The 72,089-nt window shown below is 40.9% G+C and overlaps 1 protein-coding gene across 2 annotated transcripts; it reads left to right on the top strand.

Annotated features, from left to right (window-relative positions):
• The first annotated feature begins 8,835 nt into the window (after positions 1-8,835).
• On the top strand, positions 8,836-59,157 carry ACP3 (acid phosphatase 3). 2 transcript variants are annotated; one of them, XM_017505693.2, is made up of 11 exons: positions 8,836-9,045; positions 20,821-20,916; positions 23,871-23,957; positions 24,407-24,559; positions 29,319-29,417; positions 34,027-34,119; positions 37,463-37,595; positions 42,024-42,106; positions 44,755-44,858; positions 48,314-48,483; positions 58,549-59,153. In XM_017505693.2, exons 1-11 carry the CDS (start codon positions 8,926-8,928, stop codon positions 58,665-58,667), a joined length of 1,257 nt encoding a protein of 418 aa, XP_017361182.1. In that variant the 5' UTR covers positions 8,836-8,925; the 3' UTR covers positions 58,668-59,153. The 2 variants fall into 2 exon arrangements, with proteins under 2 accessions (XP_017361182.1, XP_017361183.1); XM_017505694.2 differs by lacking the exon at positions 20,821-20,916 and having other exon boundaries at positions 8,864-9,045; positions 58,549-59,157.
• Positions 59,158-72,089: the final 12,932 nt, after the last annotated feature.

Consider the following 72,089-nt stretch of genomic DNA (forward strand, 5'->3'; position numbering starts at 1 on the left):
ACATTTGAATCATTAGCTTATCTATAGTAATAGTTCTCAAACACTTAGTCTCCAGACCCCCCTTATACTTTTTAAAATTATTGAGGATCCTTAAGAGCTTTAGTTAATATGGGTTGTGTCTATTGATATTTACAATATTCAAAATTAAAACTGAGGAAATTTTCAAACACAAGAATACATAAGCACACATTCAGCCCGTCGTGAGAGTAATGATGTCATCACATCACATAACTTCTGGGAAACTCCAATGAATCTTCATGAGAGAATGAGAATAAAAATGAAAATAATATTTTAGTGTTGGTGTGAAAATATTTTGACCCCTCAGGACCTCTGACTAGATCTCAGGAATTCCCTGAAAGAGTCTCAGGGGCCCTCTGAAGGCTCTCAGGACCCCCAAACCACACTTTGAAAATCACTGTCTTACAGTAATTCTTCAACTAAATAGGCTAACTCAGAAAAAAATATTCCACAGAATTAAGTACAGTAAATTTGATGATTTAGGATTGAACACAGTAACTCTATTCTACAGGGAACCTGGAGAAAGATGGACTGGTAGTCATTTGATGTGAATCATTGTTTTGTGGATTAAATAATTTTGTAAAGTGAAAACGTGGTACTAAGCATGTTCATCAATTACATATTTTTGATAAACCTTCTACAGGCTGAGGTATTTTTTAAATCAAGTAATTAGCATATTTTAGCGACTGATACTTCAGGGTGTATTTTATGATGCTTGACCTTAATTTTTCATAATGCTAGAAGCAGCACTAACTTTAAAATTCTCCAGCTACAGAACCCTAGTCTTCCATCAGGCTTGCTGAGACTGAGAAGAAGTGGTCAATAGCGATTTCTGTGGTTTCCCTTTGAATGAGACTTTTCTGACTGAAACAACTATGTAGCTTTATAATCTGATGTGATTAGTCCATTCTCACACTGCTGTAAAGAAATACCTGAAACTGGGTAACTTATAAAGAGCTTTAATTGACTTACAGTTCCACAGGCTGTACAGGAAGCATAACTGAGGATGTCTCAGGAAATTTATAATCATGGCAGAAGGCAAAGAAGTAGCAGGCACGTCTTACATGGCGGGAGCAGAAGAAAGAGAGTGAGGGGGAAGGTGCTATACACTTTTAAAACACTAGATCTTGTGAGAACTCTCTCACTATCATGAGAGCAGCAATAGGGAAGTTGCATTTCCAGGATCCAATCAACTCCCACCAGGCCCCTTTTTCAGCATTGAGGATTACAATTCAGATGTGAGATTTGGGTGGGGAAAAAAGTGGAAACCATATCACTAATCAAATCACTAATATCAAATCCATTAATGTCTGTACATTATCACAATAATTATTATTTTATTTAATACAGATAAGAAAGCCACTACTTCATTTTCAAAAATTGAGACTACAAAAATCTTTTTCTTTCCTCTATCTATATAATAATCCAAAATTATGTTAGGGAAGTATTTTTGTCTTTCTCATGCTAAGAATAATGGTTCTGTCTTCCACATTATTTCTAATAAGCAGTTTTAGATAAAGAGTATGAATGTCAAGTTACTCAGTTTCCACTCGTGTCAGACTCTATTAAGTTTATTATGTAAAAAATACATAAAATGAGATAAAATGGATATATTTAGGATGTTTTGAGTGCCAAAACATTACTAATTTTACTATGACGTAACAAGGATGCCCTAATGCCTTATCACAAAGCTTTGAGTCACAAAGGGTCCCATTTTTTTCTTACAGTAATTTGAATTCCCCTTTGAGGATAATATATTGCCATACTTCCAAAAGGAGGGCATATTTATCTTAGATGACACATTCAGTAGTGTGTGTGTGTGTGTGTGTGTGTGTGTGTGTGTGTGTGTGGTAGAGAGGTGGGAGTAACATCATCATAGAGTATGTACTCCATGATAAGTAATTTAAAATTTTATTTATATTAAAATAAACAGCTATATCAAATGAAGACATGTTAATTTTTCTGATGAAATATGGAATTCAAAAATGTCTCTCCTTCAGCAGATTAATTCTCCCAGAACACATACCAACTGACAGAAAAGAGCAGGGAGTCTAGGCTCAGCAGTCAAATTACTGAAGAAGACTTAGAAAATCACAAAGCTTTGAAAGTCACAGAACCAGAAGACAAAGATTGGCATGACTAGTTATCCAAAGCAAGTCATCCAAGCAGATAAAGTGCCCATCCTTCTGGTAACGGGATAAATAGATAAATACCATAGAGATATTACAAGGAAATCTCAAAACACATTGGGATATATGTGTGTGTGTGTGTGTGTATATATATATATCACAAAATATATATGATTTTTATGTATACAATATGTGTATACATATGTGTATATGTACATATATGCATATTTTGTTTGATTTGATGTGTTGTAGATAAAGGGTTGATACGTAAGGATGCTTATACTAAAAATTTATTCATTCATTCAACAAATACCTATTGAGCCCTGACTATGTGTCAGGTATTGTTCTATGAAATGAGGACAAAGTAGTAAACAAAACAAGTTCCTGCTTTCATGGAGTTGCATTCTTATGGGGGAGGCAAACAATAAACAAGCAAAAAATAAATATATAACATAATATCTGATATTTAAAGCATTATAACAAAAATAAAACAGGATGGTATGATAGAGATTGCTGGGGAAGCTGCTCATTTAACTGGAGTGCTCCAGGAAAGCCATCTAAAGAGGTGAAGTGAGAGAATCAGCCCAACTGAGGGAATAGTGTTCCAGACAGATGGAACACTCAATGCAACGTGCATCAAGTGGAAGCACATGTAGCTCATTTGAGATCTAAGGGATCAGTGTGGCTAGAATGGAGTGAGCAAAAGAAGCCTGATGAGAGGTTAGTTGAAGAGATCACAGGATCCAGATTAAGCAGAGCTTATATACCATGGAGGGCTTTGGATTTTATCCTAGGTGTGGTGAAATATGTTTAATAGGCCGTTGACCTGGTTTGATTTAGGAAATTCTTCAGGACAAACAGGACTTTCTGAATAGTTACTGTGTTTTCTTGTGCTTTCATTCTACTACAAGAAGTTATCTGTTTAAAATAAGATATATCAAACAAAAGAGGAGGGGGCAGGGTCAGCAACTGGAACAGAAGAAAGAAAAAGTTGTCTCTTCAATGGCTTAGGTGTTGGCCCATGTGAAGACAGGTGAACAGCGCTATGAAGTGAATTTCTTTCTAGGCCTACCTTCTATAACTCTGATACCCACTCAAATGAGAATTATCATGAAGTTAATGCTAGATATTTTACAATTTGTTTTCTGATTTTAATCAAAATATCTATTCATTATAAGAAAAGCAGAAGGAAGAAAATTAAAACACCTATAATCCCATCAACCCCCCCCCCAAAAAAAATCACCATTAAAAATATTGGCACATCTCTATTCAGTCTTTGCTTCAATATACCTTTATACAAAATGAGATTACATCATATTTTTGTAAGTTCATTCTGTAAGCCTGTATTAAAGGTGAAATAGCAATAGGCCAACATTTGCCTCCTGACTGTGAGAAAAGCAGCTTTATTACACACAGGAAGCGTGAGTGGGGCTGGCTCTATGCAAGTCATGACAGCCTAAGGAGTAGCTGGAGATCAACTCTGTTCAGTCTAACAGATAAAAAGTCCTGACCCCCATTCAGTCCTGAGTGTCTTAGTACAGTCAGCCAAAGCTGGATTCATCTCATCCAAGCCTGCATTTGCTTGTAGAGAGAATCAGAGAAAGTTAGATCATTTTATCGCAAAAGGAAAAAGTATGTTATCTCCAGCCTTCCCATTCTTAGAGTCATGGCTGGGAATTAGAGTGAGGTGAGAGAGGCACTCATCTGGGCACAACACTTAAGGTGTACCAAAAACCCTGTAAGCAAAAGAAGGAATATTTTAAGGCAAAATTTTAAAAAATAAAAATTAATGTTAAACAATTCTTGATAAACAACATATCAGAACTTCTTGTAAGGAGGGGATTGGTATTAATGATTTCTGCCTTTTGCCTTAGGCACCATTAAGTCTTAGCAGGACACTGTTCCTCATCTTACCTGAACCCACTGAATCAGAATTTCTGGGAGTGAGGCCAGGAGTCTATTTTATGAAGCTTTCCGGGAAATTCTTACAGATGATAAATTTTATGAAGCCCTGGAAAGATGATCTCTGAAGTTTCTCGGTTGCCTTAGCTTGCATGCTCTGATGACTCAAATAGGCCTCTTGGAGGGGCCCAGGTAGCAAGGAACTGAAGGCAGCCTCCATGCTGCAGCCAGCAATTTAGGAACTGCCTCAAGCAAGCTTGCAAGGAACTGATTCCTGCCAACAATTACAGGAGCTAGCAGAGGATCCCAGGCCTGGCTAACACCTTGATCTGAGCCTTATGAAAAACCCTAAACAGAAAGGCCTTTTACGTTATACACAGACTCCTGATTCAGGAAAAAGAAATGTGTGTTTTAAACCATTAAGTTTGTGTTAATTTGTTTCACAGGAATAGATAACTTTGATACTCTAAGTTTATATATATATATATAATATTTTATAATTAATATTAATTTAGCAATGTTCAAACTGGTTCAATCATGGACTCCATCAGTGTTACATGTAATAGATACATGTTTATTTATTAAGGATATACTTCTATTGCCATTTTCATGTTAAATATTAGAATATTAATTTTGTGGTAAATTAGATAACAGTTTTATTGAGATATAATTCAGATGTCATAAAATTCATTCCTTTAAAGTATACAACTCAATCATTTTTAGCATATTCAGAGTTGTACAAGTATTACTACAATCAATTTTAGAGTATTTTTAGCAGCCCGAAAAGAGACCCATACCCCTTAGCCATCACCCTCCGCCTCCTTTTACCCCTGTCCTAGGCAATCTTAAAAAAGGCTTAGGCTGTTTCCTAAGATTTTTCTTTTCTGAACATTTAATATAAGTGGCATCATACAAATATGTAGTCTATTTAGAAGCAATATTAGACTAATATTTTAAAGGTTCATCCATGTAGTAGCAGGTATCAGTTCTTGGATCCCTTTTTAATGGCCAAATAATAGTCCATTTTAAAGCAGTCCATTGTGAATAAATTTCCATTGTAAATCTTTTTTTCTTTCTTAAGTTAAAAAAACAAACAGAAATAAAAGTTTTAATTAACACTTTTTTTACTTTTTAAAGTGTTAGACCATTTCATGAATCCCCTAGGTACATATGCCTTACTTTGATGACATTCTTATGATACAGTCTTTGTTTTTATGGGGGGATGTATGTCTAAATATCAACCAATAAAATAGTTATTGTATGTTGAAGTCAACAAAAAATCCCACAAAATGATGGTTTGAGAGGAGGAGAATGTTTATTCTAAAGCCATCTTAATAAATGTTGCCTCAAAGCAATTCGCATTGTAACAGGCTCTGATGCAATCATTTGCCTTTATGTTGACAGTTGTTCAATCAATATGAGAGTGCCCGTAGTTCATAAGGCCCCAAGAATCAAATAATACAATTATGAAGGCCATAAGAAGCCAGGTTAAACATAGTCTTCCCTGTGGATGGTGGTGAACAGCCGTATACTTACTGATGGATCTCACCTCCAGCTCAGACTCTTACTGTCAGAGGCATATTTAGTGCTTTCATAGGCTGTGATCTATTAAGGGTCACAAATTTTTTTCCTATAAGTGTTCATCATCATAGCATCTATGGTACACTGCCCAAGTTCTTCCTCATGAACTGAAGGATTCACTGCTCCCAGCTCTTGGAAATTTGTTTGCACATCACTCAGCTAGCAACCACTTTAGGAATTATTTTGTCAGAGAGAGTCTACTTTTGCCTTATCCATGGTCATACTCCCTATCGGGGTAGACTGCATCCAATGACTGACTAATAAAAAAGGTCTGGCACCCTCACTTTAGTTCAGGACAACCCTGAAAGGCCTCTGATCTTCAGAACTTGTAACAGGGTCAGCTAAGGTCTTCAATAATATTGCATTACAAATCAACTTCTCCCTCTGCCCAACCTTGCTTATTTCTCTTCCCCGCAATGGTGTTAATCCTGAGTGCACTCCCTGATAAACTTCCCCCATGCAAATCTCCATGCAAATCTCTATCTGGGGGGTCTGCTTTTCAAAAATCCTAACCTGCTCCATTTATGGAACTTTATAACACTGTTCATTAGAACAGCTCATTAGAGGTTGAACACTTGACATATAAAGAAGTACAATAAGAGTACACAAGTGATTCAGTCAGTAAGTCCTACTAATCATGGAAAATTGATACCCTTCACTCTTACATAAAGACTTCCCAGTGTTTTTCCAAATCTCACTTTTGATGTTACTATTATATGGTTTTGCTGTGTCCCCACCCAAATCTCATCTTGAATTATAGCTCCTATAATCCCCCTGTATCATGAAACATACCTGGTGGGAGGTAATTGAATCATGGGGGAGGGCTTTTCCCATGCTATTCTTGTGATAGTGAATAAGTCTTGTGAAATCTGACGGTTTTATAAAGGGCACCTGCCCTCCACTACTCAGATGTGCCTTTGCTTCTCCTTCACCTTCCACCATGATTGTGAGGCCTCCCCAGCCATGTGGAACTTTGAGTCCATTAAAGTTCTTTATAAATTACCCAGTCTTAAGTATTTCTTCATAGCAGTATGAAAGTGGACTAATACATACTATATTTATCCCAGATGACCATTATGTCTTTGCAAAGACTTTGTTGAGTTCAAAGTTCAAAGGGCCACAGAACATTCTAAAACAGGTTCCATCTGAGTTGAAGATCTTTTAGACTCAATTTCATGGTGTTCAGGTTTTTCAAGACTCTACATTTATGGTTTTGAATACTTCTCCTCCCCTTATAACCTGATAATCAAGTGGAAGTGAGGGTGATGACTGAGATAGAAGTATAAACTTGGATTAAGTTTGAGTTGAGATGTATTCGATTCAAGCAGCCTTTTTCTGGTTTTCTCTCAAAGAAAACTTTATTGCTGTTGCCATTCTCACTTGGAGAGCTAAAAGGAGCCCAGAGGAGGTACCACAGAAAAATTAGGATTTGGGTCAGGAAGAGGGTTTACCCAACCAGTGCAACATGGCATAGGTAGATTAAAGAATCGGTCATCATCAGGAAGGTCTAAGGCTATTGCTAAAATAGTTCCAGGCACCAATCTAAGAGTGAGACAAGGAAGGAGACAGAACAAGGACCCAGGCAGACAGCTGAAAAAATAAGACATTCCACAGAATCAAGCATCTGGGACAATTTAAGGAATGTGGTTTAGAACTTCACCTGTGAATGGTACGTAGTGCTAGAGCTTCCTTTCTTAGATTGCCTGGTGCACACAGCAGGGATTAATGTATCAACTTCATGTGTGCCCTGGACTGGAAAACCTCCCAATTTTTATTTCCTTTTCCTGGCACTCATTTCCTCAAAATCTTACCCATTAAAATTGACAGTGTGGACTGGCAGATGGAGAATGTAATGGCAAAGAGAAGGCTGTAAGTTCCCTTGAATGTCTAATCCTAATCACACATGCATTTATTATTTGCACTTTTTTATTTTTTGAGACAGAGTGTCACTCTGTCATCCAGGCTGGAGTACAGTGATGTGATCTTGGCTCACTGCCACCTAGCCTCCCGGGTTCAAGCGATTCTCCTGCCTCAGCCTCCCAGGTAGCTGGCATTACAGGTGCCCACCACCATGCCTGGCTAATTTTTGTATTTTTAGTAGAGACAGGATATCACCATGTTGGCCAGGTTGGTCTCGAACTCTTGACCTCAAGTGATCTGCCCGCCTCAGCCTCCCAAAGTGCTGGGATTACAGGTGTGAGGCACCACGTCTAGCCTATTTGCACATATTTCCTTGTATCAAAAGAAGCAACACCTCTTCCATATACCACATTCCAGGACATCCTATGATCACATAAGAACACAATCCTCCTGTCACAGGTAAGCACAGTGTACCAGGAAACAACTTGTGGGTAAACCATTGTACTCCCTCTGCCATTAGGGTAAAATTATCATGACAGGCAGCTCTGACCCCAAATCTTGCAAAATCTCAATGTGCACCTCAAGGTTGTATTGTTTTAGCCTATGATGGAACTGACAGTTGGGAAAATGGAAAGCAAAGTTCCATCAGCCTAGATAGTCTTTTGTGGCATCCCCAAAGAGATCATAGCTGGAGAGGTAAGGATGTAATTCACTCAGAATGTAAGGCTTATGGCCAAAGTTGATGACTAATTACATAGAGTTGTAGGTTTGGGCTTTTTGCTTTCTTAAAAAACTCTGTCAGTTTGGAAAGGGACCTCCACTCCTAATTTTTAGATGCCACAGGTAATCTCCAATTGTCTTAAGGTGTGACTAAAATTTTTCAAAATAAACTTGCTCTTACTTTTTTCTTTAATTTAAAATACCTCTATAGGTTACATGAGAGTTTTTGAAAAAGTAGTCATGGAAATATGCCCAAAATATGTCAATATCTCTATTTCCTTCCAGATTTCACTTCCTACAACTTTGACTCCCAAAAGATTAAGAATTTAAGGTTTCCACTTGGCGAAGATCCCTTCCCCAAGTGACAGGCACAAAGTCAATGCTGTATCATACCCCATCTAAAGAAAAAAGTAAACTGAAAACAAGACTAGAAATGTCTACTATCATGCTCTGTGACCTTGAGCAACAGCTTTCTCCGCTCCTGGCCTTGGTGTCCTAACTTAAATGAAGGAAACTGTGATCTCCCTCAGCTCAAAAATTACATGGCGTTATTTACATACCAAACCTGCCCTACCTACGCTTCCTGGAAACTTTACTGCTTATGAGTGTGGCTCCTCCTTCCCTTTCAATCCCTTAATTAAACAGCTTACCCCCTACAGGCTTTTGAAGTGGTAGCAGTTCCTCCTACCTCCTGCCAGAAACAGCGCTCCTCAGCATGAGAGCTGTGCCCCTCCTCGTGGCCAGGGCAGCAAGCCTTAGCCCTAGCTTCTTGCTTCTGCTTTTTCTCTGGCTAGACCGAGGTGTACTAGCCAAAGAGTTGAAGTTTGTGACTTTGGTAAGTAAACTTTTCTCATTGCTTCTTCCTTAAAAGTGTGTTCCCAGCAGAGACTGATAAGGCAAGTGTCAGGTTTCATTTTATCCTTGGATTGTTCCCCCGGAGACCAGGCTCTGTTCAGACTCAGAAAGTGAATAATCAAGTTTTGCAAGTTCCTCTTAATGAAGACCTAACGTGTCCTAACAAAAAGGTCTATTTTTTAGGTCGCTGTTTTTTTAGGGGTTGCTTTTTATTTGCTTTTGCTAATGTTATTTATTTACTTACTTTACAATCGCCTTGAATTCAGATTCCTTTTGACAGTCATACCAGTCACGAAGAAGCCAGAGCTGGTGCTGTTTATGTACTAAGAGCTAAGCTGGCTTCATTCAATTTAATGATTATTTGTTTGCAAGCCAAAAAACAGTTATTTTCCGAATTAAGTAGTCCCTTCACCTTTGTTTATCAGGAAATTAGAACAAATATTTGTAAACAGCCTTGAAGCATAAAAGTGAATCTAAATTCGGAATTTTAGGATGACTTCCTGATATATAGATTTAGCTGACGATTAAAATCATTGGTACGTGTGACCAGTTATGAACAAAAGTGGAGGGGGAGGCTGATGCGTGATGTCAGGAAAAGAAAATATACTATTGACATTGTTTGAAAATAGATGGAAAGAGGGTTTGCAAAGTGAAGGGATTCATCACGTTACCTAAGAGTCTGATTTTCTGTTTCTGTATCTTTTTTTCCCTGTTTCACTCTTTCTCTCCCTCTAAGCTGCTTCCTGTCTTTCCTCTCTTGTTTTCTTTCTCTTCCCTACATTTTTTATTCCAGACAGTGAAAGTGGGCTGATAAGTAGGTACATTTTCTTTCTATAAGTATACTCAAAAATTATTTTTTTAATTTGGAGGAAAGTCACTTTTTCCTTAAAAATTAAAGTTCCATATTTTTCAGCATGGGATATTCAGAACTTTTTACTTTCTACAAAATATATGATAGCCATGTGCTTATCTGAATCATGACTCTTATAGTCCAGCAAATCTTTACTAGGTCATAAGTCAACAATGACAGAAAACCAGAGAAATATACTATTAATTTATTTACAAATGATTCACCAGTTGTCAGACTTCTGTACTAAAAAACATATACATATATAATATTGTGTGCCTTCTTTAGGAAACCCCATGCGAGCTAGGCTTGTACTTCTGTCAATAGCTTTCTTGCTAATGTGCACATGAAGGAAGTGTAGGGACTGTAGAAATTGCACTGTATCTGCCACGCTTGTAATACTGCAAACCGGTGACAAGCTGATTGAGTGGCAATCCTCTGAGAATTCCAAGTTACTCCAAGCTCACTGTACATGGTGTATTCCCTCCTCTGTATTTTACCCAAGTTAACCCAGGCTAACTTCCCTTGACTCCCAAATTGTTTTGGGTTTCCTGTATTCAGGGACTACAAGCTAATTATTTCCTAAGGAAAATCAAAATACAAAGCTAGCTCTTTTAGAACTAAAAAAAATAACGAATATTGCACAAAGCTGGTGTTAACTATTTTTTCCTACCACGGCTTCCTTCCATTAATGATAGATAAAGGGCAACTTAATACATCTTTCTTGGTCCTTATAAAACAACTTCCAACTAAGTACTTAAGCCAGAAAACATCGGTTTCTTATTTTTATTGACTAAAGAGAGTATTCGATTATAAGTAGTTAAATTATAAAAATGAGAAAATTCTTAGAAAATTATTAGGAGAACCAGAATTAATAATAACCATGATTAAAGTAGTCATATTAATAATAACCAATAGTCAATTGAGTGCTTACTGCATACAAGGCACTGTTTGAGTGTTCAGTATGAATTGTATCACATAAGCCTCTCAACAATCCTCTAAAGTAAGGTTGTTAAATAAAATATGGGATGATCATTTGAATTTGAATTTCAGATAAATAGCAAATAATTTTTAGTATAAGTATGTCCCATGCAATATTTTGGCATCCTGTATTTTTGTTTGCCAAATCCCATTCTATAAAGTTTTGTAAAACGTATTATTCCTATTTTATAGATGAAGAAATTGAGGCACAAAAAGGTTAAGCAACTTGCCCATGGTCACACAGATGGAATGGTGGAGACAGGATTTGACCCCAGACTATCTGACCCCAGATGCCTTTCCCTTTATCATTGGACATGGTATTTTCCTGCTGTGTGTGTATAACCCAGCACCCAGAGCCGGTCTGAGATACCCCTGTAAGGCTTGCTGGATTAGCTTGACTCTGAATCAGCAGGTGGTTCCCTTGCTTTTCCTCTGTGATCCAAGAAAAATAAATCTTCCCCAATTCTGAAAAGCCGTTCTTGGCAGAGAGAGCAGGAAACTGTCCTTGGTTCTTGTTCTCTCTGTGAACAGTCACACCATGATCTTTTAAAACAGACTAACTGCCGGGCGCGGTGGCTCACGCCTGTAATCCCAGCACTTTGGGAGGCCGAGGCGGATGGATCACGAGGTCAAGAGATCGAGACCATCCTGGTCAACACGGTGAAACCCCGTCTCTACTAAAACTACAAAAAATTAGCTGGGCATGGTGGCACATGCCTGTAATCCCAGCTACTCAGGAGGCTGAGGCAGGAGAATTGCCTGAACCCAGGAGGCGGAGGTTGCGGTGAGCCTAGATCGCGCCATTGCACTCCAGCCTGGGTAACAAGAGCGAAACTCCATCTCAAAAAAAACCAAAAAAAAAAACAGACTAACTGAAGTGCCTTGTCCCATGAAATGCTAGTTTGACAAGTTGTTAACAGGTGTGCATGGGAAAAAATCAGTCTCAATAGTCAAGTTAGCTTTGGGAATAGAACTGGGTTAAACTGTGTTTAAAAGGTCTCTTTAATGAACTACTCCTCAGTCTTTAATATGCTAATACACACTGTGGCTTTCAAGGAGAAAAAATCTAGTGTTTCCCAAACAGTGTTTTCAAAACTTTGTAGCATTCACCTCCCTCTTTTTTTTCACAGTGTCCTACAGAAAACACTGAGAAAATTTACATTTTTAACTTTATATAGAAAGAATAGTAAGTATGGTGAATCTGGATGTATACATCAACTAGCTTCAAAAACTATCACCCATGCAACCTTGATTCATCTATATACCCACTCGTTTCCCACACACACCCACTTGAGTTTGGTTTTTTTGTTTTTTTTTTTTTTTGAGATCGAGTTTCACTCGTTGCTCAGGCTGGCATGCAGTGGTGCCATCTCAGCTCACCGCAACCTCCGCCTCCCAGGTTCAAACGATTTTCCTAACTCAGCCTCCCGAGTAGCTGGGATTACAGGCATCTGCCACACGCCTGGCTAATTTTTTGTATTTTTAGTAGAGATAGTGTTACTCCATGTTGGTCAAGCTGGTCTCAGAACTCCTGACCTCAGGTGATCCACCTGCCTCAGCCTCCCAAAGTGCTAGGATTACAGGCATGAGCCACCACTCCCGGCCACCACTTGAGTTTTTTAAGTTATTTCATGCATCACATTATTTCATCTAGAAATAGAAAACTGTCATTTCAAAACATCCTCTCTCCTTTAAGCCAGAGAAAAACCACAAGTTCAGCTGATCTAAGGCGGAAAAATTCCATCTCATTTCACCGGAGTTTTACAAAGAAAGAGATGATGAGTTACAAGGTATACACTCTTCTCATTCTTCATGGTTGACATTCTTCAAACAGAATTCTTAATCAAGTAATATGACATTCTTGATGAAAGTAGCCTCCAAATTCTCAGCACATAATCTATCCACTGGAATGGGTAACTTTCACATTATGGTGGGGCAAATTCAAATGACACCAGCCAGAACACATTTTCAGGGACAGCAGTCCTTCAGGTTCTTTCCTACTCCCATTCTTAAGGCTGGAAATCCAATCCTATACACCAATAACAGAAAAATAGAGAAGCAAATCATGAGTGAATTTCCATTCACAATTACTACAAAAAGAATAAAATACCTAGGAATACAACTCACAAGGGACGTGAAGGACCTCTTCAAGGAGAACTGCAAACCACTGCTCAAGGAAACAAGAGAGGACACAAACCAATAGAAAAAAAATCCCATGCTCATAGATAGGAAGAATCAGTATAGTGAAATTGGCCATACTGCCCAAAGTAATTTACAGATTCAATGCTATTCCCATCAAGCTACTATTGACTTTCTTCACAGAATTAGAAAAAATTTATTTAAATTTCATATGGAACCAAAAAAGAGGCTGTATAGCCAAGAAAATCCTATGCAAAAAGAACAAAGCTGGAGAAATAGCGGATACTATACTGGAAGGCTATGGTAACCAAAACAGCAAGGTACTGGTACCTAAACAGATATATATACCAATGGAACAGAACAGAGGCCTCAGAAATAACACCACACATCTATAACTATCTGATCTTCGACAAACCTGACAAAAACAAGCAATGGGGAAAGGATTCCTTATTTAATAGGAATAAGAAATGGGGAAAGGATTCCTTACTTAATAAATGGTGTTGGGAAAACTGGCTAGCCATATGCAGAAAACAGAAACTGGACCTCTTCCTTATACCTTATGCAAAAATTAACTCAAGATGAATTAAAGACTTAACCATAAAACCTAAAACCATAAAAACCCTAGAAGAAAACCTAAGCAATATCATTCAGGAAATAGGCCTGTTATTAACTTTCTAATGCTGTTTGCTAGAATAGAAGCTGAAAGTCACACCTAGGAAAGCACCGAATTTTCATTAAGTCAAGCTCCAGCATTATTGACCAGGTTTTGCCACAGGCAGGTCATTTAATCCAGCTGAGTTTCAAGTTCTCCAAAAATAAAGTTGAGGATAATGATCATAACTATGCTTCCCACTTTATAGAGTTGTCTTTAGGATGAAATAACATGATATACATATAAACATGTGAACCACGATACAAATGCCAGAAGTCATCAGTCTAAAACAGAAGCTTTCCAACTATTTGTATAAAATCTAGATGATCGTTAATATTTCTTTTCTGTCATAGTAAAATACACATAACATAAAATTTACCATCTTAACCATTTTTCAGTGTACAGTTCAATGGCATTGAGTACATTTACATTTTTGTGCTGTCATCGCCACCATTCATTTCTAGAACTCCTTTCATCTTGTAAAATCAAAACTCCATGCCCATTAAACAATAGCTCCCAATTTCTCCCTTCCCCAGTCCCTTGCAATCACCATTCTACTTTCTGTCTCTATGCATTTGACTATTCTAGGCATGCCACATAAATGGGATCATACAGTAGTTGTTCTTTTGTAACTGGCTACTTAGCATAATATCCTTGAGTTTCTAGATCATCCTTTATTATTTTTGAGCTTATAAATTTAATAGGTGCACATGCATAATTTGAAGGGAGCAACGAAAAGAGAAGAGAGATAGTAAATAGTTACCATCTCTACTAGAGCCTTAAGTTAACTACATAGCCTGTTTGTACTTAAGTCTTCCCCATATGTAAATTCTAACCTGTTTTCTCTTAGATAAACACATTTCTATGTGTCAAGTATGGCTTGAGGGGTAGAGCTGGAGGTGAGAATGCTGAGGGGCTACTAACACAGTTTAGGCAAAGCATAATGAAGACCTGAGTTGGGTCAGAATGCAGTAGAATTGGAAAGAAAGGATAATTTTTTAAAAATATGTGAAGGCAGAATCTCTGTGGGTTGAATGTAAGGAAGAAAGAAAAACCAAATGACCCTGAGTTTTCTAGTTTGGGTTACTGGAAAGACAACAATGCTATGGGAATAGAATACATAAAAGTCACTAAACAGTTGAAATTATTAAAAAGGAATGTGATAATATTCTGTACTACACAATATAATATAGCACAAATGCAGGCTCATGAACCAGACCACCTGGGTTTGAATGCCAACTCAACCCCTTACTATCTGTGATTTTGGTTGAGTAACTTTACCTATCTGTGCCTCTGTTTTATCATCAGTAAAATGAAGATAATAGTATCTAATGAAGTTATTGTGAGGCTTAATTGAGTTAATATGAAGAAAGTACTCATAAGTCTCTCTGGGAAATGTTGCAAACATTGTTAACTATTATTAATATAAATATACTAACACAATTACCCCTGTGTGTGTTTTATAATGTTCATATAACCAGTTAATTAAAATGTCAGATTGTTTTTAAATTTATTCCCTCTATCCTCAAAAGGATGAAGTCTTGACACATCTCTGTTAAGTTTGATGAGCTTTCTTTCCAGCATCAGGCCCCGGTCCAATAAAAATTGGAGAACTATACAGTCAAAATGTGACTCCAAGAATGAATTGGATTTAACTCATTGATTTACTGATCCATCAATGTACTGCTCCTTTCCTTCAGTTTGACTAGAATAAACTACTACTACTACCTTTTATGTGACTTCATCATCACTGTTCATGTTTAAAAAATACCTTTGGGCACAGGCATGAATTTCTTAAGCCCTGTAAACCATTTTTTCACTTCTATTGAAGTGAAAATTGCAATTATAGCTATCACATTGTGAGTATACACCAGATGTCAGACTCTTTACTTTTCATATTTTGAATCCCCCAAATTACCCATAAGGCATATAATATTGCCTTGATAATTACATAAGAGTCATAAAAAAGGAGCTAGGGCCAGGTGTGGTGGCTCATGCCTATAGTCTCAACACTTTGGTAGGCCAAGGTGGGAGGATAGCTTGAGGCCAAGAGTTCAAGATCAGTGTGGGCAACCTTGCAAGACCCTGTCTTTACCATTTTTCTTTTAATCAGTGCAGTATGGTGGCATGAACCTGTAGTCCTAGCTACTAGGGAAGTTAAGGCTAGAGGATCACTTGAGCACAGGAGTCTGAGGCTACACTGAGCTGGGATCACACCATTGCACTCCAGTCTGAACAACAGGGAAAGATCCTGTTGGCTTATAAAAATATGTACCAGAGGCTGGATGCAGCAACTCATATCTGTAATCCCAGCACTTTGGAAGGCTGAGACAAGAGAATAGCTTGAGGCCAGGAGTTCAAGACAGGCCTGGTAAACACAGCAAGACTTCATCTCTATAAAAAAGAAAAAAAGGTCAAATTTTCAGGACAGACCTGAAATTAGTGAGTGGTGTGTATGCTGACAGAAGCAGACTTGAGTCATTCAAAGCAGACACGACATCAAGAATAAAGGCCCTGAGACTTGAGCAAACTTAATATATTGGATGTAACACCAGGGGGCCCATGTGGGTAAGCTGAGGACATCAAGGTGAGGATATCAAGGTGAGTAGGGGCCAGATCAGGTAAGATCTTGAGAGCCCCTTGTAAGGACTCTGAATTTATGCAAGGAGCAACAGAACATGATATAATGTCTAAAAGTGATGCAGATATAAAAGAAACAAGAATAGCCACATACAAGTTGATAACTATTGGAGCCAGTGGTGGGCTCATGATAAAAATCTCCACTTTTGTATCCCTTTACATTTTCCACAAAAGAATGTTTAATACAATGAAAGGACATTCGAGGGTTCTAAGCAATTAAGTGACTTCTGATTGATATTTTATAAAAGAGCATGTGACTGCTGAATGGAGAGAGGGACTGGATATAGCCTCGACTGTACTCACCAGGTCCTCCACACCGTAAGCCACGTTCCAGATTTGTTTAGCAGATTCAGTGGAACAGGGTCATTCATGGGGGCACCAAACCAAAAGTACTTTTAAAAACAGTTACTGTGATTTAAAAGGGTGAAGTGATTGTAGTGCAATGGGGAAACAGTGGGCCACGTATCATGAGAATTAGGAGAACTAGACAGTTACACAATCTCTTCGATTGTGTAGTTTTCTTACTTGCTCAGTGCAGCAGTAGTACCAACCTGTCCTCACAAGGGGATGTAATAATTAAAAGAGATAGCAGGGGAAAATTCTACAAACCATGGAGGGTTGTACAAATGTAAGGAATTGTTATTATCTTAAATGTCTTTCTATTACAGTTACCACTACTACTGCAAATAATCCTAATTGCTAAAAAGGTGTGTTAGGTTTTTAAAAGATTTCATAGAATATGATTGCTGGACTGAAAACAGAGGTAATAATTGGTAGAGCAGCAATTAGGAAGATTGCTCTACCACAGATTTAAAAGAATGCCTTGGCATAGTCCAAGGACTCCAGCTGAATTTTGAAACTTCAAAAGCTCAAGGAATGCCAGCTTCACATTTGGCTGGGGGAGGGGTGTGTGCACACATTTTGATTTCCAGCCCCAGAGGTGAGGAATGGTTTATTAAGTGTTTCTCTGGGACATCCCTTCCAAAGAGTTCATAGCATGTTTGAGCAACACTTAAACACTTAGGAAACACTTAAAACCTACTGAAATGTAGGGGAATACAATTATTTATGAGTATGGGCCAGAGTGAGAAAGCTTGCCCAAGTCTCATGATTATGTTTCAGTTCTCTGCTCTTTAAAACACACTCAGCTAAGGTGACCACACTTGTTTTTCTCTCTCAGGCCATTCTGTCATTTAGTTGTATAATCTCAGTTCTAGTCTTTCAATTATATACATAGTTCATGGTGCCTTCGGGGTAGTTTCTGTATCAAAGTTTTGGTTTTTTCCTATACAAAACACACATTCTCTCTCTCTCTCTCTCGCACACACACACACACACACACACACACCCGTCTTCCAATCCTAGAGGAAAAGAGTATATTGAGTAGAGTTAATAAAGAAGCATTAGATCCCAGACCATTCAGATTTAGCTGGTGAGACTCTGAGGAGTGTGACCATATAGAAGTGAACCTGTCACAGGTGGTTAAGTATGCTGCTGTTGGAGGAATAGCCTGTGTTTGAATATCAACTCTACCACTTACATGCTGTGTGAGTTTAGACAGGTCACTTAACTAAGGTAAACATCATCATTTGTGAAATGGAAATAATAATAGTAACTGCTTTGTGGAACTAATGAGAAGATTAAATCTGTGAGAAGCATAGATATCCAGAACAAAGTTTCCTGCACAGTTTCCAGGACAAAGCGAGTGTTCAAAAAATGTTAAGAAGTTACCATTGCAGTTAAAGCATTGTAAATTATTTTATTACAATGTTTCTCATCTGACTTCTCTTTGGCTAACTCAGTGGCTCTAAACTTGGGGTGATTTTCTGCCCCCAAGGGCAGAAAATTTGCCCTTTTCAGCTGTCACAGCTGGGGAATGCTACTGGCATCTGGTGGGTAAAGGCTATGGATGCTGCTAGACATTCTACAATGCACAGAACAGCACCCACAACAAAGAATTATCCCGCCCCAAATGTCAACAATGCTAAGGTTGAGAAGCCCCAGAAACTAAACAATGCGGGGTTTATAATTTATTGAAACCATATAACAACTTTAGTTATTCAAAGACACATTTACCTAGGATCTAAAAAGTCTAAAATGTACTTCAGTTGTGGAAAGAGGCATCGATGATTAACCAGAGTCATTTCTGATCATGACCAAGTCGCCCCTAGAGACTAGTAATTGCAGGTGCTCACAAAAAAATATGCAGCTGCTCTTCCTGCCTTCAGAGGATCATTCATGACAGTAATTGCTCACCTGACCAAAATGATTGCTTAAGATTTATTGCACCATTGCCCTGTTTCTGTAGACTGTTCTACAGTTTTAATTTCTCACTGGTTTAGGGGGCCGTAAGATCTGTTTTCCTCAGATACTAGACACACAACCCAAGCATCTCCCACTTTCTTGGAATTTCTTCTCAAAAATGATTAAAATCTGACATTGTTTCCTTATTCAATATCTATTAAACTGTTTTACAGAATTTCAGAACAGCAGGTTCTTGGCTTACTTTTCAATGGAACATCTTAGCCAGGTAGGATAAGTGACAGGTACAGGTAATCCCAGATGAATCAAGGTGTTATGCAGCCTTCTCTATATTAAAAATATTTGCTGGGCGGACCGGGAAGTCGCTGAAGATAGAGCGATGGCAGTTCTGGGGCCCTCGCTTCGGGGTCGACGCGAGGCCACAGTGCCCCCGCGGTAGACCGGACTTGGGTGACGGGCTCCGGGTTCCCGAGGGATGGAAGGGTCTAAGACGTCCAACAACAGCACCATGCAGGTGAGCTTTGTGTGCCAGCGCGGCAGCCAGCCCCTGAAACTGGACACGAGTTTCAAGATCCTGGATCGTGTCACCATCCAGGAACTCACAGCTCCATTACTTACCACAGCCCAGGCGAAACCAGGAGAGACCCAGGAGGAAGAGACTAACTCAGGAGAGGAGCCATTTGTTGAAACTCCTCGCCAGGATGGTGTCTCTCGCAGATTCATGCCCCCAGCCAGGTGCCTACTACTTCTCAGCCCCCTATTCTTTGCCAAAGGCTAGTAGAATTTTAATTAAATCCAGGAATCAAGACCTGGAGCCAGGTGATGAGATGCATCATCACCTAGCCTTTTGGCCCTTTTGAAAAAGATGTATTCCCTATACATGGCCCGTCACCCAGTCCAGAATGGATTTTTTCCTATAGCCATTCACACAATGGGAAAGATAGTAGCTCTAATGACAAAGTATTGAGAAAAATTGAGGGAGTGATTAATCACTAATAAAAGACATGGGCTCTTGAGAAGTTTCAAAATAGCAAGTGTTGTTAGATGTGCGAGTCCTAGTTCTCATATCTGCAGGTAAAGAGGTTGCCGGCAAGGGGTTATTTTTAAATAAAGGGTTAATATTTTTTAAAATGAAAAAAATATATATTTGCTGACATCAGTATAGACTTCATCCTGTACTTCTTGGGGGTTTTCTTTCCTTATCTTTTGCTCGTAAGATAGCTTTGTGTTTGGTTTGATATTCTACTGAGAAAGCATATTAGAATCAAAGCACCAAGATTTCAAAAGTCCAGACTATTCTTCCCAAAGAGAAATGTGCAATCACAATAGCATGAGGTGGGCACAAATAGAGAAGTATGTTATTAAAGTATTAAGATTAGCTTTCCTAACCTCCCTACCTGCAATCTTTTACTCCTAACCTACAAAAAATGAACAAATCATTGACTCAGAATGGTCACAAATTGTTAAGTGGTATTAAAAATCTATTATTTTTGTTATACATAAAATGTTATAATGGCTGGGCACGGTGGCTCACGCTTATAATCCCAGCACTTTGGGAGGCCAAGGTGGGTGGATCACCTGAGGTTAGGAGTTCGAGACCAGCCTGGCCAACATGACGAAACCCCTTCTCTACTAAAAATATAAAAATTACCTGGGCATCGTGGTGTGCACCTGTAGTCCCAGCTACTAAGGAAGCTGAGGTAGGAGAATTCGCTTGAACCCAGGATTCACCACTGCACTCCATCCTGGGCAACAGAGCCAGACTTGGTATCAAAAAAAAAGTTATACCATTATTACTGTAATCATATTTAAGGGAGGAATACTTCTCATCAGAGTTTGTCTACAGTACTCTTTATGTTTCTTTCTGTCCTATTTATATACAAACTGATCTCCATGTATGTGTCACCTGCCTTCTAAGGGCTGATCATCTTGATTCTTACGCTACCTGAAACACAGTGAAAGTGTTAGTGAGCTTAGAACAGTGGTTCTTAACCAGAGATTTACCCAGGGAGATGTTTTAAATCCTGATGTCCTGGCCACATCCCAGACTAATTAAATAAAAATCACTAAGGTTGACAGCCAGTCCTCAGAATATTTTAAAATGCCTTAGGTGATTACAATGGAAAGCCAAAGTTGAAAGCCAATGATTTGGGGGAAGAAAAATCTATTATAATTAGCAGAAGCAAAACACCCAAGTGACGTTTATAACATCACCGTCTCACATCTATTTTCAGGTGTTTCGGCATGGAGACAGAAGTCCCATCGACACCTTTCCCACTGACCCCATAAAGGAATCCTCATGGCCACAAGGATTTGGCCAACTCACCCAGGTTGGTTGGACTTTTAGCTAAAGATTGTTGATGAGGCCAATTGTGGTGGCTCATGCCTGTAATTCCAACACTTTGGGAGGCCAAGGCAGGTGGATCACCTGAGGTCAGGAGTTCCAGACCAGCCTGGCCAACATGGTGAAACCCTGTCTCTACTAAAATTACAAAAATTAGCCAGGCATGGTGGCAGGTGCCTGTAATCCCAGCTACTCAGGAGCCTGAAGCAGGAGAATCACTTGAACTTGGTAAGTGGACATTGCAGTGAGCCGAAATTACATCATTGCACTCCAGCCTGGGCAACAAGAGCAAACTCCATCTCAAAAAAAAGATGTTGATGAGTCTCAAGGGGAAATGTATATAGAATTGTCTGTTTTGATATTTTTTTACCCTTCTGACTTTATTTAAGTGTAAGAGATGTGCATGAACAAAGACTATATGAGCTTAGAGATGCTGAAGAGAACCAAGTAGTAATTATAATCAATAAGCTGAATCAACAGCATTGGGAAACATGATTCCCCAAAGTGCTGATATTAGAATATGATTTCTTGTCAGCTGGATATATTGGGATTTGACCTTATAAGTGGTCAGATAAACACAGGGAGCCTTTCTGAAGAGCATCTCTAAGGAGAAGGTGAATTGGGGAGCAAAACCATCTTGAGTCACTGTTCCAAAGCCCTATTCCCTTTGCTTATAAGATTGAAAGACTCTTCTGTTTGGAGCCACAAGGCTAGGTGCATTGCTTCTGTCCTGACCTGTTTAAATATATTAAGAAAATGTCAAAGAATCTTTAGGGTAGAATGTCTCCAAAACTAATGGGTCTTAATCCTGCCCAAACATTGGAATTATCTGGAGAGGTTTAAAATATATTGATGTCTGCCTGGGAGGTTCTTATTTAATTGGTCTTGTATGTGTCCTGGGCACTGGGATTTTTAGAAGCTCTTTGGTGATCAGTTCACTCTAATGTGTAGCCAAGGCTGAGAATTACTGCCCTGACTATATTTCATAGAGGAGAAAACTCCAACGGGCTATTTGAGGCCAACATCTTCTGTCTCCTAGGTCAGAGCTCTTCTCACCATAGCTTACCCATCTTCTGTCTCTTTGAATGAGAGGTTACAAAAATTCAGGTTTGCTTCTTAATACCTATGGCTCTGTATAGACTCCTGTTCTGCTGTTATGTTTTTCCATTAAAAACAAAAGATTCTGCTAGGCTGCAGAATCTGAGTTCTTCTGAAGAACCTTGATTACCCAAGAATCTATTCTATTAGGGAAGTATTTCTCAAGCTTCAATGTGCAAGTGAATCACTTGGGAATCTTTTCAAAATGCAGATTATAATTCAGCGGGTCTGATGTGGAACCTGAGATTCTGCATGTCTAATGTACTCCCAAGGATGACAATGGTACTGCTACATGTACCATGTTTGAGGTGACAAGGTTCTAGGGCTCAGATTATTCCTACCCTTGTCTTGGTACTTTTTTTTTTTTTTTTGAGATGGAGTCTCGCTCTGTCCCTGCAGGCTGGAGTGCAATGGCTTGATCTTGGCTCATTGCAGCCTCCATCTCCCAGGTTCAAGTGATTCTCATGCCTCAGCCTCCCAAGTAGCTGGAACTATAGGTGAGCACCACCACGCCTGGCTAATTTTTTTGTATTTTTAGTAGAGACGGGGTTTGGCCATGTTGCCCAGGCTGGTCTCAAACTTCTGAGCTCAGGCAATCCTCCCGCCTCAGCCTCCCAAAGTGCTAGAATTACCACCCAGTCTTGTCTAGGTACTTTTAATCTGCATAATCATAAGGTGACGGCTCTCTGATCAGCGATTTCAAAGTGTGGTCCCTGGACCAGCAGCATCACCATCATTTGGAAACTTGTCAGTAATATAAATTCTCTGGCTTCACCCAATACCCAGTGAACCATAAACTTTGGAATTAAAGCCCAGGAATCTGTGTTTTAATGAGTCCTGTCCTCCAGGTGATTCTGTGCATGCTAAAGTGTGAAAATCACTGCTTTATGCAGATGACTATTTAAACTTTAAGTTATAACACAATTAGACCTAAAGTACCTCCTTCTCCACTACTCAGGTCATGGTACATTACTCCTTTCCCACCTCATCCCCATCCTAGATGGGAGATGATTATATAGGTGCTCAAGCAAATGACAAGAGTGACAAGCAAATGACAAGTGGGACCAAGACCAAGCAGCAAGCACAGTGACAGCCTCCTCTCCAGTACCCAAAGCTCTAGTAAGGCTCTGGATTAAAGGCAAACTTGAATGCTGGGTTTCCAAAGCATGGTGGTCTACTATTTGCATCTGAATCACTTGGGAGACTTGTTAAAATGCAGATGTCAGGACCCCACTCAGGAACTAATGAACTGGGATCTCTGATGGACATGCTGAGGAATCTGCATTTCAACATGCACCGCCAGATAATTTTGTTTCTGATGCACAGTAATGGTTGTGAACCACTGAGCTAATGCATCTTAGTGATTACTGTCCATCAGAAGCTTGTTTAAAAAAGATTATTGAGCTTCAACCCCAAAGGTTCTGGTTCAGTAGATCAAGGGTGGGGCCTAAGAATTTGATTTCTATCAAGTGATTTCTATCAATTTGATTTCTATCAATTTGATTTCTACCAACAAGGATCCCACTACACCAGAGATGAACTTAAATCAGATGAACTTAAATCAGATCAATCACCCAATGATCAACTAATCACTTACTATGTGCAAATCTCTATGTTAAGTGCTAATGAAGATAAATGAGTTTTCTCAGAGAGTCAGGGAACTGTAACTAAAGATTACTACAGCTCTCTTGTTTTATTTAAATATGTGTCATTATTGTGGAACTATGAAAGCACACCATTGTTCATTCTACACATATATGAAAAAAGTCAACAAATTTTTATGATAATGTGAATGATTGCACTTACTTTCATTAATTTTTGCTTTTTTTTTCTTTCCCGTAGCTGGGCATGGAGCAGCATTATGAACTTGGAGAGTACATAAGAAAGAGATACAGAAAATTCTTGAATGAGTCCTACAAACATGAACAGGCAAGTTGGGGAGCCAAGAGTAGGAACTTTTTTCTTTGAAAGAATTAAAATAATTCTGCATATATAAAAGTGCTTTGCCTGTTTTCCAAGAAACTTATACAAGTCAGAGATCTTGTTTACAAATATATTCTTCTTTATGCTACTTTTTCTTAAAAATCTGTGACTATGAGTCAAGATTTTATGAACAGTTGAATAAATACTTTGGCTTAACAAGTAGCCACAGCTTAATTGATCTCATTTGTCAATTCAACTATTGGCCAACCAGGTTCCTTCGTACCATGATCATAATATTGCTCATTCCTTAACAAGTATTATGATTCTGATGTTACCACAATGTCTGTCATATTTCACTGCAGATGTCCTGTTCTTTCTCTAATACCTTGGCAGCTCTGCAGAAAAAACCTCATGCTCCCTTTATGTTCACTTCTGCTTTGATTTTCCTACTCTAGGTTTATATTCGAAGCACAGATGTTGACCGGACTTTGATGAGTGCTATGACGAACCTGGCAGCCCTGTTTCCCCCAGAGGGTCACAGCATCTGGAATCCCATCCTACCCTGGCAGCCCATCCCGGTGCACACAGTCCCTCTTTCTGAAGATCAGGTCAGTATTCTGGGAAAACCAAGAGATTTCAGGTAGACATAGAATGAAGAAGGCAGGCTACCCGGTGGCTGTGGATGTGGGAATCCGGACACTCCTTAAGCTGTGAAGTTTTAATTATTTCTTAAATAAAGATACAAAGAACAATTTAGGACATGGAAAGCCCTAGTTAAGAGAGAGCAGGAACCAAATTTCTCTTTGGATCTGTATGATCCACTTGTTTTGCCACTCTTACAACTCTTGGTAATTTGCCCCTCATCGTCTCACACACACACACACACACACACACACACACACACACAAGGAGGTGGAGGGGGGAGAAAGAAAGAGAGGCTCCCAGTGTTCTGCCTTCAATGCCCAGAGATAGCGAGAAAAAGAGAGAGAGAGACTCCCAGTGTTCTGCCTTCAATGCCCAGAGATAGAGAGAGAGAGAGAGAGAGAGAGAGAGAGAGAGAGAGAGAAAGACTCCCAGTGTTCTGCCTTCAATTCCCAGGCTTTTGGTGCCCCACACAGGTTTCTCCTCTCTCCATACTATACAAAGATCTCTACTCTGACAAACACTCCTCTGCTCATGAAAATCCACATTCCTAGGTAGAAGAAAAAGAAAGATTTGAGTGCATAATTATTGCTCAACATTTTATATGAGTCATTGTGTTACCTTTCATAACAACTCTGAATGGACAATATTCTTGTTCTCCTTTTATAGCGAGGGAAATAAGTGCTTGGAGAGGTTAAATAACAAACAAATTGGTCCAAAGCCACACTGCTAGCAAGCATCACGCTGGGATTAAAACAGGCCTATTTCATTCCAGAACAACTTTCTTCTGCATAAAATCGTGATTCTCAGGCTTAGCTGCATATTAGAATTACCTGGGGAATTTTTTTTTTAATCCTGATGCCCAGGGCACTCCCCATAAGCAATCAGAATGTCTGAAGGTGGACCCAGGCATCAGTTTTTAAATAATAATCTCCCTCGATGATTCCAGTGGGGAGCCAAGTTTGAGAACCCAGTATTATAAACCAAGCTGCCTGAATGGGGCTATTTGGGACAAACTCTCAAATGTATTTGTACAGGGTGGGACCAATCAAGCACTCCTTAACCTTTTCAGAGGAACTGATATTTTTAAAGTAGTAATAAATATATCTAATCTTCCAGGTGTGGAACTTAAGGCTATATGAAGGAAATAGTTTGGGACAAAGAATCCCTTCCTAATTTTCCTGCAGTCCCATCATAGGCATGACCATCTCATCTCGCTATGGCTGAAGCTTAGCCTGATTGCTGGACCCAGACTCTTGCCCAGTGACCTCCAGGATAGGTTACTATCCTCTTTGCCCTGCCAATAGCCCTAGAAATTTGACTTAATTGCTGCATCTAGTGACGTAAGGATTTTTCCCAAATGCTTTGTAGAAAGTCACAGGAGGAAAATCTACTCCAACCACTTTTCTGCTGTTTCTTGAAAAGACAGGATGATTTATTTATAGCTTTCCCTTCACAGCATCAGGAGGGAAGTATTATGATTATCAGTGTTCTTAAGCATTTATAAATATTTTATTTCAAAAAGAAAAAAAAAATGACTTTTACCAGCCTTTTCTGCAGAGATGAAGACTAGATAGCAGCACCAAAATTCAGCAAAATATAGACCACAGCAGCTATTTAACCCTTAATCCTGAATAATAGTAATTAAGGTATTAAATAACAGAAAGAGAATGCATGTGCTAGTAGAAGAGGAGGAAAGAAACAGGATGATGGAGGGAGAGAAAGAGGGAAGCAAGGAACATTATCTACCTATGGCTTCCATCTATCTAATTCACTAAGGTCAAAAAAATTCTCTCATATCAACTAAGAAATCTAATGAAACCAATCAACACTAGCTTACTTCCAGCATTTAGCTGTGCTGAATGCTGTAGAGCAACATGAGGCCAAGTTTTTCTAATTTATAATCTATTTGATGAAAGCAAATTAGCATGTGCAAAATGTGTAGAAGATATTACAAGACAGTAGGAAATAATTTCAAGTACAAGCCACATATGCTGGGTGAAGTCAGAGAATGAGACATACATGCAGTTACCACAGGACAGTCATTCAGGTCTTCATAAGAGAGTGAGAACTTGAACCAGACCTCAGAGCAGAGGGAGGAAAGGAGAGGAAGGCAGCACAAAAACATGGCTGTGAGTGAATATGTAGATACTAGTTCTTCTGTACCCTGAGTTCCTATCTAGAAACAGAAGGAAAATAAAATTGATTACATTGGATTATATTAGACACAGATTAGAGAATCTAAATTTAATAGCCAGAAGGAATCTTGAGTTGAAAGGCAGTGTGATGTTAGAAGAAGGGCTGGATTTGAAGTTGGAAAACCTATGTCTGGGAGCCAACAGCCACTCCAGATATATGAGCTTGAGTAACCTCTCTAAACCTCAGTTTCTTTTCTGTAAAATGGGAAAACAGCACCCGCCTAACTTCTTCTTAGGGATCTGTAAAAGTCCAGTTAGTTAAAAAAAAGAAATGGAAAACACACTATAAACTGCAAAATTCTAGACAGATGTCTTGGTGATTATTCTGTTTATTTTCAGCCTGACTTAATTTATGGATGAGAAAATTAACATCCAGGAGGTAATTAAAATCTAGGCCTTTAATGAACAGTCCTGTGCTTTTTCTCTCAACAATATAATTTCTCCTATGGAAAAATTTGAAAGCCATGCATGCAAATTTATACTTAAAGCAATGGACATGAAAGAAACCTGTATACATTCTTCAGTGTTATGCACATGTGGTGACTGGTACTCTTGGGCACCTGCCTGACAATAGCTTGGAAGAAAAAGACACAGAGCCTCAGAGAATAACTATTGAAGCAATTCAGGAATTAAGAAATGAGGCCTGAAATGAGATGGTAAAAGATGTTAGAGGAAGAGAAGCAAGGTAAGACAAGGTGACACACAGAATCAGAAACGATGGACAGGAAACAACTTTAAAAATAAATGTTTTCTGAGTAGCTACCAAGATGGCAAGCCCTGTGCTGGGCACTGACAAAGCAGCAGTGAACAACACAGACACGATCCTGACTCTCATCAAGTTTACATTTTATGGGAAATAGATGATAAAGAAGTAAATGCAGCCGAGCATGGTGGCTCATGCCTGTAATTCCAGCACTTTGGGGAGGCTGAGGCAGGTGGATCACGAGGTCAAGAGATTGAGACCATCCTGGTCAACATGGTGAAACCCCGTCTCTATTAAAAATACAAAAAATTAGCTGGGCATGGTGGTGCGTGCCTGTAATCCCAGCTACTCAGGAGGCTGAGGCAGGAGAACTGCCTGAACCCAGGAGGCGGAGGTTGTGGTGAGCCGAGATCGCGCCATTGCACTCCAGCCTGGGTAACATGAGTGAAACTCCGTCTCAAAAAAAAAAAAAGAGTTGTGATTAAAAAATAATAATAATAAAAGATATTAGTGTAACTGCTGTGTGAAGAATGAATTAGGATGGCTGAAAGAGTGAACGCTGATTTACCAAATGGAAAACTCTCACAGGAGTTGAAACACAAGTTATGGTGGCCAGGACTGGGAGGGGACTATGAAGATAAAGAAAGTGATTAGGAAGTAGGTTGATAAATTCTGTCATTGGAAAAAGCAGGAAAAATTACAAAGAGGGAAGGGTTAAAAATGAAGTTGAATTCATCTTAATGATAGAGGTTGGAGAACGATGGCTAGAGGAGGAGCAGGAGTCAGTTGGGGAGTGTTCAAGGCAGGGAACAGTTTTATGCAGAGATCCTAAGCCTGTGGCTTCAGGGACAGCCAGAATGCTCTTGTAACACATGCAAGTTTAGCCCTGTACATGTTAAATTTAAGGAAAAAGAGAAACATCCAAATTAATTAAAATCCAGGCCTGTAATGAATAGTCTTGTGCCGTTTCTCTCAACAATGTAATTTCTCCTATGGAAACATTTGAAAGCCGTGCATGCAAATTTAGACTTAAAGGACATAAAAGAAACCTGTATACATTCTTCACTGTTATGTGCATGTGATTAAGCGGTGCTTTCAGGCACTGGCCTGACAATAGCTTGCCTGACAATTGCCTGTACTTCTACCAAGGGCTAGAAATACAGGACTAGCCACAGATGGAAAGTAAGGGCAACAAAATAAACTTGAGAGCCACAAACCTGTGGCTTACAGTTTAATTACAAAACACTGTCAAATTTTAACTAATTCTAGGATGATCACTTTGTCCTCACAACAGGTTTTTGAAGTATATTTTTCTAAGTATTTAATATGTACTCTTATTTTAACAGTCTGCAAATTTGCAAAAACTGAAGTCAATGAGTGGTTAATTGACTTAAGATTTTTTCCAGGATCAAATTCATTTCCCCATACGTACATGGGTTGCGGGGGTGGGGGGGTGTGCATGTGTACAGATATGCACTTAGTGCAAGAAATGAAAGGGATTGGGAAGAAAGTAAGATAACAGTTATTTGCATGGAAGATCGAGAAGAGAAGTGTAAATATTTACCAACAGCACAGTCCTATTACAGCAAGTTTATGAAAGGAGAAAAAAAGGATTTTCAGTTCTGAATACATATCCTACTATTTTAAGACCTACAGATCCTTTCATTCTTTCTCCTCAATTTTGGAATTTCCACTCATCTCAAAACACATGTGAATCTTTTATTAAGGTTGCTTTGGACCTAATGAGGTTTAAAATATTGCTGCAGCATCTTTAGCAAAGTTCTTCTGATTCATAAAGGTTTTTTGATTTTTCTCTTTCCTCAGTTGCTATACCTGCCTTTCAGGAACTGCCCTCGTTTTCAAGAACTTGAGAATGAGACATTGAAATCGGAAGAATTTCAGAAGAGGCTGCGCCCTTACAAGGTTAAAAGCTAGTTTTGTTTAGTGGTGTACTTGAGCGTGAGGGCCAAGACACAAGATAAAGCTTTGGCTTCTGAAAAGTATGGGATGAATGCATCTGTCAGTGGCTGGTTATAGCAATGGGTTAGAATATTTAATGAGGGAAGTCATCGCTTCTGGCTTTCACTCCCTGTACAGGATTCACAAACCAATAGACAAGCCAGTCCTTTTGAATCCTTTACCCATTGTCTTGAAAGGAACCAGGAGTAAGTAAGTAGCTGGATGAGAATAAATACAAATCTAAAATCACCTGCCTTATTCATATTAAGGGGCTGGGACTATTGTCTTCATATACAGACAGTCCCTTTTGTTTCTATGTTTCTATTTTGCAAAATACCCATTTTCGGCACAATACAAAAGCTAGATAAAATGCTGTGTACTTTTTAAAATATCTTTTCAATGAATAATACATTCATACTGTCCAAAAATTAGAAAATACAAAAAGCAATACAGTGGAAGTCTCCACAGCTCCATAGGTAACCACTAGCATTATTTTCTTATGTAGTCTTCCAATTTTCTTATGCATATATAAACATAAAAATATATTCTGATAGTTTCTCCTTTTGTTACATGAAAGTGGTATACTATTCATAGGGTTGAGCACCTTGGTTTTATTTTGTTTTTTTCCATTTAACAAAGTATCTTGGAAATATTTCTATGTCTATATGCAAAGAGTTTCCTTCTTTGCTTTCTTTCCCTTTTTTTTTTTTTACAAATGTGTAATATTATATTTATGCCATAATTTATTTAACCAGCCCCTATTGATAGAAATATGAGTCATTTTTCAATCTTTCATTTTTACAAACAGAAGATATGAATACCTTGTGCGTCTAAATAGTTTCACAAGAATGCCTGTGGGATAATATCCCAGAAGTAGACATTCTGGGTCAATTTGAAATATTAAGTTACCTTCCAAAGAGATTTTACTACTTTCTACTTCTATCAGCACTGCATGCAAGTGCCCATTTCTCCACAACCTTGCCAACAGTATGTGGACCACTCTGGGGATTTTTGCAAATCTGATGAGCAGAAAATAATATTACTAGAAGCATCCTCTCTAAAATTAGGAATAAGGCAAGGAAGCTCACTATCATAACTATTATGCAACATTATACTATAGTACTTTTTTCTTGTGATGAGTGAGTTTGGGTATCTTCTAGTTAAATGCCATTTTTTGGGTTTTTTGGGGGGGTTATTTCTTTTTTAACTTTTATTTTAAGTTTGGGGTACAAGCGCAGGTTTGTTACATAGGTAAATGTGTGTCATGGGGGCTTGTTGTTCAGATTATTTCATCACCCAGGTATTAAGCCTAGTACCCGTTGATTATTTTTCCCGACCCTTTCCCTCCTCCCACCCTCCACCCTCCCAGAGGCCCCAGTGTGTGCTGTTCCCCTTTATGTGTCCGTGTGTTCTCCTCAGTTAAATGCCATTTGTATTTCCTTTTATATCAATATCCCTTGACTAATTTTCTTTTGGATGATTGATTTTCCTTTTACTATAAGTTTTTAGAAGCTTTTTTTATATATTTTAACATTTCTGGCTGTGATATTTTGTGTGTGAAAAACATACTCACTCAACATACTTTTTCCTATTTTTTTCATTCAACAACACCAATCAACACAAACAGAAGACTTCTGTGACCAAACATGGGGGATTTCTTCCCACAAACAGGCAGCTAGTTCTGTACTGCACACAAGCTGGCTGTTCTCCAATTCAGGTTTGACACCATCTATCTGGAGATAGCATCAGATCCCACAGGTTGAGGGCTCAGGCCCGTAAACTGGCCACCCCCAACCTGCCACCTCAGACACTAGACGCAAGTCCAGACCTCCAAACTTCTGACAGACTGGCTTTAAGTTGGGGGTTCTCACAACTTCCTCTTTGGGTTCGATTAATTTTGCAGGGGCAGCTCACAGAACTCAGGGAAACACAGTTACAGGTTTATTACAAAGGATATTACAAGGAGCTTGCCTGCCTTCTTCAGGACCACCACATTCCAGGAACCTCTATGTGTTCAGCGGTCTGAAGGCTCTCTGAACCCTGTCCTTTTGGCCTTTATATGGAGATTTCATTGCATAGCCATGATTGATTAAGACATAGGCTATTGGCTATCAACTTAACTTTTAACTCCCTCTCCTCCCCAGAGGTTCTAAAGTAGGAGGGAAAGTCCCAGCCCTCTAATCCTGGCCTTGCTTTCTGGTGACCGGCCCTCATCTTGAAGCTGGCCAGGGACTGCCGGCCATCAATCAGTTATTAGCAGGCAAAAAGCCATACTTTGGAGACTCCATGGATTTTAGGAGTTGTTTGGCGGAAAATGGAGATGAAAATCAAATATATATATCACAATATCACAGATAATGAATGGCATTTTAAAAAAATGTTCTATTGACTTTGCTTACTGTGTTCTTGCAATATAGGTTCTGCATCAATTTATTCTTATATGGCTTCTACATTTTGAGTCATATTCAGAAAAGCTTTCCCTACCCTAGGTTATAAAGAAGTGTGTAATGCTTTCTTCTAATTCCACTTTAGCTTCATTTCTACATTTATATATTGAATTTATTTACAGTTCATACTGGTAGGAAGTATGAAGTATGTATCCTGCTTAAGTTTTTTCCCAGAGATTATCTAATTGCCGCATCATTATTTATTGAATAGTTCACTTTTCCCACTTATTTAAGCTATTATATATTAATATCCCCATGTGTGTGGGGTCTACTTATGTGATTTTTATTCTGTTTAATTTATTAGCCAAAATTTGGGTTTTAATTATTAAGACCTTATAATATGCTTTAATATATAAGGGCTAGTATCCGCCATTGCTCTACTTTTTCTGAGCTTCCATGACTATGTTTTAATTTTCTTTGTGAACTTTAGAGTCAGCTTGTCTAGTTCCAAAAGTATTTTTTAATTTTTAGCATTTTCGTTAGGATCATAGTAAATTTATTTAACTTAGGGAGAATTTGCAGCTTTTTACTGTCAAATCTTCCTTTCTAAGAATATGGTACATGTTCCTACTTGTTTTATTTTAAAGATTGTTTTAGGGTTTTCTTCATATAAGTCTTTACATTTTTGTTAAGTTTGTTTCAGGTTTATAATATCTGCAAATAATAATGGTGTATCTCCAGTTTTCAAAACAGTGTGCCTCTAATTTCTTTCTTTTGCCTATGTGCATTGGCCACTACTTACAGTATAATGTTATGGGCAGTGTTGGTAGTGGGTATTCTTGTCTTATTTCTGATTTCAGAGGAGTTTTTCTAATAAGCATACTGGCTTTTGAACCAAAACAGATATATTTTTATCAAGTTAAGGAAATACCCACCTTTCTTATTTTCTTGAGTGGTTTTTTTAATCAATATAGGTTGTTAAACCTTCTGAATGACTGTTTTAACATTTTCAAATATAATCAAATTATTTTTTCTCCTTGGATCAATTACAATGATTGATTACATTCATAGATTTACCAGTATTGAGCAATCTTTACATTTCTCAAATCAAACCCATTTCCTCTTATGTGACGTTGAATTTGCTTCCTATTATTTTACTTAGGACTTTCCCATTGATATTTACAAGTGGCATTGAACTAATAGTTTTATTTTGGGGACAATCTTTGTCAGTATCAATGTTACACTTAGTTCATAAGAAGTTTTTGAAAGTTTTCTTTCATCTTCTATGCTCCAGAACAGTTGAAATAACATTAGAATAATTTACCTTTGAAAAGCCTGATAGAATTCCTCTATGATATTGATCTGGCCCTGGAGCTTTTATGTTTGAGGAGATGGCAACAGGAGCTCTATAATAATAATTTCTATTTATTTTATGAAAATCTATTGGGGTTAATACTGGCAAATTGCAGTTCCCTAGAAATTTCATCCATCAGACAGACAATATCTTCAAAAAGGCTTTCCAGAAATGGCTGCCAATTTCAGCAGTCAGATAGCCGAACATTGGGTCTCATTATTGTGACAAGCCAACAATCATACAGAACCTAGCAAAAGATTTGCATTCCATCCAATTTTTATATGTATAGCCGAAGACCAAGTCCTATTTCTGTTGAACTTTCCTGGATGCGTTGGCCTGAAATATGTGTGCCTTTCTCACCTGGAGGTATTTACATGTGAGTTACACTTTACCCACTTCTAAAAATAATCTAAGGCAGTACACTTCAATCCAATTCCAGCACAAATCAGGAACATGTGGCAGTCAGCCAGCATCTATCTACATTTTAAAAGTAATAATAAGGAATAATCAATTCGTGTTTGTAAAATTCTTTGGAATGGCATCATCGTAACCAGTATTACTGGTGCATTTTTCTGTGAAGAACAGCGTTTCTCAACAGGGGCACATTTGCCTCGCAGGGAACATTTGGCAATGTCTGGAGACAGTCTGGGTTGCACAAGTGGGAGATTAGGAATGCCATTGGCATCTAGTGGGTAGAGGCCAGGATACTGTGAAACAACCTATAATGTACAGGACAACTCCCCACAACAAAGAATGGTGCAGCCCAAAATATCAATAGTGCTGAATCTGAGAAACCTGTGTAGGAATTTTCCTTTCTCTGTTTGTGTTTCAGGATTTTATAGCTACCTTGCCAAAACTTTCAGGATTCCATGGCCAGGACCTTTTTGGAATTTGGAGTAAAGTCTACGACCCTTTGTATTGTGAGGTAAAAGACAAAAAATCAAAGGTTAACTTGCAATATGATTTTATGATTTATGCTGATTTTGAAACAGATCAGTATCTTTTCTTCTACTTCTTTATGAATGTATTACTTATGCTTCTTTTGACATTGAAACATAATTCACAACTTTCTTATATTAACTTAAAAATCCTGACTTCTCTTTTCTCTCTAGTATTATTTATGTTTGCGTCCTTTAGAAAATTACAAGCAAAATTGCTTTTCTTCCATGAGTTTCCACTTTGGTTTTTTCCCCCTTGGATTCAGTAGGAGCTTATTTATTTTGCAGCCACTCAAAAATGCTGGGTTCCTGTCCTGGGTCTTGATGAAAAGGCAATGTTGTCATAAAGAAAGATGGGGGAGGCTGAGTGTGATGGTTTACGCCAGTAATCGTAGCACTTTGGGAGACCAAGGCAGGAGGATCACAGGGTCAGGAGTTCAAGACCAGCCTAGCCAACATGGTGAAACCCCATCTCTACTAAAAAGATAAAAATTAGCCAGGCATGGTAGTAGGTACCTGTAGTCCCAGCTACTCAGGAGGCTAAGGCAGGAGAATCGCTTGAACCCGGGAGGCTGAGGTTGCAGTGAGCCGAGATCTTGCCACTGCACTCCAGCCTGGGCAACAGAGTGAGACTCTGTCTCTAAATAAATAAATGAATGAATGAAATGAAGAAAGGAAGAGAGGGAGGGAGGAAGGGAGGGAAGGAGCGGGGGAAGGAGGAAGGGAAGAAGGAAGGAAGGAAGGAAGGGAGGGAGGGAGGGAGGGAGGGAGGGAGGGAAGAGGGAAAATTACCTGATTTCTGAATGTAGAAATAAACAAGCATGGCCGGGCACGGTGGCTCAAGCCTGTAATCCCAGCACTTTGGGAGGCCGAGGTGGGTGGATCACGAGGTCAAGAGATCAAGACCATCCTGGTCAACATGGTGAAACCCCGTCTCTACTAAAAATACAAAAAACATTAGCTGGGCATGGTGGCGTGTGCCTGTAATCCCAGCTACTCAGGAGGCTGAGGCAGGAGAATTGCCTGAACCCAGGAGGCGGAGGTTGCGGTGAGCTGAGATCGCGCCATTGCACTCCAGCCTGGGTAACGAGCAAAACTCCGTCTCAAAAAAAATAAATAAATAAAAATAAAAATAAAAATAAACAAGCAAACTATAAGCCAGTCTATTTGTATTTGCTTATTAAGAAAGAACTTCTTTCTTGCTTTGCCATGCATTTGAAGTATCCTTTGTGGCCAGATAAATTATGATTGTTTTTCAAGGTTACATGGTGTTTTTCAATCACCATGCTCCACCTTCTGGCCAAAAGGAGTACTCTCTATTCCTGTTTTCCCAATTAGTTCACTAAATACTGGGCAAAATTGTTACTACCCACCCACCTAATTCATGTTGACTTCTAACTTTGAGGTCATCATAAGAGTCTAGGGGGCAGCAATTACTTCCATAGTTCTATCTTAATAACAGATGACACAGTTTGCCTCCATCCATCCTAGAGTTAATTGACCCAATCACATGCTACTTTCCCATATTTTCACTTTATCATCAGTATCTATTTCAGTGAAAATTCACTGGCCTTCCAAAAGACTCTTCAGTGAAAACAAGAGCCCACATTTTTATTCCAGTCTTGATTTTTTTTCTTCCTTGCTACAGTTTGAACTGAGCTATTCTAAAACGTGGCCATGTTATGTGATCTCTTTTCCAAATCTCTCTCACTTATTTCCTTTGTAGGTCACTCCACCCTGGTCTCCTCTTTCATGAACTCACTTTCTCTCTCTCTCAATCTTGTCCTTGAAACTGAGGGACTCCTAATTGACTCTTCCTAATGGGTAATAAATATTGGCACAAGGTCTCTACCTGCCCTGTTTGTACTTATTCATTAATTTAATACACATTTACCAAGTACCTACTGTATGCAAGGTGCAGGCTTTCATCAAGAGGTAGTGAACTACAGCCAGGTGTGAAGGCTCCTGCCTGTAATCCCAGCACTTTTGGGAGGCTGAAGGCAGAAGATCATTGAGGCTAGAAGCTCAAGATGGGCCTGGGCAGCATAACAAGGCCCTGCCTCTACAAAACACTTAAAAATTAGCCACGTGTGGCCGGGTGCGGTGGCTCATGCCTATAATCCCAGCACTTTGGGAGGCTGAGGAGGATGGATTGCCTGAGCTCAGGAGTTCTAGACCAGCCTGGCCAACATGATGAAACCCCCTCTTTACTAAAAATACAAAAATTAGCCGGGTGTGGTGGCCCATGCCTGTAATCGCAGCTACTCGAGAGGCTGAGGCAGGAGAATTACTTGAACTGAGGAGGCGGAGGTTGCAGTGAGCAGAAATCATGCCACTGTACTCCATCCTGGGCAACAGAGCAAGACTCTGTCTCAAAAAAAAAAAAAAAAAAATTTAGCCACTTGTGTTGGCATGCACCTGTAGTCCCAACTACTCAGGAGGCTGAAGTCGGAGGATCGCTTGAGCCCTGAAGTTAGAGGTTACAGTGAGCTGTGATGGCCACTGCATTCCAGCCTTGGTGACAGAGCAAGACCCTGTCTCCGAAAAAAAAACAAAAAAAAAAGTCAGCAAACTAGACTCTGATGGGGGTAGGGGGGAATATATTACTGACGGCTCCAGAAATATATTGCCTTTCCTAACTGGCCTCTCAGGCAGCTCATTCATCTTTTTTGGGGGGACAGAGTCTTGCTCTGTCGCCCAGGCTGGAGTGCAGTGGTGCAATCTCAGCTTACTGCAACTTCTGCCCCCTGGGTTCAAGTGATTCTCAATGCCTCAGCCTCCCAAGTAGCCGGGACTACATGCACACACCACCACACCGGGCTAATTTTTTGTATTTTTAGTAGAGATGGGGTTTCACTGTGTTAGCCAGGATGGTCTTGATTCCCTGACCTCGCAATCTGCCTGCCTCAGTCTCCCAAAGCGCTGGGATTACAGGCATGAGCCACTGTGCTCAGCAACTCATTCAGCTTTTAAGAAAACATTTAACTCTGTCAGGTTCATAGAAAGATTTCTAACCCTTTTATAAAGGAATGAGATATTATTTCCATACTGCACCCTTACTCTACAAAATATGAGCCACCCACTGATCCAGAGTTAAGCCAAAAGCTATGGACTGAGTAGGAAAGGACAAATTCATTTATATAAGCTTCTCTTCTGAATGTCAATACCACTATTTATCACAACATGAAATTCTCTTAGAAAGAAATGGCAGGACAAGAAAGTCTAGCCCTACTAGTTCTTGTGGGGTGAAAAAGGATAAAATAAGTCAACAAAGAGGACAGTCATAAGCAAAACTACACATACATTTTTCTTCCTTTTTCTTTGCTACAGAGTGTTCACAATTTCACTTTACCCTCCTGGGCCACTGAGGACGCCATGACTAAGTTGAAAGAATTGTCAGAATTGTGCCTCCTGTCCCTCTATGGAATTCACAAGCAAAAAGAGAAATCCAGGCTCCAGGGGGGTAAGTATTAAAAAATGAGAGGAGTATACTGGATTTGTGGTTGAATGATCCGGGTCTGAGTCCCAGTCCCTCCACTAATCAACTGTGTGACCTCAGGCAGTTCACTTAATTACCCTTGTACCAGCTTCCATTCTGCCAAATGGGGATATTAGTGATTCCTACTTCATAGACAGTGAGGATTAAAACGAATGTATGTATTCAAAGGGCTTAGAACAAACAGCACCTGATATATAATACACTGTCAATAAACATCATATGTTATTATAATTATGACTATCACTCACTTGGGCCCTTAGTTTTCATCTGGAAAATGAAAGCTAAAGCTAAATGATTCTTTCCATCCCTTCGAGATCAAAGAATCAAGGATCTATGTCTGAGCTGCATGAAAATCAACTGTGTCTTGTGGCCCATGGGGGAATCTCTCAAGTGTGAAGTATAACAAAAGTGGCCTGTTTTCCTAAAACCCTGAGACGGTCCAAGTCAGGTTAACACACATATTCCAGGCATTTTGAGATAATTGCAATCGCATCATGATTCCTGCCATTGCCAGACACTATTCATCACAGTATCAGAACAAATTCATCAAGAGAATGCATAGAGGCAAAGCCTGCTAGAGCTGGACCAAACTGGGAGGATATTCACTAAGGCTACTTAACTAGGGAAAGAATTCAAATCACTGACCAGAAAAGGAGTCAATTATAGCTAGAAAAGCAGGGCCGCACACCATGTACAAAGAGTGAGGCAAGCTGTAACCAGGAGAATTAGGTATGAAACCAGGATGATCAGGAGCAAATTCATGTGAGATGAATAAAGTAGGTTGGGGCAAAAAATTTAGGACAGTGGCCATTAATGACATGAGGATGTTATAGACCTGCTATTATAGAAATCCTGATTGTATGGCACAGAGACAGACATGGTAGAAATGTGTAAGTCCTTACTTCATATTAAACACATGAGCAATGAGATGTAGCCCTTGAGGAAGGGAGAGGCTCCAGAGAGGAGTCTTAGATGGAACATGGGCTGTTGGGAAAAATTACCAGGCAGGATACAGGCTGTGTGTGTGGGCAGAACCCAGGAAGAAGCTCAATCGTAACAACAAAAGATGTAGAGGGTGCCTTGGAAGCCACATAAGCACTCAGCCTCATTTCGAGCCCACCAGGTGCCAGCAGTGTAACTCATTCCCAAGCCCCATCAGATGGTGGAAGTGGACTCTTGATTTATTTCCCCCAACCTAGTTATGGTGGAATCAGGCATCTAGCCCCTCACGACTCAAAGTGCAGCCTACTTTTCAGCATTGGCATCAACTACCACCTGACTAGAAATATAGAACCTCAGGACCCACCCCCAAGTGAGTTGAATCAGGATCTGTATTTGAATAAACTCCCAACAAGCTTTATGCCAGATAAGAGTTGACAGCAGTCTAATACTAGATGTAGGGATGTGTATATATGAATAAAAAATGGAATTGCTCCATTTTTCTCTTGTTTCCTTTTTTATTTCCCTTTGGCTACCAGAAGACTACATTTGAGAGAAGCCACTTCCCCTCTCTGGATCTCTGTTTTACTCCCCGATGAGGAGATTAAACTAGACTCTGTAAGAGTCCTTCTCTGAGATGTTCTCTGATCTTAGATTCTACAGGCTGGCACTTGTATGAAACCAGCTGTCCTACTTTCTGGAAAAAGTCCAGCGCCATTGTTAAGCAGGAAATTTTTTCCTGTGTGGTTCTGCCAAAACACAAGCTCAGACTATTGTTCAGATCTGGCTATGCAAGAGAGATTTGTTAGCTACATGCTTGTTGAATGATGACACAGCTGAACACAGTCCTGCACAGAAAACCCACATTGTCTAGGTGACAAAGAGTGGTGTGGAAACATCAGGGCCATCTTCTGACCTTTGCAGGTTTTCTTTGTTAGTTTGTTTTGTTTTTGTTTCTATTTTTTGTTTGTTTATATGTTTGTTTTTGAGACAGGGTCTCGCTCTGTCCTCCAGGCTTGCAGCAGCATGATTATGGCCCTCTGTAGCCTTGACCTCCCAGGCTCAAGCAATCCTCCCACCTCAGCCTCCCAAATAGCTGGACTATAGGCGTGTACCACCATGCCTAGCTAAATTTTTTAAAAATTTTTTGCAAAGACAGAATCTTCCTATGTTGCCCAGGCTAGTCTTAAACTTCTGGGCTCAAGCGACCCTCCCACCTTGGCCTCCCAAAGTGCCAGCATTACAGGCATGAACTACTATTCCCAGTGTGGAATTTTTATTTCATCATTTAACTTCAGGGATGACACTGTGCAGTAACACACACACACACACACACACACACACACACACACTCCAAAAAAGTCCCTGAGGCAAATTTAGGACCATATGACTGGTCATATCAGTGAAAAGAGAGCTCTTTTTGCTCTAGACCATAAGTTGACGAACTACTGCCTATATGCCAAATCCAGCCGACTACTTGGTTTTGTAAATAAAGTTTTATTGAAATACAGCCACACTCATTCATTTATGTATTGTCTATTGTGGCTTTCATGCTATCACCGCAGAGTTGAGTAGCTGCAACAGATTTTATAACCCACAAAGCCTAAGATATTTACTCTCTGGTCTTTTACAGAAAAAGTTTGCCAACCTCTGCTGTAGACTAGAAGTGAAGGAAGCAAAGTTTATATCTTCAGATAAATGATATGTTGTCTAGTTTATGAAGATTTAATAAAGGATACAACACATAACTTCAAAGCTAGCTTTCCACTATAGTGTGGTCTAATGATCACAAATAAGGGTTTTGAAGCAGGACATGCTAGATTTAAAGCCCTCCTTATCTGCTTACAAGTTGTATAATCTGATTAAGTTGCTGAGCCACTCCGAGCCTCAGTTTCCCCACTTATATAACAGAATATTGGTATGCCAGAGCCTGAGGAGAGTCATGATAGTCACCCCTAATCAATCCTGTGATAAGGGGGTAATCATCCCAGAACCAAGAATTGATATATTCATTACCAGAACTGCAGCCTGAACAAAAGGCACTTGTTGACAAAGGGCAAGTTGCTGATTGTAGGTGTCTGTCATGGCTCCCAAGAGCTTGGCCACAGAGTTTAGCACCAACATGGCATGCTAATCAAGCTAAGGTCCACATTCCACAGGGCATTCCACAGGGCAACCCTCTCTGAGATGAAGGGATTTAGGCCTGTTAGACATGTACTTCGGATTTTCCTGTTCATCCTCAAGGAAATTCCAGCATCTACAGAAAGAGCAGATCACCTACCTCCTTAATTAACCCTTTTTTATACTTACTTGTGTACAGACCTGTCTCTTCTTACTATGTTATGAGTTTTTAGAGGACAGGGACCAGGTCTGATTCTCCTGGCATAGTATCTGGCCCATCATAGCTGCTCAGTATGTGTTTGCTGAGTGGGCTACAGAACGTGAGATTATAGTCCATCTGTTAATATCAGTGGCCTGCTCATTATAAAACACACACACACACACACACACACTCTCTCTCTCTCTCTCTCTTTTTCTTTCTCTCTCTCTCTCTCCCCACCCCCGCCCCCACCCCGCACTGGTCATTCTCAACCCAGGAGAGCACATGCAGGGTAAAGAGACCAACAGACACACCAGATGGTTATAGACATCTCTGAAGCAACGTGTCCTTAAAACAGGATCTGTTTTGGCACCACAAGGTACCTTACTGCCTTCAGTGCCTACAAATAGGATAAAGTCCGCTCTGCATCTGCCTTTCATCACCTCAGAAGCAACAGCAGTTAGGTGTTCAGATGTGAAGTGTGAAGAGCAAAACATTTCCTCTACTGAAGACAGACAGAACCTCAAATGAAAGCTAAAGATGCTGGCTGTCCCCCCAGCAGTGACATCTAGGGTAACTTGGAGAAATGGTCCACAGAGAATAGTCCATGACCTGTACAAACATCCAGAGAGCTGCTTTCTCTCATGGCCTCCCTCAGGTCTGACTGCCAGAGAGTAGAAGCAAGAGGGGTGAAAACAGAGGTGTACCTGCCGTGCTGTCATTTCAGGTCTGCTCTGGAGAAGAACATGGGCTAAAAATTCTCTTTTATGATCTGAAAAAGCCGTCTGAAGTTCCATCCAAGCTTATCAGCCTCCTAACCACAGACCTTTAACAAAACGTGATTTGGTAGAGCCAAACCACCTTTCCTTACCTGGCTATGTGAGTCACTTAATATCTCTAAACTTAAGATTCCTTACCTATAAATGAGGGTTGAAATGTAGGATTCAGTTAAAGAAAAAAGTATGTAAATCACACTATCTAACACAGAGCATTTGCTCAACAAAATTAGATCTTTGCCCCTCTTCTTAAGTCATGGTGGGGAGAGTCCCCAACTATGAATTGACAAAAAGCTAATGAACCAAAATAGAAGCTTATGTTTGCTTCAGCTTAGTTACTGATTTATCTCCTTTAAGGTGTCCTGGTCAATGAAATCATCAATCACATGAAGAGAGCAACTGAGATGCCAAACTACAAAAAACTTATCATGTATTCTGCAGTAAGTATTTTTGTCTTCATTTAACATCTATTTGTTCAAGTGTGTGATCTCTTGGTGCATGGGACCTCATCTTCTTTATCTTCATTTTCCCATCTCTTTGTATGTGGTAGGCACTTACACAAAGCTTTCAGGATTAAATGCATCATTCTGGCCTTTAAGGGATTTATAATCTAATGCTAACAAGAAGACAAATATAAACACCATACAAAACAGTATGGAAATGCCATTCAGCCAAGTGCTTTGGCACCTCAGACAAGCTAGCCATCCCTTGTGTTCCAAGCAGGTGGAGAAGAGAAACAGAAAAGCTTCTGGGACAAGGTAGCACATCCAACACATCAAGATGAAAGGTGTTAGTAGGACAAAGCAAGTGAATTATTAGGACAGAGGTGGAAAGCCAGTAATGTTGCGTGGAAAAGGTGGTACCAAATTAGTGGATGCTGACTGTGCTGCTCAATATGGAACCCAGTAACCACAAGTAGCTATTTACATTTAAATTAATCATGATTAAGTAGAATGAAAAATTAAGTCCCTCAGTTATGTTAGCCACATTTCAGGTGTTCAATGGCCACACATAGTCAGTGGCTACTGAATTAGACAGCACAGATATACAACATTCCATCATTACAGAAAGTTTTTAGACAGCCCCTATATAGAGTGTCAGAAGTTTATGCTGGATGGCAGCTGTAGGGCCATCTTGTCCTGTCGCTTCTTTGTTTAGTTGTAGAAAGAAGCAAGGAAGCTAGGGAGAACCCCCTGTTAGTGTTTGCTCAGGGAAGGCAGGGCAGGGTGACAGGATAGGAGCAGCATTTTGGAAATTAATTATTTTGTAACATGACTGGATGTTAGGAACAGGATATGGTGTAGAAAGCTTTTGTGATTGTCTAGAAAAACGGGGGTGTGGCCTAAAAATTTCCCTAAAATTAGGGAAGCAACAGGAGAGGAAAAGAGGTAAGTCAGGTTACAAGAAAAACTGAGTGTGCATTCTCAGTGATGAATTGGAAGTGGGTGGAGGTCAATGATGTGGAAGGTGAAGCCCCAGATGAAGGCAGGCTTTCAGTTCTCAATGACAGGAAGGAGGTGGTCTTGGACCAGGTAAATGTACTGATTTGACAATGGGTTTGAAATACCATGGGGCATCCAAGCAGAAAACTCCAGATGGCAAAGGGAATAAAAGGAGGAAAGGGAAGAAGGACTGCAACTCAAAGTTAGAGCTACATTTTGGAGTAGAAATAAAAGAGAGCACGAGATCTTAGAATGGGCTTTCATATTGGAGAAGCCAGGGAGAGACACAGTGTTGGGGGCAAATTCTACAATTGTATTATACATTCAAATAGCTGCCCATGGAGTCTGGGATAAGCAGGGAAACAGGACATGGCATGATGACTCCTCTCATTCCTGTCTCCATGAAGAAATGTTTCTCAGTGTGGCTGGAGAAAGAAAGCCATGTTTTCATTTATGCAAGAAGGTAAAAGAGGTGACTGAAGATACAGAGAAGTTTGTCTATTATCAGGAGCCCTAAATGGTATGGACAAGGGAAATAGCCTCAGGTAGGCCTGGAATTAGTCAATTCTGCCAGTTTTTCTAGTGGTTAATCTGATTTCTAGTTTTCACACTTGTGGTGTGACTTCCAGCATGTCATATCCATAGCTCCTCTTTTTTTTTCTCTATTAGTTTACTTCTAGGCCCTTTTGAATATGTGCACACACAGTTTAGGCAGCCAAATGTTATCCCAATTTTGTAGATATGGAAATTGAGGACTGCCTAAGATTAGATCACTAATCAGTGGCAGAAAGGAGACTGAAAACCACTCCCCTCTACCTTCCAGCCATTCTGGGGTAAACATTTAGCTTTACAATTATTTTTAAACTGTACCCTATACTTCCTTGTATTTGATCTTCCCTAAACATTTAAACCTCGTATATTCTTCCACAACCTTAAATCACAGATGATGCTAATCTATAGAAAAAGACAATCTAGCATTAACGTATTTCAAAATATTTCAAAAAGGCACAGCACTTAAGGAAACTTGATTCAAATTTACTTTCTTCCATTTTGGGGTTATATGACATTAAGCAAGTTGCTTGATTTCCTGGGTCTCAACTTCTTCATCTCTTATTATTTTTTAATTATTTTTTTTTATTTTACTGAGATGGAATCTTGCTCTGTTGCCCTCTGACTGCAGTAGTGCCATCTTGGCTCACTGCAACCTCTGCCTCCTGGGATTCTCCTGCCTCAGCCTCCGGAGTAGCTGGGATTACAGGTCCGCACCACCATGCCTGACTAAATTTTGTGTTTTTAATAGAGATGGGGTTTCACCATGTTGGTCATGCTGGTCTCAAACTCCTGACCTCAAGTGATCCGCCCACCTCAGGCTCCCAAAGTGCTGAGATTACAGTCATGAGCCACTACACCTGACCAATTTCTTCATTTTTAAATGGAAATAATGATAGATATCTAAATCATACTGCCTTGTACACAGCTGATGCTCAACCAAAATTAGTTATTTCCTTCTCTATTTATTAAGCCATGGTGGGGCACATGGGAAATGTAATTGAATTAGAAGCCATCATGGTACTCTACAAGTGCTTCATACCTACTGAATGTGAATCTGAACAGGTGATAAAATGATTTGTTTCAAATCTCTATAGCATGACACTACTGTGAGTGGCCTACAGATGGCACTGGATATTTACAACGGACTCCTTCCTCCCTATGCTTCTTGCCACTTGATGGAATTGTACTTTGAGAAGGGGTAAGTGACAAAGTGCCTTTCAAAACCAGTATCACTGGACCTTAGGTTTCATTATTATTATTTTGGGTTAAGGGTTGCATGCCTGTTTGTCTTTGGTTTTATATTCAAAGGGAAGAATGATAGTAATAGGATGCTAGTCATGTCTCTTTTTTCTTTTCCATGAAGACTTTTACTGGAAAATAACATATACAGTAGATGAAAAATTTGAGAAATAGCCTATGCAACAGAAATTACATTTTTTAAAAGGTTAAGGTATTCTAAGAAGTATGCATGTATTGCATATATATTTGGCAAGAGAAAAATGTATTGATGGTTATATAATTTTTTCAATTAAATAATTCAAGCATATTCATTCGCCTTCTGATGATTCGTGTACACAGTCAAGATTATTAAAGTACAACTTCTAACTGGTGTTTACCTTTTTGTAACCCGGTGTGGCCCTCCCCAGATGACCACGGCTTAGCTTGAACCCATAAAAGGGTCAAAGTGAGAGTGGCCAAATTCCCAGTTCACCCAGAACTGACCCATGAAATCTGGTGTTCTCAGAACATGTGAATTTCATTGTTAAAACCACGAATGTCCTGGAAAAACTGGAAAGAATTGATTATCACAGCCAAGGTCATACCAAAAATGTTTATCTGCAGTGACAATGGCATTCTCATTGGGAGGAGGAGAAGGAGGTGTTTGGGACAAGTCGCCAGACTTCATGGGATATTCTTAGTGGAATAAGAGCAAGGAAAGGGCTGAGTTAAGGCAATGACCCCAGAGTTTGTTTCAGGGTTGATCGGGGAGATCTATCTTGCCCTTCCCTCAAGGCATTCAGAATAGCTGCACACCAACCTGACTGTGCAGTTACATGGGGATCTGTGCTCAAAAGAGCCCATGCTGGTTTTAATGATCTGCTGTTGCCATCTTTAAATTGTAATAGTTTTTAAACAATGGGCCCTGTATTTCATTTTGCAAATTTTGTAGTCTGGGATGTAGCTTTCTGGCCCCTGAATTTGTAGAGTAAAAAAGTAACAGCACAGAGACCTCATTCTCAACCAATATCTTTACTGCTTACAAAGAAAGTGAGTTCTGCACAGCTAGGGAAGGGTAGATACATCCTTTACTGAGCCTCTAACTGGGTGCCAGGCACAGTGAACTAGAACTAAAATATGGTCTTAGTTAACCTTGCTCTCAAATATCTAGAGTCAGAGTGGAGAGGTGAGACCCACAAAATGGAGATTGACCAAATAGAGGAGAAAATGGAAATAACAGGACTAGAGACATAAAACCCTCTCTTAATAACAAGCCCAGCACAAGTCTGCCCTTCAGAAGGCCAGCTCTGGGCACAGAGTTAATAAGTCAACCAAATTCCAGGATCAGCTCCAGTCAGTGGCAGGCACTATCTCCTTTGGGATAAGACAAGAGAAGCTACTGACTCTACTTGTACCTCCCTGTTCTCTGGTTTCTGGACCCCAGGGGTCTGGGGCTTGCTTTCTTAGTGCACAGAAGCATTTTCTCCCACTGAATTCCTTCTCTTAACACCCTGAATTAAATCTATATTACAAATCAACTATGGAGTATTTCTTCAAATGAAAGGCAGTGACATACAGAAAAAATTAACCAAGGGCCACGTAAAGGTCAATTCCAATTTGTTATATTAGGATTTCTTTTATTGGCACTCCAGGGAAATATCAAAGGTTAAACTTGATTGCTTTTAAATTAGAAACAAGGAGGCTTCAAGTTAACAAATTCTGCCTAAGCCTGCTTATGAGGTGATCCTGACTGTGAGGTGGTCTCACATTTTCTTATGAGAAGATATGGAGAGAGACAGAAAGGAAGAATATTTTAGTCTTCCAACCATCTTAAATATGTAAACCGTTCAGGTTGTAGAAAACGTAGCCATAAATATTCTTTAAAGATTTAATTTTAAGTTAGATACAGAGATTTAAAATTGTAGACTATATAAAATAATTCATTAATATTGCTTTGTTTCACTTTTACATTTTATAAAACGTTTTTACCTAAACTCTTTGTATGCATCTTTAGCTTGTGTCTTCAACACTAAAGCCAATGTTGAGTATTTTAAAAATTGTTTCCCAGATATATTCACTAATAAGGGTAATTTTGTCTTCTATACAGATGAACCTTAGATTCTTGAAGGCTTAACTCAGTAAAAATTAATTTCACACTTATCTAACAGTACAGTGCAGGTGTCCTTGGTCAACAGATGTGATTCACATGTGGTCATTCCCTACAGTTTCAATAGTGCTGTGCTCACTTGCAGGCAGCTTGTAGAAAGGAATGAAAGGGTGGAGGCAGCAACCTGCTTATCAACTACTTAAGCCTAAAAGGGACACATCATTTCTGTTCACTTTCTGTTGGCTCAAATTAGTGACTTGGTCCCACCTAGGTACAAGGGAGTCTTGGAAATGTGGTCACTTCTGAGCCATAATTCAGTTCTATGGGAAGAGAATAATGGAGCTTGATGGAGTATTGGACATCTAGGCCTTATCATCTTAAGATAGAAGATGCTGTTACTGAAAAAGTTATTCTAAGATAGAAGTACCCATTCATATAATATTAGGGAAGTTTTTACAACTTTTATAGATATAAGTGAATATTTACAGTTACTATGTTTATATGGCTTTTTAAAGTGATGTTTTAAAAGGCTTGTTTATAATGACACCCAAACATTGCCATTGTAAGGTTACCGCCAAAAGAAAGATCATTAAATTTTACTTGAGTTCCCCTCCTGCCTCCTTGATTAGCAAATGGATTCCATAAGCAACTCATGCTGGTTGAACTGAGGTTAGTTTATACCATTGGACCTTCTCAAATAATACATTGTTTTTTGAGATAAGGCATTGAGAGAGCCCTCCTTAACATGACACAATGTAAGGACTTGAACACATACCCACAGCTTTTTTCTAATGGATAATTTTCTGATAAGGTCTTGCTGTATATTCAAACATATATGTTTTATGTTATTCAGTTCCATATTTATGGCCTAGTTAAAGAGAGGGGAGATACATTCAGAAGAAAGACTGAAAGAACTATTCAGGTAGGAAAAAAGAAAAGAAAAAATGGAACAAATGAGAAGACTAAAAAGAAGGGAGGAGGAGAAGGAAAACCCAACACCCTCACCTGCTTCTCACTTATCCAAAGGCTCAAAGTCACACTCAGCTCCCTGCAACCATCACTTCTCATGACCTCCTCTGATTTAGCATCCTGGTGCCTACCTCCTATGTCCCTATCCCTAACAAACCAGCCCTCCTGTTCCCCGCTGCAAATCTGTCCTGCCTGCCCCAGTCTCCCCATTTACACATGTAAATAGACTAAAATCTCCTAGTTCCCATAAGTTTTTCCATTGGTCCCTCAACCAGCACGTAATAGTCCAGGTGGAAAAAAATTCAGTGGCAGTTCAACACAGAACTAACAGAGCTTTCTCCTCTACCTTTCTCTGCCAGGGAGTACTTTGTGGAGATGTACTATCGGAATGAGACGCAGCACGAGCCATATCCCCTAATCCTACCTGGTTGCAGCCCCAGCTGTCCTCTGGAGAGGTTTGCTGAGCTGGTTGCCCCTGTGATCCCTCAAGACTGGTCCACAGAGTGTATGATCACAAGCAGCCATCAAGGTACTGAGGACAGTACAGATTAGTGTGCACAGAGATCTCTGCAGAAAGAGTAGCTGCCCTTTCTCAGGGCAGATCATGCTTTGAGAATGTACTTTGGCCATTACCCCCAGCTTTGGGGAAAATAGGCTTTGGGTGATAATTGTATGTTTTATGGACCCCCAACTTCAGGCAATTCCTACCTCTTCACCTGGCCCTGCCCCCACTTGCCATAATACTTAGCTCAGTATTTGTTATTGTTGTTGTTCAGTGTTAATGTAAAGAGGTATCAGTGCCAAAATATAATGAGAGATAAAACTTAGGTCAAAGTTCATGGAGTGGTCATGAACTATATGACTGGCCACACAGGACCACTTTTATTTAAGGACTCGAGATTTTGCTTGAGCAGGATTAGGTGAGGCTGTTCTTTAAATGTCTGAAGTGGAACAGATTTAAAAAAAAAACCCACAATCTAGGGTGGGAGCAAGGAAGGAAAGATGTGAATAGGCTAATGAGCAAATTTACCCATCAGTTCCAGCCTTCTCTCAAGGAGAGGCAAAGAAAGGAGATACAGTGGAGACATCTGGAAAGTTTTCTTCACTGGAAAACTGCTACTATCTGTTTTTATAGTTCTGTTAAAATATACAAGTCTACAGAACTAAAAATGAAAAACCCTTTTGTGTCCCTTGGTCCTGGAACATTTATGTTCCTTTTAAAGAAACAAAAATCAAACTTCACAGAAAGATTTGATGCATGTAATACATATAGTAGCTCTTGAAGTATATACATCATAGCAAATATGTCATCTGATGAGAACAAGATATTTGGTCACAACACATCAGGGAAGAGAGCACCACATGATGGAGTTTTCTAGAAGCTCCAGTGATAAGAGATGTAGACTTTAAAGTTGACTTAAGGACAAGCACGGTGGCTCACGCCTATAATCCCAGCATTTCGGGAGGCCAAGGCAGGCAGATGACTCAAGCTCAGGAGGTCGGCCCGGGCAACATGGTGAAATCTTGTATCTACATAAAATATAAAAAGTTAGATGGACATGGTGTGTGCCTGTAGTCCCACTGTTTGGTGGGCAGGAAGATCGCTTGAGCCCCAGAGGTGAAGGCTACAGTGAACCAAGAGTGTACCACTGCACTCCAGCCTGGGCAATAGAGTGAGACCCTGTCTCAAAAAAATAATAAATAAACAAATAAAAATAAAGTTGATGTAAGAAAGGAAGTATAGGCCAGGCACAGTGGCTCACACCTGTAATCCCTGCACTTTGGAAGGCTCAGGCAGCATGATCACTTTAGGCCTAGTGTGTTGAAGACCAGCCTGGTCAACATAGTGAGAACCTGTCTCTACCAAAAAGGAAGGAAGCAAGTGTTACATATCAGACTGAAACAAAATTAAAAATGTAATTATGTGCTAAGTGCCTCCAAGTTCAAAACTTATTGGAATGTTGAGAGTGTGGTTATGAAATCTGTTAGGAGGACAAAAGGAATGTGTAAGTCTTTAATGCTGGTATCTTCAGAAAACCTAAGCAAACTTACAGGTCCTGCTGAAACTGTTCACTTTGCAAGAAAAAAATCATGTTCAAATGGCATTCTTAAGAGTCTTATAGCTTTGCCATGTGGCAGATCTACACGTCTAGAGAACACCGTGCTCTATTACCATTATGGATAAAGATGAGATGGTTTCTAGAGATGGTTTTTACTGGACGCCAGAATCTAGAGCAAAGCTGTCCCTGCTCCTGATTGGTCACAGAATGACTGACAAAGACATCAATTGATACACTTCTTTGTGTTATTTCCCTCCCAAGTAAATGCTTGTCCTTGGATCCATTGTCTATCCTTGTAACTGTCTTCTAGCAGTAAGCCAAATGTAAAACAGGGAATAAAGTCACTATTAGGAAGTTCAAAAGCATTGCCTTTATAATGAACTTTGAAAAACGTATGTGTGTGTTTAATTAGAATAAAATTCCTCTAGGCAGATTTCAGGAGCTCCCTTTGTGTTGGGATTTTTGTTTTAATATAAAGTAAAATAATTTGACTGGCTTAAATGAACATTTTACATTGAAAATATAGCTTGGACTTTTCCACTTCAGGTAAAGGAAAAGCTGTGGATGGCTCTGCCTCATCTATTTAAGATGGAGTTTGCTGAGGAAACACCCTCAGGAAGTACACAATATGCTAGGAAAGTAAAGAGATACATACTGTATAACACAGAAAAACCAGGGCTATGTCTTATGACTACACAGGTTGCTGTGGGAACCAGAGTTACCCAGATTTGAAGTGGAGAAGTAAGGTAGGTTCAGGGAAGGCTTTCTGCAGAAGGTAGAAACTGCACCATGTAAAATCAGTTTGAGGCCAGGCACGGTGGTCAAGAGCCCTTGACCTCTGTTTTCAGCACAGCTGCTTTGGCATTCTCATGTTCCGCCATTGCTATTAAGAGCCCTTGTTCAGTGATGTCCCATCCAGCACCGCTCCTCCCTCAAAGATGAGGCCATCTGATTATGACACCTGAAATCTTAACACTTTGGGAGACTGAAACAGGAAGATCACCTGAGATCAGGGGTTCAAGACCAGCCTGGTCATCATGTCAAAACCCCATCTATACTAAAAATACAAAAGTTAGCTGGGTGTGGTGGTGCATGCTTGTAATCCCAGATACTTGGGAGGCTGAAGTAGGAGAATTGCTTGAATTCAGGAGGCGTAGGTTGCAGTGAGCTGAGATAGCACCACTGCATTCCACCCTGGGCAACAGAGTGAGACTTTGTCTCAAGAAAAAAAAAATCAGTTTGGATGGAGGGCTTTAATGGTGTGGTCCAAGGTACTAGAAAGGCATTTATCAAATGTCCTATGGCTTGAAGCTGGAAAGAAGAAGAGATTACTCATCAGAAAGTTCAGACTCCAAAGAGAGTCCCACAGAGAGTTATTCAAGGGGCCATTTCTAAAAAAAGAAAATATCAGCTCCGCAAGGATTTTATCTGATGTGTTCCCTGCTCTATCTGTCCTCAATACCTAGAAGTGTCTGTGCCAGGGATGGACTGGTGCTCAATAAATATTTGCCCAATTAATATATAAATTTGTTACCTTTTCTCCCTTAAGCTATTCTTCTTTAGCCTGTTGAACAGCAATACCTAGTAAGTTAGGAGTTATTTTTTACCCTACTTTCTCCTTCATTCTCCATAGTCTCTTACCTCCTCTTGTCAAATCTACCTGTGGTATATATGTAGAATTCTTTCCCTCAAAACGTAAGTAACAACTTAATATTCAGGTAGAGTGAAACATGATTAAGCAGCAAAAATTTTAATAAAAAGAAACACGTAAGGGTTGATACACTGCAGTCCACTCATCCAGATCTCAAGAGTGCAATGTGCACATCGGTTCCCAACTCTCAGTTCAGCAACTTCATTTGGGCATCTTCAATGCGGCAGAAGTATTTTCACCAAAGAAATTAAATGGTACAAATCTTACCAGCACACGACTGGTTTGGCTCATTGAAAGCTTGTTAAAAATCTATGACATGAGGTGGCCTATAATGCAGTAAGTTCAATATCTGAACTTCTGTAAAATAAAGGATTACATTTATTCAGTATGATCTTAAAGAGGGATGTCAGGAGCCGCAGGTAAAAATTTCAGGGAGACAGATTGTCACTCAGTGTTGGGAAATTCCTGAGGTAAGAGTGCCTGTTAGGCTGGATAGCCACTCACCTTATAAGAGAGATACTACAGAGAAGGCTGAAACATGGAAGATTGTAGGGTTTGGGTGGCTCATTAGTTGGGCCACCAAATCTAGCAAATAAAAGTACAGGATGCCTAGATAAATTTGACAAATGGCTCTAACTGCCGAATTTCTGTAATTCATTGGAAAAACAAAAAACAGAATACAGGACACTTAGGATATTCTGAAAAAGGCAATACAGGAAGCAGGACAAAATCATTAAATATAGGATATGTCCTGTATATACAAGATACTTCACAACCCTACTCCTTAGAGTAGGGAGTTCCACATGAAATTCTACCCATAACTGTAAGCAGTGTTTTTAGCTAGTGCTAATAGGCTCTCTTAGCCAGATTCCACATCATATCAATTAAATTCACCAGAATCTTTGCTGGAAAATGTATAAGTCTAAGGCCATAGCATGTTATTTGAAAATAACAAAATTTGTCAAACTGCTTCTTTAATTCCAAAATTTTACTAACACATTCAGACTTTCTTCACTAGTGCTCTCCCACTCCCTATCTCCACGGCCAACTCTTAATTGTTTCACAAGAAGGAGACTTAACAGTGGGAAGTTCCAGTTTTCTCTCATTATCCTTGTAAAGCTGAGAATCTACAGTACGAATACATATCCCCAAGATTCAACCTTGAGTTTCTTAAAGGCAGGATCCATACATTTTTCCTCTTTAAGTCTTCAGCCAGTAGACAATGCCTAAAACCTTGTGCCTTCAATCAATATTTGCTAACTGAATACATGTTCAGCCCTGGATACTTAGCCTAACTTCCCTGTGGCTGGGCTCAGATGTCAGAAGCCTGAAACTCAACTGACTTATAACTAAGAGAGAGAAGCTACGAATGAGCCTCAAAAGTATACAGAGACCCAATCACTGGCCATATACACATACAAATGTGCCAACATGTCTGTATTACTTGACCTCTGTTTTCAGCATAGTTGCTTTGGCATTCTCATGTTCCTCCATTGCTATTAAAAGCCCTTGTTCAATGATGTCCCATCCAGCACCACTCCTCTCTCAGAGATGAGGCCATCTGATTATAACACCTGTTTCCTCAGTCTTATTGCCATTATCTTCAGTTTCTCAGGATATATCTCATCATTTGCTAAAGACATTGGCAGCTTGCTCTGGTATGTTCCGATTTGCTCCTCACTCCACTCCTGCCCTAAATCTAGGCAATTCTGACAGCCATAATGCTGACCTATCCCATACACTGACCACCACACCAATATCTAAGCCTCTATCAAGTCAGTCACATGGTTTTTCAATTCTGATCTGTGAGTAAAGCTGAAGCAAACAAAAATCCAAGCCTATTGTCACCATTTCGAATGATGAATGTTGACATTTCATTCCACCCTCACTGGGTCTCTCAACGTTTCGTGGTAAATATTTTCACCCCTACTTTTCCTACTGTCTGCAGGAAGGCCTGTTTTTCCCAAATGTCTTATTCCATTTTGTTTTTTTATTCTTATAAGCAAGATAATCCATTGATAACTCCTTTAAGTTCTACTCTCACAATCTCAAAAAGATCTCAGTAGCTCAAACCTTCCTTTGCTGCTGTCCCTCAGGAAACCACATTCCCCTCACTGTGTGTGTGAGCCCATCTCCACAGTCTCCTCAGGACCTCGGTGAACCTCTTGGCTAACTTCACTCTCTTCCTCTGCACTGGCTCCTTCCCTTCTGCTATGAAAATGCCCAAATATCCTCTCATCAAAACACCCTCAAGGGCTTATTTCACCTCACTCTCCTCAATCTCAATTTTCTTGAACTAATGATTTATATGTTCTTGTACTATTTTCTCACATCCTTCTTATGCCTTAATTATTCTGTAAAATATGTCTACCCTTCTGTCATCTGGTTTTTTTTTTTTTTTGGAAACTTCTCTTTCAAAACCCATCAGTGTCTAATTCAGCGGCCTTTCTTTCCTTGTGAAGCAGCTATTAACACCCCCAATTTACAAAGAAGAAAACTGAACCTCAGACTAATAGGGTCAGGATTCAAGCCACAAATAATAGGGTCAGGATTCAAGCCTAACACTGTCCAGCACCCTGTTTCTACCATCATACACACTTTCATTCCACAGTGTCTTACATAGCATTTTCTTAGACCAATTTCCAGAAATAGGGTTGGTGGGTCAAGATATCTGAATATTTAATAAGCAATAGATTTACTGAGGACCTATTATGTACTCAATATTTCCTAACTATCAAGCATTAAGCTTGCCGAGTAAATAGCAGCAGACGAGAAGACTGTCCCCATGTGGCTTGTGGACCTTGTCGGGGAAGGAGGGGTGGACAAGGAGATAAATAATTAAATCAGCCTTAAGAGCAAAGTACAGTAAATTCTACGATGAAGGGCATACAGGAGAAAACACAGCAGAGGTAATTAGCCTAATGGGTCAGAGAAGGCTTCTTGGAGGAGTGATGTTCAAACTGGAACTTGAAGGAGAAAAGGTACTAAGCAGGTGAATGAAGGTGAGGAGAGAGGAGGATGTTACAGACAAAAGAGGAAAATGTATAAAGGCCAAGAGGCTAAAGGTAGCATAGAGCACTTTAGGAACTGGAAAAAGTTTAGTGAATGTGAGGAGAGCAGAGGCCACAGAGGCAAGCATTAAGTGCTCCATAGGTCAAGTTGAGCAGTTATGATCACAGAAAGGTTTTAGGCAGAGAACAGGTGCTGTAATTGGCTTTTTGTCTTAAGAAGATTCTTTTCAGTCATTACCTGTACTAGATCTCTTTGTAGTAAGATAAAATTGATCATGGTCTCTTTTCTCAGTGTTTAGGACACTGCTCTGCCAAACTCCTGAAATATTTCATAGTACAAAGGAGCATATCATTTAAAAATAAATAAATAAATAAGTATCACTGAGAGAGAAAGCACGTGCACTCTCCTGAGTCTCAAAAAGCCATGAGATTGCCTTCGCCACAGCTCCTCCCTCACCAGTATATGCAGTCTGTTACTAAAGCCTGTTAATTCCACTGCAGGAGCATCTCCTGAATTCCCTCCTCTGCATTTCCAGGGCCACAATTCCAGTTCTAAGTCCCTGATCAAAGGTATTTTCAATAGCTCTCTATCAGGCCTAATGTATCTCCACTATCCTAACTTTTCCATAGTTTTTTGTTTTGTTTAAACAGAGTGGGCCGTATCACTTCCGTATGTAATAATTGCTGATGACTTCCATTTGCCCCATGTCAAACCAAGCACTCTAAAAACTGGACCCTGGCCAGGTACAGTGGCTCATGCCTATAATCCCGGCATCTTCAGAGGCCAAGATGGCAGGATCGCTTGAGCCTAGAGTTCGGGACCAGCCTGGGTAACATAGTGAGGCTCCATGTCTACAAAAAATACAAACAAAATTAGCCAAGCATGGTGACGCATTCCTGTGCTCCCAGCTACCCCTGGAAACTGAGGTGGGAGGATCACCTGGGCTCAGGAGGTCATGGCTGCAGTGGGCAGTGATTGCACCACTGCACTTCTAGCCTGAGCAACAGAGTGACACCCTATCTCAAAAAAACAAACAAAAAAAACTGGGCCCCCATTTACACAATCGATTTCACCTCCCTGAAGCCTGTGCTCTAGTCATGTGTAACTTCTCATTATGTCCCAAACATGCCCTTTAAAAACTCTTTCTGTCTCATGGCAAAGTCTTACTCACCTTGCAGGCCAGCTCAATTCTCAGAAGACTTTCCAAACTCTTTCTCTTTCAAATAAAATACACTCTCTTTGTTCCAATAGCATTTCTTTTGCACCTACATTTTAGTAGTTATCGAATTATCTTATAATTATCTATCTGGTTCTCCTGCTAGACGTTAGGCAGATATTATGAACCTCAGTAACCAGTACAGCCTACCTGGTACATGTGTGCTCACCACATGTCTTAGCTTTAATGACTTAGAACTTATAGGTTCCCAACTCTTAGTCCAGTATTTTCTCATGATACCAGGATGCTTCGTAGCATCATGATAAGGTGATTTAAAGTTATGCCCTGAGAGATAATGTCATTAGAACTGCAGATGGGCCAGGCGCGGTGGCTCAAGCCTATAATCCCAGCACTTTGGGAGGCCGAGGCGGGTGGATCACAAGGTCAAGAGATCGAGACCATCCTGGTCAACATGGTGAAACCCCGTCTCTACTAAAAATACAAAAATTAGCTGGGCATGGTGGTGCATGCCTGTAATCCCAGCTACTCAGGAGGTTGAGGCAGGAAAATTGCCTGAACCCAGGAGGCGGAGGTTGCGGTGAGCCAAGATCGTGCCATTGCACTCCAGCCTGGGTAACAAGAGAGAAACTCCGTCTCAAAAAAAAAAAAAGAACTGCAGATGGATTTAATATAAGTTTAAGGAAACTAAATGAAATTGAAGAAATAAAGAAAGGACTCAATGGAAATGAGGAAGGCAGATACTAGTGATTCTTAAAAATCGATTTTCATGGCTGACTCTCTGTATTTAGAAATTTATTTTTAGTTATTTTTATGGGCTGTGTTGTCATAGCAGTCCTATGGAACATGCTTTTCTGCTTTTCACTTTGGCAGGTAGAGGTGGTGGTGGACAGATCACCTGAGGTCAGGAGTTCATGACCAGCCTGGCCAACATAATGAAACCCCATCTCTACTAAAAATCCAAAAAAAAATTAGCCAGACATTGTGGTGCAGCTACTTAGGAGGCTGAGGCAGGAGAATCCCTTGAACCTGGAAGGTAGAAAAAAAGGATTGTGGCCAGGTGTGGTAGCAAATCCTAGCACTTTAGGAGGCCGAGGCAGATGGATGACTTGAACTCAGGAGTTTGAGACCAGCCCGGGCAACATGACAAAACCCCATCTCTACAAATAATACAAAAATTAGCCAGGCATGGTGGTGCGTGCCTATAGTCGCAGTTACTTGGGAGGGTAAGGTGGGAGGATCACTTGAGCCTGGGTGATCAAGGCTGCATGAGCTATGATTGTGCCACTGCACTCCAGCCTGAGTGACAGAGTGAGACTTTGTCAAAAAAAAAAAAAAAAAAAGAGAAAGGTTAGAAAGAAGGGAACAAGTTAGGAGGCCATTGTAGTGATCCCAGCAAAAGATGATGATGGTTCAAAGCTGAGTGGTGACAGAGAAGAAAAAAAGTCAGTGTTGGGATGTATTTTTTGGTAGGACCAGTAGGATTCCCTGATAGTGTAAGGTGTGAGAAAAATAAACGACTTAAAGAAGACTCTAAGACTTTTATCCTAAAGGGAGTTTCCATCAACTGAAATGAGGGAAGGCTCTGGGAAGAGCACATTTGGTGTGAGGGAGGAGGACGGGAAGATCAGGAGTTCAGTTTTGGACTTGAGATTGAAAAGCCTATTAGATATCTAAAGAAACATATCAAGCATAGAATTGGATATAAGAGTCTTACACTTAAGATAGATGTCAGAGCTGGAGATCTATATTTGGAAGTAATCACTGAATAGATGGTTTTTAAAATCATGGGACTGATAAGATCCCAACCCCAATACAATTATCTGATTAACCTTAACCAGATTATCTAATTGCTCTGCTTATTTTCATTTCACAGTGATAATGTCACGTGAAATCCATGATTTTCACCTGTGTTCTATGGTGCACTAGGTTTCTATAGAAAGGGCTGATGGGATCAGAGAGATGCTTGCTCTCCCAATGCCTAAGCCGATAAGAAACCTTATATTTTTACATTGAAGAGACATACATTTAGAGATGGTATAAATTGGCATTTATGATGTGTATATTAGAGTGGACTAGGGTGCGTGTGTAGGCGAGTAACTTTCCAGATGAAATAACGAATTAGCACCTTATTAAAAATTGGCCCCAAATATCTGCTTTTACTCATCAGCTATTAAAGGAATATGTGTAAATAAAGTTACGTATTAGCAATAGCACACAGTTATGATAAAAATGTTTGTCATAGTCAAAATGTGCTCAAGATCTCCTCCTAACAAATATTTACCTAAAAATCAAATTTAAAAATCGGAAGATTTCATTTCTTTTAGATCCAACGGATTGCAGTTGAGCATTCAGAATTTCCTTTGACCCTGAGAACATGAGCAATTGGTAATTTAACTATAGAAAAATGCATAAAGTTAGTGCTATAAGAGGACTTAGAAATACTTCAGTCAATTACCCTTCCTTTTCAGTGGGGAGCTAAATCCCAAGGGTCAAAAGTCATGCTGGAACTGGAACCTAGTTCATCTCCTGACTCCTAGTCCTGTGTTCTTTTTACCACACACACAATGCTGATTTCAAGGCCTTTTCAGAAATGCTTCTGAAATTTGCAATTAAGGTGGAAAGCAACACTCATGTGATCCTCATATTTAACTAATGCATTAATTTTACATTAATACTTTTCCTATTTTCCCACAGTTCTAAAGTTCATCTTTGCTGTTGCCTTTTGCCTGATATCTGCTGTCCTAATGGTACTGCTGGTTATCCACATTCGCCGTGGACTCTGCTGGCAGAGAGACTCCTATGGGAACATCTGAACAGACGGCTGGACAAGCCAGGCCAATCTCCTCTGACACAGCATCTCTTAGTGGTGCCACATCTAAAGGACAGGCTTTTGTCATGTGGGCATTGCCCTCCTGACATCCTGCCTCTTGAATCTGCCTAGAGCAGGGTCTGAGCTCACAGTGACCCACAGACAGCTGCTGGACTGACAGATGAACAACACTCAGGTTACCTAGGTCTTCTTATCATGGAGAGGTAGTGCAGGCTGCTCATTCAACTAGAAAGAGGCTTTTATGATAGGATGGTTGTATTCTCTGGCACAGTTGTCCAGAGAGAAATAAGAAGCCAAATTCCAATCAGCCTTTTACCTGCAAAGGGCAAAGGCTAAGAAGGTGGACAAAGACATACATTAGAATAACACTGGATATTGGGGGAAGTTAGACTAGAAGTAGTATTATACAGGGTGATTCTTATGAAAGAAGACCCAATCATAAATTACAAATAAACTTTTGATTTGGCTATTAAGTTGGTTTAATACACACACACACACACATGCATATGCACACACATACAAACACACACACACATCCCTGAAAAGAAATTTCTACCCAGTGTTTGATAGCAGAAAGATTTCTGTATGTGTGTCTGTATATTAACACATATACATACACATATCCATATTTAAAATGCCTTCAGAAGAGGTATTTAATTCTCAGAAACTGTAATATCACCTACTTTATATATGACTTAGGTCATCTGCTCACAATTTCTATAGCGTGGAGTAACTGGAAAATCCACATAGTTATGTTTCTTTTTTTACCTCCACTATAAGATCTGGATATTTTCAAAGTTTCCATTACTTTGATAAGGGCTATTCAGAGCCCTAATGAAATGATAATGTATTCTAATTTCTAAAAATATGTCTCAATTTTACAGGTAGTAGAGTAGAAAAAAAGTAGACTGAAATTTACAAGTAGTGAGGTAGAAAGAAGAGTGGATGAAGGTTGACAACCCACTGTCTCAGCTCTGCACTGGATTTGGGCTCATGATTTGGAACAAGTTTTATTTTTTATATCTTTTTTTTTTTTTCCAGAGACACAGTCTTGAGTCACCCAAGCTTGAGTGTAGTGGCATGATCATAGCTCACTGCAACCTCTAACTCCTGGGCTCAAGCAATCCTCCCACCTCAGCCCCCCAAGTAGCTAGGACTACAGGTGCACACCACCCTATCCAGCTAATTTAAAAAAATTTTTTGTAGAGACAGGATCTCGCTATGTTGCCCAGGCTGGTCTTAAACTCCTAGCCTCAAGCAAACTTCCTACCTTGGTCTTCCAAAACACCAAGATTACAGGCATGAGCCATCACACCTGGCCTAGATTTTTTTTTTATATCTTTTACCTTGGTCTCCTAACCTAAAAATGAAGAATCTGGATTAGATGAACATAGAAGTCACAGCTAGCTCTCACATACTGTGAATAATTTTTCATTGCATGCTCTAGATGAGTCATTGACCAAGCAAGCACTGTCAAGGACAGTACTATTGTAGCAAGCTAAAAATTTACACTAAACAATTTTAATCTGCCCTGAACCCCCAGCCATCCTGTTGGTGGGACATTCAATCTCACTCCTCAGTAGCATTCTCTACCTCCTCAGGTTCAACTAAAGGTCCCAGAGTGTAGCTGGTGGGAGGAGTCAAGAGTCACAAAAGGGTCCTCTAGACCTCTGTCCATGCTGGTCTCTCTTAAGTTCACCATCCCTGCCCACATGGTCTTTTGAAGGTGGGCAGGGGATATCTGTGCCATTGCTCCCAGGACGATATTCTTGGAGTCCACCAGCCTGAGACTGTGCAATCCTGGGGTGATACTTTTGCCCAACACAGAATCACCCACCACCGTCTCCCAGAACCCGAGTCCATCTGTTAGTCTCAAGAATCTTCCTCTCCCCTTGGGTCTCACAGCTTCTACCTGTTAAGGTAGAAGTTTCAAGCACTTACTTTCTGCATACTCTCACTGAGCCAACGTTATTGCAAGCAAAAGACTAAGAAGGAGTCATCTTCTCTTGCTTGGCAATGTCTGCTTCCTGATGCAACACAAAAACCTCCTAGGTAACAACAAAAACAAAAAACACAAGATGTGGCTACCTTCTTAGCTTGGGAAGGGGAAAAGATATCTACAGCAGCAAGAATAAAGGACAAATTACTGCCTTGATAAAGTAGCTAGCCATATCAGTACATAAGCCACAATATTTTATGCTAATTCAACAAACATGGATGAGGAAACCACTATTTGCTAATTACTGACCTAGATGCCAAATTATCCATCCCAATTGTGATTATTAATTGCTTGGCTCCAACACTGACCTTATACAGGGTTGGTAGAATGTAAAACTAAGAGCTTTCATAACACTTTTTCCGTATCTTTATTTTTTATTTTTCTTTTATTTATTTATTTATTTGAGAGAGAGTTTTGCTCTGTTGCTCAGGCTAGAGTGCAGTGGCATTATCTCGGCTCACTGCAACCTCTGCCTCCTGGGTTCAAGCAATTCTCCTGCCTCAGCCTCTGGAGTAGCTGGGATCACAGGTCCCTGCCACCACACCCAGCTAATTTTTGTATTTTTAGTAGAGACAAGGTTTCACCATATTGGACAGGCTGGTCTCGAACTCCTGGCCTCAGGTGATCTGCCCGCCTCAGCCTCCCAAAGTGTTGGGATTACAGGTGTGAGCCACTTCACCTGGCCCATATCATCTTTTAATACTGCTGTCAGAGACATTTTGAGTGAGGGCTAAGAAAATGAGACTGGGATTTGCTGGGCTGCATTCCCAGAAAGTTAGGTTTTCCTAGCCTCTAGATGTTTACAGTTAAAGGAACAAATTAATAATGTTTACTAAACAAACTGAGACTTGGGAGTGTCCAGAAATCCTGGTATCTGGAGAACAAAGGCATTTATAATTTTGCTTTAAAGATAATATTAATTCTTGCAAAATATAGTAATTGGAAAATTAATTCTTTTATCATAAACCCTTGTAGCAGAGCACATCTCCCTATATATACAAGCATTGTGCCTAGGGTGTTCGCATTCCTCCTCTTACTTATGGGAACATCCTACGCTGTCTATGGAGTAGCTGTACTTTCACTTCTTTACTTTCTTTATAAACTTGCTTTTACTTGCACTGCAGACTTGCCCTGAACTCTTTCTTGTGTGAGAGAGATCCAAGAAAACTCTCTTGGGGTCTTGATTGGGATCCCTTGCCTGTATATATTTCTGGCAATCACAGAAGAGACTATAGTACAGAAACCCCTGGTAAGTGGTGGGGTCCTGTAAGACTGCCAGTGGCTTAAAGAACCTCTACTTTTTGTTAGTTCTGAGGGCTTTTTTTTTTTTTTTCTGATACGAATTTTGCTCTTGTTGCCCAGGGGAGTACAATGGTACAATCTCGGCTCACTGCAACCTCCGTCTTCTGGGTTCAAGCGATTCTCCTGCCCCAGCCTACCGAGTAGCTGGAATTACAAGCATGCACCACCACACCTGGCTAATTTTGTATTTTTTTAGTAGAGATGGAGTTTCTCCATGTTGGTCAGGCTGGTCTCGATCTCCCAACCTCAGGTGATCTGCCTGCCTTGGCCTCCCAAAGTGCTGGGATTACAGGTGTGAGCCACCATGCCTGGCCGGTTCTGAGAGATATTTTAACATCCTTATTTCTCTTCCTTCTGTCATCTCTTTTGATTATTGTAAAGAAAGCTCTTACTCCCAATTTGGTTTGTTTTTTCTACCTTCCACAGAGCTACTTTGTTGATAAACACTGAAATTGTTTTTCATACTTCATGGCAAAATAAAATATCACAACTGACAAATGCTCTATAGTGATAAAGCAGAAAGCACGAATGTACTATAATGTTTCTCAGGAAATAAGTTAATCAAATCACTTCAGTAAGAGAGAATGTAAATTCTTTCTGATGATAAAAGTAACTTTTTCAGATGGGTCAGGGATGATCAGTCCAGTTGCCCTGATAATAAATGCAGCTTGAAAGACAATCACTAGAGCTGAGGTCACCTCTGCCTCGAAATGTATTTCTCATCTGAAACACTACAGAGGCTTTGAATAGGATGAGAAGGCAGTAATTATCACATCAATGGCGGGACATTATGTAGCATAAAAAAGCCAGCAATGCACATACAGGAAAGTACTAAGAGTTGTAGGTGGGATATCCCTAGCTAAAATGGCACTACATTAAGAAAATATGATCATAAAAAGAATAATTTGTGCCTTTAGAAGAGTGCAGGCATTAGAGGCAAACATTTTACTGTAAGTCATTTAACTAACAAATCTTTTTTATTTTAGAACTAGTATTTCTTCTCCCTGAATTCAGTCATGTTTCCTATTATCCCAACTTCTTTCTATCTTGTTCTAATATGTTAGTATTGATTCTTTCTCCACTGCCAGGGAGATTTCTTGGTAAATGGATGCCAGAATGTTACCATTTTCTCTTTTAAAAATTCTCTTTTCAGAAATTTCATTTGCGCAATAATGAATGTGTACAACATTTTGGTGTTTTAGACCAGGGCTGTCTAATAGAATTAGAACAAGGACTACAAATAAAAGCCACAAATGTAATTCTAAATTTTCTAATAGTCACATTTTTAAAAGGTAAAAATATAAAGATTAAATTAATTATAATAAAATTGGTTTAACCCAATTCATCTAAAGTATCACTTCAATGTGTAATTAAAAATTGTTAATGAGATATTTTATGGTTTTTTTCACATGAAGTATTTAAAATCTCTTGTGCAGTTTACCCTGCAGCACATCTCAATGCGCACTAGCCATATTTCAAGTCTCAATAGCCGCATAAGGCTGGTGGCTACCATACTGGACAGTTCTGCTTCTGATCATTAGATGACAATCTTTTTGAAGCAAAGAGAATGTGTTCTTTGTTATAATTCGTAAAATCCACTTTCAGATTATTGCAAAGAAATAAAATCATTTTTATTATGTGTCCATATCTTACCATTTTCTTGTGTGTTGAACTGATGAAAGATTTTTCTGAAATGCTTTTATTTGTAAATCTATCTTAGTAGTGTGATATTGTGCCAGAATTGCTAGCCTTTGCTTACCGGTAATAACTAAAATAAGCAGCCCAGGATAACTAAGATCTGTGTGTAAACAAATGCTTATGTTGACTTCTGTAAACCACTGAAGTAACAAACAGAATGACAAAAGTCCCCCGGCCCTTGGAATGTCCAGAGACCCCCGCCCTCGTCTCCGCCCAGGAGATGAATCACAGAATTCCCTAGCCCTTGGAATGTCCAAAACCTTTTCATCCCAATTCCCACTCCTCACTCCCACTCCCAAGGTGGTTTTTCGGGTATAAAAAGTCTTGGCACCCTCCTTTTGACGCCAGAAGTTGGAGAGACATGAGTCCTCTGTGGTCGCCGGCATAATAAATAACCCTGCAATCTGGCATACTTTTGTCTTGGTGCTAACTTTCTACGCTCGATCCAGTACAACATTTGGAGGCCCCAGCGAGATATTCTCTTTTTGTTATCATCAGACAAAAGCCAGCTCAGAGTCACGCCCGGGCGGCCGCTCCTACCTCGGGGGCCTCTGGGGAGGCACCCCCTGTTCTTTCCCAGGGCCCCGGAGTGCCACCGTTGAGGATAAGTGACCTCTCAGCCGACATTCACCTGAAATTCCTCAGGGTCCTAAAAAAAAAACCTCCGGAGGTAAGTCTGGTCTGGGAACTAGTTCAAAGGAAGGGCCTGAGTCGGGGGACTGACGAGTCATTGCAACTCTGACCTGGCAAGCCTCACTGAGACGTCGCTTTAGGCTTCTGGTAGCTGGCATAGCGGGTACCAGCGTTCGCCTTCTGGTAGCTGGCATAGAGGGTACCAGTGTTCGCCTTCTGGTAGCTGGCATAGTGGGCGGCAGTGTTCAGTTGTTTTCCGTAACCTCTGTGTGAGTGAGACAGTGAGTGTGTATATACGTAGTCCCACGGCTGAAAGGCTATGGGGCTTGTGTGGGCCTTCACCCGCGGTTCCACTGGAGCATCGTAGGGCATAACGGTGTTTCACCTCAGAGCTGTCCTACTTGGACTTCCATCCTGAGGTGACCAGGCTCGGGGATTATACGGGTACACCTTAGCCAAGATGCCCCTGAAAATTCTTCCGAGAAAGTGGCCGGGCAGGCATCTGACTGGCCTCCCATCTGGGGGGCACCCACCCTTTGTCTGTCACTCTTGTATGTGGTCCTGTCTCATCTGTAAATTTGGCAGTTTTATTAGACTCCTGCTAGCAGACATACACTGGTTCAGGCCATCTTCCCTTGAGGTAGGAGGTATCTTACAGTGGCTGATGAACCACTGGATGCAGGGAAATTTTATTGATTACACCCCAGCAAAAATTACTCTTTTCTCTTTCTTTCTCATCTTCTTCTTCTTCTATCACTGAGGCCTCACTCTTTCTTCCTTTGCCATGTGGCAGATAGTCTTAACTCTAGTTGTCTTTATTCTCTTCCTTGTTTTGGTCATTGTAGCCTGTAAATTCTCCCAGCCACCTCCACCGGGAAAAGAGTACTTTTGCCCGTGCTGGGTTAGATTCCATGTCGGGAAGGCCGTTGTGCCCTCAACACCTTGGAGGTAGTTTCTTTGGAGCTTGTGTGGAACAAAACCCTAGATCAGAGTTTACGAGTGCTCTTTCTTAGGCTGGGATGGAAAATTGGTAGCTGCCTATTCTGCCAGGAAAGTGTCCAATGTTGTTATGGGCAGTACCCGATGGTGCATCACAAAGAGGCATATTGGCACTATCCTGGATGTTGGGAGGTAGGATGTCACCGCCCCAGTAAAAACTGACTGGCAGCACTTCTGCACACCCTACCGGGTGTGGTGGGTCCAAAACACACATCCAGTAGACCTCTTAGTCCACCTGTTTGTCACTTCCCAACCTTTCCAAAGCAACTGGCCATTAAAAATGTATAAGGGGGGCCGGGCGCGGTGGCTCACGCCTGTAATCCCAGCACTTTGGGAGGCCGAGGTGGGTGGATCACGAGGTCAAGAGATCGAGACCATCCTGGTCAACATGGTGAAACCCCGTCTCTACTAAAAATACAAAAAATTAGCTGGGCATGGTGGCACGTGCCTGTAATCCCAGCTACTGAGGAGGCTGAGGCAGGAGAATTGCCTGAACCCAGGAGGCGGAGGTTGCGGTGAGCCGAGATCGCGCCATTGCACTCCAGCCTGGGTAACAAGAGCGAAACTCCGTCTCAAAAAAAAAAAAAAAAAAAAAGTGTATAAGGGGGAGGATTATGCCCGGGCACCGCTAAACCTCCATAGTGCTTATTCTCGCCAGTTGTGGTTTGCAGGGGAAAACGACCGAGCTGTCTTACCTTGGCCCCTACCCCCTGTTCCTCTGACTAGGACTAGGAATAAACCCTAAAATCCAGTTGTCTGGTCCTTGCAGGACCTGGCTGCAGAGGCCCTGCTAAAAACTGCTTTAAAGAGGGCCAAATTTTAAATTTGAGGCTTTCCAAAATTGGCTTTACCACAGGAAAAGAAAGAGAGAAAGTAGAGAAGAAAGGAGACAGAGGAGAGAGAGAGAGAAGGGGACCAGAAGCCGCTGGGGTGGAGAACTTGCCGCCAGCAAGTTCAGTTTTAAACTGACACTAAGAGTGTTTTTTTTCCTTTCTCTGCTGGCAGTCAGCCCTGCCCAGCTTTGAGGCAGGCCACACTGTCTCAGGGTGCAGCATTTGCATCCAGAATCTGGCTTTAAGAGAAGCTTTCTAACTTTTTGTAACAAAAGTGACTTGTTAGCATAGTCGTTAAAGTGTGGGGCCTGCAACTGCAAGGTTGTTGGTTCAAATCCTCAGTGAAGCCAGTTTTAAATTAGGGGAAATCAGTTTTAAATTAGTGAATTCTCTTGAGGAAAATTTGGCATAAAACAAAACAAACAAAATTATCCAGGCTGTATGAAAATGGTTGCAGAAACTCCTGGATACCCTGAGCAGTTTCCATACATTGACCAATGGTTGGGTTTAGTCCAATGGCCTCCCCCATGGCTAAAGCACTGCATAAAACAGGCTAGACTTCAGGTCATGTTAGCTGGCCCAAAAGAAAGTCCCTTCTGGGCCAGCCATGAAAGTCCCTTCTGGGCCAGCCATTCTCCCCACTGCAGCGGAGGATCAGGAATTACTTCCACCCTACTCAAGGCCCTCTAAACCAGTGCCTCAGCACCCCCCTCGACACTACTATTAACCAAACCTTGTCCCCCCTTGCACACCCGTAGCAGGGCCCAGGCACCCACCAGCAGTCCTCCCCTTTCCAAGGAGCATCCCCAACAGAAGACAATCGGGGTCACCCATTCTTTGTTCACATCCCCTTCTTGTCAAGTAACTTATATAACTGGAAGGTGATAGAGATCAAAGGGATGGCCAAAACACCAAGTGCTGGCAGGAGCTTTATTAAGAGCAAGGGAAAGCTGCCGGGCTAAACCCAAAATTGGCAGCACCCATGGCATGGCAAAGGGGATTTCTATAGCCTGCAAGCCAACAGAGATGCATCCAGTGTGAGGGGCTGTGCAGAAGGGAAGTGCTGGGGAACTGCCAAGAGTTCCCGGGAGGGGTTTGTACTGGAGAACTGCTAAGATGGCGAGAGGGGGCGGGTTAGGTACCTGCCGAGATGGAAAGTTCCCCGGGAAGGGGTAGTGCTGGGAGGCTGGGGAATTTAAGGCGGTGACGTTGCCGAAGTTTTACAATGAAACTCAACATCCCCGGTTCTCTCAGAAGCCCCAGGCTTTGGCAGTACTCTTAAAATCTATATACCAGACGCATCGCCCCACTTGGGACAACTGCCAACAATTATTACTAATTCTGTTCACCACAGAGGAAAAAGGCAAAATTAGACAGGAAGCCCTGAAAGCGATCATAGGTCCAGGGCGAGGAAAAAGTTTTTTTCCCTCTACCTGACCCCAGTGGGACCTCAACACCTTGGGGGGGTCACCAGGCTCTGAACCCTTTTCACCGGTATCTTATAGAAGGGGTTAGGGGAGTGGCCCACAAGCCCACTAAACTCTCCGAGGTAGGAACTGTAACTCAGGGTCCAAGGAGTTGCTAGCTGCTTTCCTTGAGTGCTTACTGGACGCCTATTACCCTGAGGCCCGGAGAATCAGTGGGCCATCAATCTGGCTTTTGCTTCCCAGTCTGCCCCAGACATCAAAAGAAAATTGCAAAAATTAGAGAGGTTCCAGAGAATGAATTTCACTCAGTTGTTAAAAATTGCCCAAAAAGTCTTTAACAATAGAGACAGCTTAGAGGCCAAGCAAAATAAGAGAGTTACTAAGGCAATGATAGCAGCACTCCAGGAAAAACCACAACTAGCCCCTGGACCACAAATTGATTCGTTGATCTGAGAAATGGCACTGTCACCCGTTCCCTGAGTGTCCATATCCACTCCTGGGATGGGACTTGCTCCACAAACTGCAAGCAAATATTTCTTTCAGCGAGGGTCAAGCTTGCCTCTCAATTCCTCCTCCCTTAGCCACAGGGCCACCTCAGCAGATCCCCATCACCTGTGCTCTGTCAGACGAGTATCTCTTGCAGGAAGCTTTATCCTCAGAGGCGGATCAACCACCTGCACCAGACTTCCTCCACAAATTTCAAGAGAGTGTACCAGGAGTATGGGCTGAAACGAGTCTCCCAGGGCTGGCAAGTCACCGCACCCCAGTCGTGGTCCAGCTATTAGCAACAGCAACTCCAGTCCAGGTGAAGCAATACCCTATGAGCCGGGAAGCCAGGCGAGGAATTGCTCCGCACCTCACCAAACTCTTGAAGGGAGGAATCCTCACGACCTGTAAGTCTTCCTGGAACACCCCCTTGCTCCACGTGCTAAAACCAGGCACACAGGACTATCAGCCTGTGCAGGACTTGAGGGAGGTGAATAAATGGGTAGAAACTGTTCATCCTACAGTTCCAAATCCGTACACCCTAAGTCTCTTGGACCCAGAACACCACCATTACACTGTCTTGGATCTTAAGGATGCATTCTTTTGCATCCCACTAGCCCCTGTTAGCCAGCCTATATTTGCTTTTGAATGGACCAACCCTGATACTGGAGTCTTGGGGCAACTCACTTGGACAAGACTGCCTCAGTGGTTCAAAAACTCCCCCACTCTGTTTGATGAGGCACTTAGCCAAGACCTTGCTGCCTTCTGAGCTGAGTTCCCAGAGTGTACCCTACTCCAATACGTGGATGACTTACTCTTGGCTACAAAAACCCAGGAGGCCTGTAAAGAGACCACCCAGTCATTGTTAGAAACAATGGGGTACCGGGTCTCAGCTAAAAAGGCCCAACTCTGCCAGCCAAAAGTGACTTACCTGGGCTATGTTATAGAGAAGGGCAACCGGGCACTGGCACCCAGCCGAATCCAAGCAGTGCTGGCGATTTGCTGAGATAGCCAAGCCCCTGTATGCCTGTGCTGGAGGAAATCAGCCCTTGACATGGACAGAGGTGGAGCAACAGGCTTTTGACAAGCTCCAGACTGCCCTGACTGCAGCCCCAGCCTTGGCCTTGCCAGACATCTCTAAACCTTTCCAGTTGTTTGTGCATGAGAAACAGGGAGTCACTAAGGGGGTGCTCACCCAGACATTGGGACCCTGGTCCCGGCCAGTTGCCTACCTTTCAAAAAGACTTGATCCCGTAGCCTCTGGGTGCCCAGCTTGTTTGAGTTTGGTGGCAGCTACGGCCCTGTTAGTCAAAGAGGCGGACAAACTGACTTTGGGGCAGCAGTTGAACTTAGTGGCACCCCATGCAGTGGAGTCGCTACTCCGTGGAGCTCCGGGAAAATGTATGTCTAATGCCCACATAGTCCAATACCAGGCCTTACTTTTGGACCAGCCCCGCATAAAATTTTCAAAAACCACAGTTTTAAACCCCGCCACACTGCTACCTGACAGCGAGCCAGAGGAACCCATACATGACTGCCAACAGACAATAGATGTCCTCCACGCTGTGCAACCAGATCTCACCGACGTCCCCCTGCGGAACCCAGAGGAGGTACTGTATACAGACGGCAGCAGTTTCATGGTCGACAGAGTCAGGTACACTGGGGCAGCTGTGGTCACTCTAGACTGGGTTATCTGGGCCCAGGCTCTTCCACACGGAACCTCGGCCCAAAAGGCTGAACTTATAGCTTTAATAAAGGCCTTGGACTGGGCAGAGGGAAAAATTGTTAACATCTACACGGATAGCTGGGATGCCTTTGCTACGGCCCATGTGCATGGTGCCATTTATAAAGAAAGAGGGTTGCTTACCTCAGAAGGAAAAATCATCAAAAACAAAGAGGAAATCCGAGCTCTACTAGAAGCTATATGGAAGCCTAAGGCAGTGGCATTGATGCACTGCAAAGGACACCAGAAGGGAGATTCACCAGAGGCAAGGGAAAATAGGGCAGCTGGCCTACAGGCCAGACAGGCAGCCTTGGGGCCAGTAAAACCTCTGACCCTTCTTGTGACTCTGCCGGCCCCAACCCTGCTTCCTACCCCTACGTACTCACCTGAGGAAGAAAACTTTGCCAAAGAACAGGGGGGACGACAAGATTCCACAGGATGTTGGATTCTACTGGACACAAGAATTGTGCTCCCCGAGGCTCTAGGACGGATTCTAGTTAAGGACACACACCAGGCCACTCACTTAGGGCAAACAAAATTAACTGAGCTGCTGAGGGTTAGATACTACATTTCACACTTGCATGAAATTGTTAAAGAAACTACTACTTGTTGTGAAGTATGTGCCAGGGTAAATACAGGAGACAGTAGATATAGTCAGGCAGGGATAAGACTCAGGGGTACTGGCCCAGGGGAACACTGGGAGGTAGATTTTACTGAAATAAAGCCCCCAGCGTGCGGCTATAAGTACCTCCTTGTGTTTGTAGACACTTTCTCTGGATGGGTCAAGGCTTTTCCTACTAGATCAGAGACCGCACTGGCAGTAGCGAAAAAATTGTTACAGGACCTGGTTCCTCAGTTCGGCCTGCCCCTGACACTGGGATCAGATAATGGCCCTGCATTTACAGCTCAGGTTTCACAGGGCCTGGCAAACGCCCTGGGCATATCCTGGAAACTGCACTGTGCCTATCGCCCCCAGAGTTCAGGGCAGGTTGAAAGGATGAACTGGACCATAAAGGAAACTTTGACAAAATTCTTTCTAGAAACCGGTGAAAACTGGGTCAACCTGCTTCCTTTTGATCTCCTCCGTACCCGATGTACTCCCTATAAAAAAGCTTTACACCTTTTGAAATTATGTTTAAAAGGCCCCCTCCCTTACTCCCCAGACTTGCGGACGCCATACATGCTGGAGTCCATAACCATACACTCCTTAAGTCCTTGCAGGCACTCCAGTCTGTTCAGTCCCAGATGCACTTGCTCATCAGGGGAACTTGACCTACCCCAGTGGAGTTCACTGACCAGCCTGTACAACCCTTCCAGCCAGGGGACGAAGTCCTGGTGCAGAGAGTCACTACCTCCCACCTAACTCCTCGCTGGAAAGGACCCTACACTGTAATCCTGGTCACCCCCACGGCAATCAAGGTGGACGGACTGACTGCCTGGATTCACCACTCACACGTCAAGACTGCCCCCCAGATGCAGGATGGGAAGTGGTTCCATCCTCAACGGACCCCCTAAAGCTAAGACTATTGCGCCGTTCTCGGTCATCATCCTAATCTCCCTGATTCCTGCAACCACCCTCCGAAAGGGACCCTCCTTGGCACCCACCTACTATCGATGGGTCATCACCGAGGGCTCCACCAGAGCATATGTTAGTTCCTTAACCAGAAAGGGATCCACCCTAGTCAACCTAACCCTGGAGTACACTCCGGAGACCCCCATTACTTTCTCCCTGGACCTCTGTGCCCTCCTGGGCCCCCACTTAAATTTCAGGACAAGGGGAGGTATAGCTGGGTGTGGCAGTTTAGGGGCAGAGCGACAACTCCAGACCATGGGGTTATATCTGTGTCCAGGATCCACCCCACAAAAAAAGATGGAACTGTGGAGACTTAAATGAATTCTTTTGCTCCCATTGGGGTTGTGAAACTATCTCCACTATAACAGGATATACTGCAAACAGAGACTCATTTCTTTCACCCGAGACCCTCCCCCAAACCCCTGGCTAACATTCCTGCTCACTGCATTATCAGGACCCTTGATGCTAATGGTCCTAGGGTTAACATTTGGACCATGCCTTTTAAACATCCTCCCCAAATTTATCCAGGAAGGAATAGACTCAGTCAAATTGATGGTTCTGAGATCCAAATATGGGCCCTTGTGTCAAAAAGAGGAAACCTATTAAAGATTTAATACATGTTAAAAGAACAGGGGGGAATGTGATATTGTGCCAGAATTGCTAGCCTTTGCTTACCAGTAATAACTAAAATAAGCAGCCCAGGATAACTAAGATCTGTGTGTAAACAAAGGC

Source organism: Cebus imitator, unplaced genomic scaffold (assembly GCF_001604975.1).
Source record: "Cebus imitator isolate Cc_AM_T3 unplaced genomic scaffold, Cebus_imitator-1.0 Scaffold340, whole genome shotgun sequence".
Taxonomy (NCBI): Eukaryota; Metazoa; Chordata; class Mammalia; order Primates; family Cebidae; genus Cebus; species Cebus imitator.

What these genes read in the sequence shown, in the direction of transcription:
- ACP3 (XM_017505693.2), top strand. Translation starts at nt 8,926, where the DNA reads ATGAGAGCTGTGCCCCTCCTCGTGGCCAGGGCAGCAAGCCTTAGCCCT. An exon ending in AGTCCTACAAACATGAACAG is followed by an intron (nt 23,958 to 24,406) that starts GCAAGTTGGGGA and finishes TTCCTACTCTAG; the next exon opens with GTTTATATTCGAAGCACAGA. An exon ending in GATCACAAGCAGCCATCAAG is followed by an intron (nt 48,484 to 58,548) that starts GTACTGAGGACA and finishes ATTTTCCCACAG; the next exon opens with TTCTAAAGTTCATCTTTGCT.